Genomic DNA, 72,089 nt, shown 5'->3' on the forward strand with positions numbered 1-72,089 from the left:
GGAGCAGTGGGCAAAAGCAGAACACCCGCCGCCAAGAGACTCCGCCTGCTACTGACCGCCGCCATCTGGGACCGAGCACCCCAAAGGCAGCTTCAAGGAGTTCCCTGGCATGGCACTTCTTCAAACAATGTGCTGACGACAAGACCCGAGTGGTTTGCACGCTGTGCCATCAGAGCCTGAAGCGAGGCATTAACGTTCTGAACCTGAGCACAACCTGCATGACCAGGCACCTGCATGCAAAGCATGAACTGCAGTGGAGTAAACACCTTAAAACCAAGGAAGTCACTCAGGCTCCCCCTGCTACCTCTTCTGCTGCTGCCGCCTCGGCCTATTCTGCTGCTGCCGCCTCGGCCTCTTCCTCCGCCTCTGGAGGAACGTTGGCACCTGCCGCCCAGCAAACAGGGGATGTACCACCAACACCACCACCACCACCTCCGTCACCAAGCGTCTCAACCATGTCACACGCCAGCGTTCAGCTCTCCATCTCACAAACATTTGATAGAAAGCGTAAATTCCCACCTAGCCACCCTCGATCCCTGGCCCTGAATGCCAGCATTTCTAAACTACTGGCCTATGAAATGCTGTCATTTAGGCTGGTGGACACAGACAGCTTCAAACAGCTCATGTCGCTTGCTGTCCCACAGTATGTTGTTCCCAGCCGGCACTACTTCTCCAAGAGAGCCGTGCCTTCCCTGCACAACCAAGTATCCGATAAAATCAAGTGTGCACTGCGCAACGCCATCTGTAGCAAGGTCCACCTAACCACAGATACGTGGACCAGTAAGCACGGCCAGGGACGCTATATCTCCCTAACTGCACACTGGGTAAATGTAGTGGCAGCTGGGCCCCAGGCGGAGAGCTGTTTGGCGCACGTCCTGCCGCCGCCAAGGATCGCAGGGCAACATTCTTTGCCTCCTGTTGCCACCTCCTCCTTCTCGGCTTCCTCCTCCTCTTCTTCCACCTGCTCATCCAGTCAGCCACACACCTTCACCACCAACTTCAGCACAGCCCGGGGTAAACGTCAGCAGGCCATTCTGAAACTCATATGTTTGGGGGACAGGCCCCACACCGCACAGGAGTTGTGGCGGGGTATTGAACAACAGACCGACGAGTGGTTGCTGCCGGTGAGCCTCAAGCCCGGCCTGGTGGTGTGTGATAATGGGCGAAATCTCGTTGCAGCTCTGGGACTAGCCAATTTGACGCACATCCCTTGCTTGGCGCATGTGCTGAATTTGGTGGTGCAGAAGTTCATTCACAACTACCCCGACATGTCAGAGCTGCTGCATAAAGTGCGGGCCGTCTGTTCGCGCTTCCGGCGTTCACATCCTGCCGCTGCTCGCCTGTCTGCGCTACAGCGTAACTTCGGCCTTCCCGCTCACCGCCTCATATGCGACGTGCCCACCAGGTGGAACTCCACCTTGCACATGCTGGACAGACTGTGCGAGCAGCAGCAGGCCATAGTGGAGTTTCAGCTGCAGCACGCACGGGTCAGTCGCACTACAGAACAGCACCACTTCACCACCAATGACTGGGCCTCCATGCGAGACCTGTGTGCCCTGTTGCGCTGTTTCGAGTACTCCACCAACATGGCCAGTGGCGATGACACCGTTATCAGCGTTACAATACCACTTCTATGTCTCCTTGAGAAAACACTTAGGGCGATGATGGAACAGGAGGTGGCCCAGGAGGAGGAGGAGGAGGATGAGGAAGAGGGGTCATTTTTAGCACTTTCAGGCCAGTCTCTTCGAAGTGACTCAGAGGGAGGTTTTTTGCAACAGCAGAGGCCAGGTACAAATGTGGCCAGCCAGGGCCCACTACTGGAGGACGAGGAGGACGAGGATGAGGAGGAGGTGGAGGAGGATGAGGATGAAGCATGGTCACAGCGGGGTGGCACCCAACGCAGCTCGGGTCCATCACTGGTGCGTGGCTGGGGGGAAAGGCAGGACGATGACGATACGCCTCCCACAGAGGACAGCTTGTCCTTACCCCTGGGCAGCCTGGCACACATGAGCGACTACATGCTGCAGTGCCTGCGCAACGACAGCAGAGTTGCCCACATTTTAACCTGTGCAGACTACTGGGTTGCCACCCTGCTGGATCCACGCTACAAAGACAATGTGCCCACCTTACTTCCTGCACTGGAGCGTGATAGGAAGATGCGCGAGTACAAGCGCACGTTGGTAGACGCGCTACTGAGAGCATTCCCAAATGTCACAGGGGAACAAGTGGAAGCCCAAGGCCAAGGCAGAGGAGGAGCAAGAGGTCGCCAAGGCAGCTGTGTCACGGCCAGCTCCTCTGAGGGCAGGGTTAGCATGGCAGAGATGTGGAAAACTTTTGTCAACACGCCACAGCTAACTGCACCACCACCTGATACGCAACGTGTTAGCAGGAGGCAACATTTCACTAACATGGTGGAACAGTACGTGTGCACACCCCTCCACGTACTGACTGATGGTTCGGCCCCATTCAACTTCTGGGTCTCTAAATTGTCCACGTGGCCAGAGCTAGCCTTTTATGCCTTGGAGGTGCTGGCCTGCCCGGCAGCCAGCGTTTTGTCTGAACGTGTATTCAGCACGGCAGGGGGCGTCATTACAGACAAACGCAGCCGCCTGTCTACAGCCAATGTGGACAAGCTGACGTTCATAAAAATGAACCAGGCATGGATCCCACAGGACCTGTCCGTCCCTTGTCCAGATTAGACATTAACTACCTCCCCATAACCATATATTATTGGACTCCAGGGCACTTCCTCATTCAATCCTATTTTTATTTTCATTTTACCATTATATTGCGATGCTACCCAAAGTTGAATGAACCTCTCCTCTGCCTGTGTGCTAGGCCTAAATATATGCCAATGGACTGTTGCAGTGGTGGCTGACATGAAGCCTGATTCTCTGCTATGACATGCAGACTAATTCTCTGCTGACATGAAGCCAGATTGTCTGTTACGGGACCTCTCTCCTCTGCCTGGGTGCTGGGCCTAAATTTATGACAATGGACTGTTGCAGTGGTGGCTGACGTGAAGCCTGATTCTCTGCTATGACATGCAGACTGATTCTCTGCTGACATGAAGCCAGATCGTCTGTTACGGGACCTCTCTGCTCTGCCTGTGTGCTAGGCCTAAATATATGCCAATGGACTGTTGCAGTGGTGGGTGACGTGAAGCCTCATTCTCTGCTATGACATGCAGACTGATTCTCTGCTGACATGAAGCCAGATTGTCTGTTACGGGACCTCTCTGCTCTGCCTGTGTGCTAGGCCTAAATATATGCCAATGGACTGTTGCAGTGGTGGGTGACGTGAAGCCTCATTCTCTGCTATGACATGCAGACTGATTCTCTGCTGTCATGAAGCCAGATTGTCTGTTACGGGACCTCTCTGCTCTGCCTGTGTGCTAGGCCTAAATATATGCCAATGGACTGTTGCAGTGGTGGGTGACGTGAAGCCTCATTCTCTGCTATGACATGCAGACTGATTCTCTGCTGACATGAAGCCAGATTGTCTGTTACGGGACCTCTCTGCTCTGCCTGTGTGCTAGGCCTAAATATATGCCAATGGACTGTTGCAGTGGTGGGTGACGTGAAGCCTCATTCTCTGCTATGACATGCAGACTGATTCTCTGCTGTCATGAAGCCAGATTGTCTGTTACGGGACCTCTCTGCTCTGCCTGTGTGCTAGGCCTAAATATATGCCAATGGACTGTTGCAGTGGTGGGTGACGTGAAGCCTCATTCTCTGCTATGACATGCAGACTAATTCTCTGCTGACATGAAGACAGATTCTCTGTTACGGGACCTCTCTCCTCTGCCTGTGTGTGTGCTGGGCCTAAATATATGCCAATGGACTGTTGCAGTGGTGGCTGACGTGAAGCCTCATTCTCTGCTATGACATGCAGACTGATTCTCTGCTGACATGAAGCCAGATTCTCTGTTACGGGACCTCTCTCCTCTGCCTGTGTGTGTGCTGGGCCTAAATATATGCCAATGGACTGTTGCAGTGGTGGCTGACGTGAAGCCTCATTCTCTGCTATGACATGCAGACTGATTCTCTGCTGACATGAAGCCAGATTCTCTGTTACGGGACCTCTCTCCTCTGCCTGTGTGTGTGCTGGGCCTAAATATATGCCAATGGACTGTTGCAGTGGTGGCTGACGTGAAGCCTCATTCTCTGCTATGACATGCAGACTGATTCTCTGCTGACATGAAGCCAGATTCTCTGTTACGGGACCTCTCTCCTCTGCCTGTGTGTGTGCTGGGCCTAAATATATGCCAATGGACTGTTGCAGTGGTGGCTGACGTGAAGCCTCATTCTCTGCTATGACATGCAGACTGATTCTCTGCTGACATGAAGCCAGATTCTCTGTTACGGGACCTCTCTCCTCTGCCTGTGTGCTAGGCCTAAATATATGCCAATGGACTGTTGCAGTGGTGGCTGACGTGAAGCCTCATTCTCTGCTATGACATGCAGACTAATTCTCTGCTGACATGAAGACAGATTCTCTGTTACGGGACCTCTCTCCTCTGCCTGGGTGCCAGGGCCTAAATATCTGAGAATGGACTGTTCCAGTGGTGGGTGACGGGAAGCCAGATTCTCTGCTATGGAACCTCTCTCCAATTGATTTTGGTTAATTTTTATTTATTTAATTTTTATTTTAATTAATTTCCCTATCCACATTTGTTTGCAGGGGATTTACCTACATGTTGCTGCCTTTTGCAGCCCTCTAGCCCTTTCCTGGGCTGTTTTACAGCCGTTTTAGTGCCGAAAAGTTCGGGTCCCCATTGACTTCAATGGGGTTCGGGTTCGGGACGAAGTTCGGATCGGGTTCGGATCCCGAACCCGAACATTTCCGGGATGTTCGGCCGAACTTCTCGAACCCGAACATCCAGGTGTTCGCTCAACTCTACTTGCAGAGTATTGCTACTGCCTTTCTCTTGCCATCCCCTTCAGTGTGGCATGCTACTGGTGAACATACCTCTACTACAGATTTTCACTTCACTTCAGAGGGTCAACCTATACCTGAGGCTACCACGGCATTTAACTGACCTTTTAAAAGGGTTTTCTAACTTAAGTAAATTGCATCAATCATGTGAACAAAGTTAATGCACGGCACTTACTAATATATGGTGATCGTCAATATTGCCCCTTTTGCTGGCTTGGTTCACTTTTCCATCAAATTACACACTGCTCATATCCAGGAAGTTATAATCCAGCAGTGGTGGCCGTACTTGCACATTGTAGGGAAAAGTACCAGGCTCTCTGGTGGCCCAGACCATGCATACGCAGCACGCATACGAGCAGTGTATAATGTGATGGAAAAATAAATTGAGTCCAATGGATTGGGTATACCAATTTTGACCCAAAAATATGGAGAAATCCAGCATCCATAAAAATCTGTAGTATATTTATGCAAAAATGATAAAAAGTCATACACACAAACAACAACATCTGTGTGTTTCAGGTCATTACCTAGAGACCATTACTTATGATAATTGGTAAGTACCTTTGTCTACATGATTTGCTAAAGTGAGACAACCCCTTTAAGGCCTCTATACAAAAGGAGTTCCAGAAGGCTCTCAACCAATTTCAACTACAAAATTGAATTGTTGGGGGACAGAACCTCTGACATTGAAACAAAGATGGTTGACATAATCTCTGCACACAATGAACTTGTGGATGCTGCAAACTCTAAGGAATAAGAAGTGGAAGCTATTAAATTGAAAATGGGCGATACTGAGGACCAATCGAGAAGGAATAAGCTGTGATTCAGGGGTATCCTCAAATCGGTTAAGCCTGAAGCCCTCAAGGAATTTCTGACTGACTTCTTTGGCTACATTTTGGCAGACATCACCTAATTTGATCTTACTATAGATTGGGCCCACCGTCTCCCAAAACCCAAATCCCTGTGACCCTCTATTATTTTCATATTAAATATCAGGTGATTGTAGTCTCTTAGAAAGCTCTGGATTTTCCTAAATGAGGAATATACTCCTGTTTCTGGTTCTTTCAGCAGTCACCCTTGCCAGGAAGAGAGCATTCATCATGAGTACCAAGGCTATAAGGGATCATAATATCAATTATCAATATGGTTTTCCAGTCAAACTAATCATTTCTAAGGATGGATCCATGGTGAATAAGCCAGAAGAGGCCCATTGGTTGTGCAATGAATGGAATTTCTACCCCCAGGGACCAGTTCCCCTGGAAAATGAAAGTTCTCTACTTACCATGCAAGAAAAATGGACTACTGTGTCTTATGGATAAAAGAAACTCATTACTGATTACTTGACTGTCCACCATTCTGCACACTATTGTGGCGGGCCTTAACCTAGTTATCTACCCCTGGTATGTTGTTTCCTGGTAACCTGGATTCTACCAAGGACAGTTGAGTTATACTACTAGGTCCTACTTATCCAATATCCTTTTATCTTTTATATCATCTATCCCCTTCTCACTATACCTTACCTCATCTTTGCCTAATTCCTAACCCCCACTACTGTATTCTCCCCTCTTTTCTTCTTATTCCCTTCTTGCTCTTCGCACTCCATTTCTGCCTCTTTTTACACTGCTGTATTAAACCCACTTTGAGCTTAATTCAAAAAAGAAGAAAATACCCCTTTATGATCCAGGGTAAAGCAAGGGGACATGATGATAAAACAACAAACAACGCTCCCCTAGCATGTTTTGCTGTGGAACCGGTGTCATCAGGGGTAAGAAGCAGAATCTGCTGCTTACCCCTGATGACACTGGTTCCATGGTGAAACATGTTGGGGGGGGGGGGGGGGGGGGCTTGTTTTAAATGTCCTGTCCCCCTGCTTGTATCCCACAATCTAATAGTGGTCCATGCACTGCAAATACATTTAGGCATATGGCTACTAGTTTGTCACATTGCTCTGCAAACTATTCACAGTGAAGCCCTACATACTAATATAAATTACTAAGTAGCTGAATTTAAATAGCTACAATCACACGCCTCTTAATGTTTGAGTGGAGTGCTAGACCTTTTGTCCTTACCTTTTACCTACTTCAATCAAACTTATAGGAATCCTGATTGATTAATCCCATCTGGGAAATCTAAAGGTTAAGGACTCCAGGTCTTACTATAGGTAGTATGGAGTAACACATATAAATTATTGATTCACAGCACTACTCTGTGACTCTATTAGATCAATGCATGCCTTGTAGATGTGCGATCCGTAACTTTTTCTCCATTTTTGGGCACATTTTTGTTCTTTTTATGTCAGGTTTTTAATTTCTGGATCTGTACCACTCTCTTGAGGTTACGCTTTATTACTACAATTCAGGTTTTTCTGTAATGGTCTTCCCACCTACTTTCCCTTTACTGTAATAGCAACACATAGCAGCTTCTATTCGGTTTATAGTGGTAATTAATGGTGTTGAGCGAACTTGCGATTTGCAAGTTCGGTGTTCAGGTTATTTAAAAATTCTGTAATGGATTCCGTTACCATAGACCATAACGGAATTCTATAATGACATGCACCATGGAAGCCTATAAGAGGCATTCTGTATTGCATTCTGTTATATTAGAAGTCTATGGCCAACATATACTTCTATTATGACGGAATGCCTCTTATAGGCATAGCCCCATATAGATAGCCCCAACGCCGAACTTGCAATTCGCAAGTGCATTCAACACTATAAATTAACATAGCTTTTCTGAAAAGTGTTAAATTCCCACTTCAAAAGATAATTTCTTTGGTAGAAGCTTGTAATTTAATCATTTGTCTTCAAGAGATACATTTAGTTCAAAAGGATATACACTCACCTAAAGAATTATTAGGAACACCATACTAATACGGTGTTGGACCCCCTTTCGCCTTCAGAACTGCCTTAGTTCTACGTGGCATTGATTCAACAAGGTGCTGATAGCATTCTTTAGAAATGTTGGCCCATATTGATAGGATAGCATCTTGCAGTTGATGGAGATTTGAGGGATGCACATCCAGGGCACAAAGCTCCCGTTTCACCACATCCCAAAGATGCTCTATTGGGTTGAGATCTGGTGACTGTAGGGGCCATTTTAGTACAGGGAACTCATTGTCATGTTCAAGAAACCATTTTTCCAGTCTTCAACAGTCCAATTTTGGTGAGCTCGTGCAAATTGTAGCCTCTTTTTCCTATTTGTAGTGGAGATGAGTGGTACCCGGTGGGGTCTTCTGCTGTTGTAGCCCATCCGCCTCAAGGTTGTGCGTGTTGTGGCTTCACAAATGCTTTGCTGCATACCTCGGTTGTAACAAGTGGTTATTTCAGTCAACGTTGCTCTTCTATCAGCTTGAATCAGTCGGCCCATTCTCCTCTGACCTCTAGCATCATCAAGGCATTTTCGCCCACAGGACTGCCGCATACTGGATGTTTTTCCCTTTTCACACCATTCTTTGTAAACCCTAGAAATGGTTGTGAGTGAAAATCCCAGTAAATGAGCAGATTGTGAAATACTCAGACCGGCCCGTCTGGCACCAACAACCATGCCACGCTCAAAATTGCTTAAATCACCTTTCTTTCCCATTCTGACATTCAGTTTGGAGTTCAGGAGATTGTCTTGACCAGGACCACAACCTTACATGCATTGAAGCAACTGCCATGTGATTGGTTGACTAGATAATCGCATTAATGAGAAATAGAACAGGTGTTCCTAATAATTCTTTAGGTGAGTGTATATAGTTTCTAATAAACGCTTAAATATCTTTTCTAAGCCAGCTGTTAGTAAGAAAGGTGGAGTGCCCATTCTGATAAGGGGCTCAGTTGAATTTATCTTATCACACCAGATAACAGATGTAGAGGGCTGCTATGTCATTTTACGCTCGTCTATGAATAGTGTGCAGAATACTTTAATTTCAGTTTATGCTACTAACTCCAGACAGCACTCTTTTCTGAAGAAATTGCTTACTATTGTGGATAGAATTAAATTGGGCTTGCTATTACTAGTAGGGGACTTTAATAATAAAATCATATGGCCCTCTATAGATTCTACAAACCCACAGCTTTCGCAAGCCTCCTACACATTCATGGGCTATACAACATTTGGTGTTTGCAACAACAGACCAAACATGACCCTTTTCTTTCATTCTCGTAAAGTATACATCCAAATTGACTATTTTTTATAGAGTGGTCCTTAATTCTTAATTTTCTTTATGAACTATATCTTTCTCCGCCAAAAAATTGTGACACCAAAACAACTTTATTCTTCACCACCCTAAATATGCTTCTGAGACCCACAACTAGGTTATGGGATGAGCGAATCAACTTCGGATGAAACATTGGAAGTCGATTTGCATAGAACTTCGTTTGAATACTGTACGTAGCTAGCGCTAAGCGAGTTCGCAACTGATACTTTGGGCACAATTTGGCCATTTTCACTTAAGCCTCTTTCATACGCACCATTTTGCAAGCAAGTTCAGTCAGTTTTGTCTGCGATTGCGTTCAGTTGTTTCCACGTGGGTGCAAAACTGATATGTGAAAAAAAACGCTCATGTACACAGACCCATTGAAATGAATGGGTCAGGATTCAGTGTGGGTGCTATGCGTTCACATCACGCATTGCACCCACGCGGAAAACTCGCTCGTGTGAAAGGAGCCTTAGGCTGAGTTCACACGGGCGTGACGGATTAGGTCCGGATGCGTTCAGGGTGCGTTCAGTTAAACTCACACTATTTTGCAAGCAAGTTCAGTCAGATTTGTCTGCAATTGCGTTCAGTTTTTTCTGTGCGGGTGCAATGCGTTTTGATGCGTTTTTCACGCGCGTGATAAAAAACTGAAGGTTTACAAACAACATCTCTTAGCAACCATCGGTGAAAAACGCATTGCATCCGCACTTGCTTGCGGATGCAATGCATTTTTCACGCAGCCCCATTCGCTTCTATGGGGCCAGGGCTGCGCGAAAAACGCAGAATATACAGACGTGGACAAAATTGTTGGTACCCTTTGGTCAATGAAAGAAAAAGTCACAATGGTCACAGAAATAACTTTAATCTGACAAAAGTAATAATAAATTAAAATTCTATAAATGTTAACCAATGAAAGTCAGACATTGTTTTTCAACCATGCTTCAACAGAATTATGTAAAAAAATAAACTCATGAAACAGGCATGGACAAAAATGATGGTACCCCTAGAAAACACAGAACATAATGTGACCAAAGGGACATGTTAATTCAAGGTGTGTCCACTAATTAGCATCACAGGTGTCTACAACCTTGTAATCAGCCATTGGGCCTATATATATGGCTCCAGGTAATCACTGTGTTGTTTGGTGATATGGTGTGTACCACACTCGACATGGACCAGAGGAAGCAAAGGAAAGAGCTGTCTCAAGAGATCAGAAAGAAAATTATAGACAAGCATGTTAAAGGTAAAGGCTATAAGACCATCTCCAAGCAACTAGATGTTCCTGTGAGTACAGTTGCACATATTATTCATAAGTTTAAGATCCATGGGACTGTAGCCAACCTCCCTGGACGTGGCCGCAGGAGGAAAATTGATGACAAATCTAAGAGACGGATAATCCGAATGGTAACAAAAGAGCCTAGAAAGACTTCTAAAGAGATTCAAGGTGAACTTCATGCTCAAGGAACATCAGTGTCAGATCGCACCATCCGTCGTTGTTTGAGCCAAAGTGGACTACATGGGAGACGACCAAGGAGGACACCATTGTTGAAAACGAATCATAAAAAAGCAAGACTGGAATATGCCAAACTACATGTTGACAAGCCACAAAGCTTCTGGGAGAATGTCCTGTGGACAGATGAGACAAAAATCGAAGTTTTTGCCAAGGCACATCAGCTGTATGTTCACAGACGAAAAAATGAAGCATATCAAGAAAAGAACACTGTCCCTACTGTGAAACATGGAGGAGGCTCTGTTATGTTCTGGGGCTGCTTTGCTGCGTCTGGCACAGGGTGTCTTGAATCTGTGCAGGGTACAATGAAATCTCAAGACTATCAAGGAATTCTAGAGAGAAATGTACTAGCCAGTGTCAGAAAGCTTGGTCTCAGTCGCAGGTCATGGGTCTTGCAACAGGACAATGACCCAAAACACACCGCTAAAAACACCCAAGAATGGCTAAGAGGAAAAAATTGGACTATTCTAAAGTGGCCTTCTATGAGCCCTGACCTCAATCCTATTGAGCATCTTTGGAAGGAGCTGAAACATGCAGTCTGGAAAAGGCACCCTTCAAACCGGACACAACTGGAGCAGTTTGCTCATGAGGAGTGGGCCAAAATACCTGCTGAGAGGTGCAGATGTCTCATTGACAGTTACAGGAAGCGTTTGATTGCAGTGATTGCCTCAAAAGGTTGCGCAACAAAATATTAAGTTAGGGGTACCATCATTTTTGTCCATGCCTGTTTCATGAGTTTATTTTTTTACATAATTCTGTTGAAGCATGGTTGAAAAACAATGTCTGACTTTCATTGGTTAACATTTATAGAATTTTAATTTATTATTACTTTTGTCAGATTAAAGTTATTTCTGTGACCATTGTGACTTTTTCTTTCATTGACCAAAGGGTACCAACAATTTTGTCCACGTCTGTAGAACATGCTGCGATTTTCACGCAACGCAGAACTGATGCGTGAAAAACAATGCTCATGTGCACAGCCCCATTGAAATGAATGGGTCAGGATTCAGTGCGGGTGCTATGCGTTCACCTCCTGCATTGCACCCGCGCGGAAATCTCGCCCGTGTGAACTCAGCCTTAGGGTTGTACTCACCTTTGTTGCCAGAGGTTTAAACATTAATGGCTGTGTTGAGTTATTTTGAGGGCAAACCAAATTTACAATGTTATACAAGCTGTACACTGACTACTTTACATTGTATCAAAGTGTAATATGTTCAGTGCTGTCCAATGAAAATATATAATAAAATATTTACAAAAATGTGATGGGGGTACTCAATTTTGTGTTACTGTACATATAGAAATGTTCTTCATTGATACAATGAAGTGTTTCAGGGCCAAAGCCGCCCCTTCCTCAGATTACAGTAAGGGCTCATGAACATATTTTCTTTCAGTGTCTGTGCCGTTTTTTTTGTGGACCATGTGTGGAACCATTCATAAAAAAAATATGGAAGTTACTCAGTGTGCATTCTGTTTCTGTATGTCTGTATTTCCGTTCTGCAAAAAAAATAGAACGTGTCCTATTATTGTCCGCCTTACGGACAAGGATAGTACTGTTCTATGAAGGGCCAGCTGTTCCTTTCCCCAAAATACGAAATGCCATTTGTCAGTATTCATGTCTACAGTTTTTTTTTTATTAAAATAAAATAATAAAAGGATATCTACTGTTCTTGAAACAGCCACTAGATGGCGGCAGAACCTAAAGGTAGAAGAGGAAATACACTTAGCGTTACAGAGGAGTCTCCATCACTTCGTTATGGCCCTCTGAATTTATGGTGTGCAGTTTGTAGATCCAGAAGACCTCCCTTCTTTTGAGGACCTCAGACCTATTGTAGGTATTTTTTTGGAACATGATCAATGAGCGTAATCCTGATTTTTGTTGGATCGTGGTCACCTCCGTGCTTCAAGGTCCAATGTCTGCTCAGACTGTGCAGTAGGAACTTCTACTTAATGTTGTGTCTATGTTGACTCAAACAATTGTGTACAGTCGTGGCCAAAAGTTTAGAGAATTACATAAATATTGGAAATTGGAAAAGTTGCTGCTTAAGTTTTTATAATAGCAATTTGCATATACTCCAGAATGTTATGCAGAGTAATCAGATGAATTGCATAGTCCTTCTTTGCCATGAAAATTAACTTAATCTCAAAAAATCCACTGCATTTCATTGCTGTCATTAAAGGAACTGCTGAGATCATTTCAGTAATCGTCTTAACTCAGGTGAGAATGTTGACGAGCACAAGGCTGGAGATCATTATGTCAGGCTGATTGGGTTAAAATAGCAGACTTGACCTGTTAAAAGGAGATGCTTGAAAAGGTGATGCTTGAAATCATTGTTCTTCCATTGTTAACCATGGTGACCTGCAAAGAAACGCGTGCAGCCATCATTGCGTTGCATAAAAATGGCTTCACAGGCAAGGATATTGTGGCTACTAAGATTGCACCTCAATCAACAATTTATAGGATCATCAAGAACTTCAAGGAAAGAGGTTCAATTCTTGTTAAGAAGGCTTCAGGGCGTCCAAGAAAGTCCAGCAAGCGCCAGGATCGTCTCCTAAAGAGGATTCAGCTGCGGGATCGGAGTGCCACCAATGCAGAGCTTGCTCAGGAATGGCAGCGAAGGGCAACAAAGAAGCCACTTCTGGCAGCAGGCAGGTGTGAGCACATCTGCACGCACAGTGAGGCGAATACTTTTGGAAGATAACCTGGTGTCAAGAAGGGCAACAAAGAAGCCACTTCTCTAAAAAAAAAAAACACATTAGGGACAGATTGATCTGCAGAAAATATGGTGAATGGACTGCTGAGGACTGGGGCAAAGTCATATTCACAGATGAAGCCTCTTTCCGATTGTTTTGGGCATCATGAAAAAGGCTTGTCTGGAGAAGAAAAGATGAGCGCTACCATCAGTCCTGTGTCATGCCAACAGTAAGGCCCCTTTCACACGGGGGAGTATTCTGCGCGGATGCGATGCGTGAGTTGAACGCACTGCACCCGCACTGAATCCCGACCCATTCATTTCTATGGGACTGTTCACATGAGCGGTGATTTTCACGCATCACTTATGCGTTGCGTGAAAATCGCAGATTGCTCTATTTTGTGCGTTTTTCACGTAACGCAGGCCCAATAGAAATGAATGGGGTTGCGTGAAAATCGCAAGCAAGTGCGGATGTGGTGCGATTTTCACGCACGGTTGCTAAGAGACTATCGGGATGGAGACCCGATCATTATTATTTTCCCTTATAACATGGTTATAAGGGAAAATAATAGCATTCTGAATACAGAATGCATAGTAAAATAGCGCTGGAGGGGTTAAAAAATAAATAAAAAAATTAACTCGCCTTAATCCACTTGATGGCGCAGCCGGCATCTCCTTCTGTCTTCATCTTAGCTGTGTGGAGGAATAGGACCTGTGGTGATGTCACTCCGGTCATCACATGATCCATCACCATGGTAAAAGATCATGTGATGGATCATGTGATGACCGGAGTGACGTCACCCCAGGTCCTGTTCCTCCACACAGCTAAGATGAAGACAGAAGGAGATGCCGGCTGCGTGATCAAGTGGATTAAGGTGAGTTAAATTTTTTTTAACTCCAGAATGAGGTGGGTGGACAAACAAAAACCCACTAATTCTGACAAACTCCAAGAAGCGATTATGAAAGAATCGTTAATTTCTAACGATAATTTGTTTTCCCTTAGTCCTAACAGCAGCACAGATGGGGTTAACTGCCCCTGTGGACTGGTAGGACCGGCAGAATTTTTAATGAGCCCAAGAACCAATAAGCGATCTTCAGCTCCCAGAAAGGGAGGAGATCGCCCCCCAGCCCACCGTGTCTTTAACAAGCATCATGTACCTAGGGTGGGATATTTGTGTGCTGCTGTTAGGACTAAGGGAAAACAAATTATCGTTAGAAATTAACGATTCCCTTACGTCCTACCAGCAGCACAGATGGGGAGATAGCAAGAAGAATCCCCTAGGGAGGGTCCTCATGCCTGGCAGAACTAAGAACTGTCTGCCCAAAGGCCGAAAACTCTGCCACCCTAGCATCTATCCTATAATGGCAGATGAAGGTTGACTCAGAGCTTCAGGAAGCCGCCTTACAGATCAACTCTAAGGGGAGAAGTCTTCTCTCCGCAACGGAGGTGGAGACAGCCCTAGTAGAATGGGCCCTCACAAACTCTGGAGGATCTAGAGATTGGGAGACAAAAGACTCCCTGATGGCTTCCTTGATCCAGCGACTAATGGTAGCTTTAGACGCTTTACGGCCTTTAGACTTACCAGCAAACAGGATGAGGAGGTTCTCAACTATCCTGAACTCTCTAGATCTATCCACATCGAAATATCCAGCAGATGTCTGGCTGGAGTATCAGAGGAGGAGGCTGAAAACAAAACTGGTAAAGAGATTACCTGGTTAATATTTTGGAAGGTTGGAACCTTAGGTCTGAACTAGGGTAAAAACTTCAGGAGTACCCTGTCCTGCAATAAAATGATGTAAGGGTGAATTGCAGAAAAAGCTTGTAGTTCAGAAATCCTCTTGGCTGAAAGAAGAAAAAACTGTTTTAAGGTCAAAAATCTTAATTCCACCTCCTCCAATGGCTCAAAGGGGGGAGATGCTAACCCCCTGAGCACTACTGAAAGATCCCACTTTGGAATAGGTTTCAGTATAGTAGGCTTTAGTCTTTCAGCTCCCTTCAGGAAGCGTTTGATGAGTGGGTCCCGAGAATGCGGCCTGTTAAGGCAGGCCGAGATGGCACATATCTGAACTCTCAAGGTAGCTGGAGAGAGACCTTTATCAAGTCCATCTTGAAGGAATTGTAATATCGCAGGAAGGGGCGGATCTGCAGACGCCACCTGTTTGGAATCACACCATGACATGAAGAGTCTTATGATTCTGGAGTAAGCCTTCTTCGTAGACTCTGCTCTGGAATGCGACAAAGTTCTCAGGACCGACTCGGAAAACCCTTCTATGTTGGGAAGGGACTGATCAACCTCCAGGCTGTCAGGTTGAACCTGTGCAGATCTGGGCAGAGATGAGTGTCCCACGACACCAGGGTCTGCTCCGGGGGGAGTCTCCAGTATTGTCCCCCACTCATCTGAATGAGCTGGGTAAACCAGGATCTCCTGGGCCAGAACGGTATGATGGCTATTACCGAGGCCTGATCCTGACGGATTTTAGTCAATACCCTCGGTATCATGGAAAACGGAGGGAAGATGTAAGCCAGCCTGAACCTCCACGGTATCGTCAGAGCATCTATCGCCAGGGGATTGTCTTCCCTGTAAAGGGAACAGAACCTCAGCACCTTGGCGTTGAACCTGGTCGCCATGAGATCCACCTCTGGCATACCCCATCTGTGAACTAACTGCCTGAAGATCTCTGGATGCAGAGACCACTCCATGGTCGGTAATCCTCGACTTAAGCGGTCCGCTATCATATTGGGGGAGCCTCGAATATAAGTGGCAGATAGATGGGAAAGGTTTGTCTCTGCCCACCGAAGAATTACCCCGATCTCTGACAGAAGGGGCAATGATCTTGTGCCTCCCTGCTTGTTTATGTAGAGAACCACAGTCATATTGTCTGACTGGACTTTCACTGCTTTGCCCCGGATCTGAGGGGCGAAGTGAAGGAGGGCTAGCCGGATAGCTCGCATCTCGCGAAGATTGGAAGAGAGACGCCGCTCCAGAGGAGACCAAGATCCCTGTACTGGGGATCCGTCCAGGTGAGCGCCCCAGCCTACAAGGGACGAGTCTGTAGTCAATATGAGCCAAACTGGTTGGGTCATAGACTTCCCTGCTGGCAGCTGGAACCACCATCTGAGGGAATTCCGGGTTTGACCGGACAGGGAGCACAGGGAATCTAGCCCCGCAGGGCTGCCGTTCCATAAGTGTAAGACCTCCGACTGAAGGGGACGGCGGTGCCATAGCGCCCAAGGGACTGCGTCCGCAGCCGCTGACATGAGCTCCAGCATCTTCATGAGAGTCCGGATGGAGACTCGACGAGGGACATAAAGGACCCTTGCCAGATCCTGAATCCGCGCTCTCCTTTCTAGAGTCAACTGGACATCTCCACAGAGTCGACCACGAATCCTAAATAATGGATTGAAGTCGATGGGCTCACATTCGACTTCTGCCAGTTCATAATCCAGCCCAGGCGGAGGAGAAAGGAGATTGCGATCTGAAGATGGTGGGTAAGGATCGGAACTGAAGAGGCTATGAAAAGCCAATCGTCCAGATAAGGAATAATAGTCAGTCCTTGAAGTCTCAAAGCTGCCACCACCGACACCACCACCTTGGTGAAGATGAGAGGGGCAGAAGAGATTCCGAAGGGAAGAGCGGCGAACTGAAAATGCCTGCAAACCCCTGAGATCTGGACCGCGATCCTGAGGAACTTCCGGGAGGCGGAATGGATCGGGATGTGGAGGTAAGCATTCCTGAGGTCCAGAGTAGCCATGACGTCCCCAGGTTTGAGGATGTGGCTGACTGACCTTATGGTTTCCATCCGAAACCTGGTTTTCCTTACAAATCGATTGAGGAATCTCAAGTCGATGATCATCCGGAGATCTCCCGTCTTCTTGGGCACCAGGAAAACTGGAGAATAAATCCCTAGGCCTCTCTCCCCTGCCGGCACCTCCTCCAGAGCTCCCTTGGAGATGTAGTCCTGAATGTAGGACTCTAGGATCTTTTGTTTGGCAAACCCGAAGTTTCGCATGGCGATGAATCTCTCTGGGGGGGTCTACCCGGTAACCGGCAGGGGTCTGCAATCTGCTGGGCCCAAATGTGTCTGTAGTGGGAGAGACGGCCCCCCCACAGGAATCTGGGGGAGGGGTACGGGAAAATCTAGAGGAGATACGGCAGGGGCAGCAGGGCTTAACCAAGAGCCTCGGAGAGGCCCATAGTCAGGAGGGTTTCACCTCCTTGGTGGGTTTGCGGGGGCGTCTCGAGGATCTACGAGACGCCCCCCCCCAATCTCTGCGCCTAGCCTGCTGCCCTGAACGGCCTCCGGCTCTTTGATCCTGTCTGGGGCGTCCCTGAAAGGGCTGCTGGGGGAGACTCTTCCCCTTCTTGTCGGAGAGTCCCTCCATAATTTTATCCAATTCGGACCCGAACAGCCTATCCGGCTCGAAGGGGAGCCCACATAAATTAAATTTGGACGCGTTGTCCGCATTCCACGGCTTCAGCCCTTTCTTTTGGTCCCGGACTTCCGCTGTTGATCCGAATCCCTAGGGGAAGCCATCACTGTAACAGAAAAAGAGACAGGTCATAACACCTAACAACACATAGGTGGAAAAAAATATCTGGGACGCCCACCAGCACGTGAAGAAAATAGAGCTCGAAGAAAATATCCAATAGCAATAATATAAGCCAAGCACAGGGAACTCTGGAGCTAGCTTGTGCAAAGCAACGCAACCAGAGACTGAATGACAGGCTCTGGGCGTTTAAAAAAGGGGGGTCTCCGCCCCCGGGCGGGGTCTCCAAGAGGTACGCCCAGATCTCTAATGGAGTCTTTATTATAGACTCAGCTATATATAACATCTCTCCCTTATCTGCTCTCTTGACAGAGCAGGATCCCTGGTTAAAGAAAGACCGAGCGGTGAGAAGAAAAAAAAACACTGCTCGGAGATATGAGAAAACCGGAAGTGACGTTGCGCACCTGCGCGTCACTTCCGGAAGATGGCGGCGCCCAAGGCGCCGACCCAGGCACGGCGTCTGGCAACCGGAGTACCGCTGAGCCTCCGAAAACCGGGTCACCCCCCCTGAGGTACACCTGTAAATATAGAGCAGCAATAAGCTTCTTAAAAAGCAACAAAGGCAAGCCAGTAAAGGCAGAAAGCAGAAAAGGGCAATCTCCTAGTAACAAGAGAGCCCCCTTCAAAAATACTTCAGCTCCCAGAAAGGGGAGCCTCACGCCAGTCCACCTGTCCAAAGGACAGAAAAAAACACGGTGGGCTGGGGGGCGATCTCCTCCCTTTCTGGGAGCTGAAGATCGCTTATTGGTTCTTGGGCTCATTAAAAATTCCGCCGGTCCTACCAGTCCACATGGTCAGTTGACCCCATCTGTGCTGCTGGTAGGACGTAAGGGAATGGGTTGCTATCAGTCAGGAATTGGCCCAGAAGTTGATTGAGAGCATGCCCAGTCGAATTGCAGAGGTCCTGAAAAAGAAGGGCCAACACTGCAAATACTGACTCTTTGCATGTAATTGTCGATAAAAGCCTTTGAAACGTATGAAGTGCGTGTAATTATATTTCACTACATCACAGAAACAACTGAAACAAAGATCTAAAAGCAGTTTAGCAGCAAACTTTTGGCCACAACTGTAGTTCTTGAGTTGTGTGGCCAACGTACTGCATTTTGCACACACTATCAAATAAATAACAATCTGATTTACAGGCAAGTTGGTGCTTAATCCAAAATCTTTTTCCTGTAGTGCTGGACTGGAATATGTCTGTTCCATGCGTGATGGTACCGTGGTGTCCCACAGCGGGAAATGCAGTTTTTTTTTCCCCAGGAAGATTCTGACAGCATTAGGGTGAGTTATGCCAGTTTTTTATAGTCGGTTCTCACCTGCAGTTGATGATGGGTCTGGGCGGAAGTATTCTGCTCAAGAAGTGATCCCGGAGCAAAATGGGCGAATGGTTTAAGAGGATGTCCTTAACTTAATTGTGCGTGCAGGAATACATGGTGATGAAACCTCTTTTGCGGTCCTTGTCTTCTGTGATGGTGTGTTTATGGGTCTTGGGTAGAGTTGAGCGGACACCTGGATGTTCGGATTCGGCTGAACTTCACAAAAAAGTTAGAGTTCGGGACCCGAACTTGACCCCGAACCTCATTGAAGTCAATGGGGAGCCAAACTTTTGAGCACTAAAATGGCTCTAAAAATGTCATGGAAAGGGCTAGAGGACTGCAAATGGCAGCAAAATGTGGTTAAGAGCATAGATAAGGGAACTGACCTAAAATAACATAAAATGCGTAAAAATAAAAAATAATAATCTTGATCTAGGAGGACAAGGTCCATATGGAGTAGGAGGTTGAGGAGGCAGTGGATGTGGCGGTGTAGGTAGAAACGGCGGTGGAAGAGGAGGAGGTAGCCTTTTTTTATTTATTTATTTATTTATTAGGGTACACCCCAAAACATTGGGAAATATAACCTGTGATAACCCACTCCAGCCGTGCTAAACAAACGTTCAGACAATACACTGGCTACAGGGCAGGCCAGCACCACCAAGGCGTAAAGGGCAAGCTCAGGCCAAGTGCCCAATTTGGAGACCCAGAAGTTTAAGGGGGCAGACCCGTCGTTCAGTAGGTGTAGGCGTGTGCACACATACTGCTCCACCATGTCGCACATCCCCATGATATCCATGATCAAATTAGATATCTGCTCTATCAACTTTCAATGTTCTTTTCTGCACCTACCATGTTGACAATCACCTGACCTGACAATGTAACAGATGATTTTTTTTATTTATTTATGTCCCTATCACCTATGCAGAGCAGGGGTTTAATCACGGCAAAAATGGTCAAATGTCACCCAAGAATGCAACAGACAAATTAGTGAAATGTTTTTACCTGTCTACTAGGTAGAGCAAGGGTATATCGCACCCAAAAATTGGTGAATTTCACCCAAATATGTAACAGACAAATTAGTGAAATGACATAAAATACGTACAAAAAAAAAAAAAAACTTGATTTATGAGGTGGAGGTCCATATAGAGTAGGAGTTTGAGGAGGCAGTGGATGTAGTGGTGTAGGTGGAAGCGGCACTGGAGGAGGACGAGGTAGCCAACACTGTTTTTTGGTTTACATATTTTTTTTTCATTGGGGTACTCCCCAAAAGAGTGGGAAATATCCAAAATACAACAATGAGCAATTGCGCTGTAGTATAGCAATGGCTGATTAAGGCCGGTATACATGTCTATTCTCCACAAGGTACGGACAAGTCCTGTGGGATCCATGCCTGGTTCATTTTAATGAACGTGAGCTTGTCCACATTGGCTATGGACAGGCGGCTGGCTTGTCTGTGATAACGCCCCCTGCTGTGCTAAACACACGTTCAGACAATACACTGGCTGCCGGGCAGGTCAGCACCTCCAAGGCATAAAAGGCAAGCTCAGGACATGTGCCTTATTTGAAGAACCAGAAGTTGAAGCGGGCAGACCAGTCATTCAGTACGTGTAGGTGTGTGCACACATACTGCTCCACCATGTTGCTGAAATGCTGCCTCCTGCTAAGACATTCCATATCAGCTGGTGGTGCTGGTTGTTGTGGCATGCTGACAAAGCTTTTCGATATTTCGGCCTTGCTAACCCTGCCTTCTGAGGTGCTGGTGGTGCCCCAGCTTCGTTGGCGACCTCTTCCTCCTCCTCTGCCTTCGCTTTGTGCTTCCACTGTGCTCCCGCTCTCAGGTGCGCTTGTACTCGCGCATCTTACGATCACGCTCCAGTGACGGAATTAAGGACGGTACGTTGTTCTTGTAATGGGGATCCAGCAGCGTGGCGACCCAGTAATCAGCACAAGTTAGAATGTGGGCAACTCGGCGGTCGTTGAGGAGACACTGCAGCACGTAATCGCTCATGTGTGCCAGGCTGCCCAGAGGCAACGAAAAGCTGTCCTCTGTATCCCCCCAGCTACGCACCAGTGATGGCCATGAGCTGGTTTGGGTGCCACCCTGCTGTGAACACGGTTCCTCCTCCTCCGTCTCCTCGGCCTCATCCTCAAGAACTGTGCTTTGCCTGGACAATTGTGTATCTGGCGTTTATGGGTGCAGTAACCCAACCTCGGAGCCACTTGTAAATGACTGGTCGGAAACCCTATGAAATGATCCCTCTTCCTGCTCATGTGCCACATCCTTTTCCATTATCGCCAGCAGCGTTTTTCCAAGGAGGCATAGAAGTGGGATAGTAACGCTGAGAACAGCATTATCGGCACTGTACTGGAATACTCGAAACAACACAACAAGGAACACAGGTCTCGCATTGAGGCTCAGTGATTGGTGGTGAAGTGGTGCTGTTCCGCAGAGCGACTCACCCATGCGTGCTGCAGCTGAAACTCCACTATCGCCTGCTGCTGCTGCTCACACAGTCTGGCCAGCATGTGCAAGGTGGAGTTCCACTTTGTGGGCATGTCGCATATGAGGCGGTGAGCGGGAAGGCCGAAGTTACACTGCAGCGCTGAAAGGCGAGCGACAGCAAGATGAGAACGCCAAAAGCGCGCACAAACGGCTCGTACTTTATGCAGCAGCTCTGACATAGCAGGGTAATTTTTAAGGAACCTCTGCACCACAAAATTCAGCACATGCGCCAGGCAAGGGATGTGCGTGAAACCAAAGTCCCAGAGCTGCTACGAGATTTTGCCCATTATTGCACACTCACTGGCACCAAGCACTCATCAGTCTGTTGTTCAAGGTCCATCCACAGCTCCTGCGTGGTGTGGGGTTTGTTCCCCAAACAGATAAGTTTTAAAACTGCCTGCTGTCGTTTACCCCTGGCTGTGCTGAAGTTGGTGGTGAAGGTGTTACGCTGACTGGCTGAGGAGGCAGTAGAGGATGAGGAAGCGGAGTAGGAGGAGGAAGCAACAGGAGGCAAAGAGAAGCACCCTGCAATCCTCTGTGGTGGAAGGACATGCGCCAAACTACAAACCGCCTCAGGCCCAGCCGCCACTGCATTTATCCAGTGTGCTGTTAGGGAGATATAACGTCCCTGACCGTGATTACTGGTCCACGTATTCGTATTTAGGAGAACTTTGCCACAGATGGCGTTGCGCAGTTCACACCAGATTTTGTCCCCCACTTGGTTGTGCAAGGAAAGGGATGGATCGCCTGGAAACGTAGTGGTGGCTGGGCACGACATACTGTGGGACAGCCACCGCCATAAGGCTTTTAAAGCTCTCCGTCTCCACCAGACAGAAGGACAGCATTTCAAAAGCCATTAATTTTGAAATGCTGGCATTCAGGGCCAGTGATCGCAGGTGGGTATGGGGGTACTTCCACTTCAGTGTTTGGGAGATGGAGAGCTGAACGGTTCCTTGGAACATTGTGGAGATGCTTGGTGACCCAGGTGGTGGTGTTGCTGGCAGATCCTCTGTTTGCGGGGTGGCAGGTGCCACTGTCACTCCAGAGGTGGATGAAGAGGCCGAGACTGCAGCAGAAGAGGAAGCAGGAGAAGCTTTCTTGTTTTTTGAGGTGTCTGATCCACTGCAGCTCGTGCTTTGCAGGTTCTGACCAGGTTGTGCTGAGGTTGAGAACGTTTATGCCTCGCTTTAGGCTCTGATTGCACAGCGTGCAAACCACTCGTGTCTTGTCGTTAGCACATTGCCTAAAGAACTGCCACGCCAGGGAACTCCTTGGAGGTGGCTTTGGTGTGTTCGGTCCCCTGCTGTGGTGGACGGTAACAGGCGTACTGTCTAGGGGACAGACGCTTTGCTTTTGCACCCTGCTCCCTCTTCTGCTGTGCGACCACCGCCTCTTACTCCGAATTACACAGGTCACTCTCATGACCTTGATTCCATGTGGGGTCGAGGACCTCATCATCTTCCACCCAGTCTTCACCCCTGCCCTCCTTGTCGGTCTGAACACTTTAGAAAGCCACAGCAGTTGGCACCTGTGTTTTGTCATCATTCGAGACGTGCTGCGGTGGTCCTCCCATGTACTCATCTTGAAACATAAGTGGTTGGGCATTGGTGCACTCAATCTCTTCCACTTCTGGGGCAGGGCTAGGTGGATGGCCTTGGGAAAGCCTGCTAGCAGAGTCATCAAAAGCAGAAGAGACTGCTGCATGACTTGGGGCTCAGACTGCTTGGCTGATTTGCAAGGGGGTGAGGTATAAGACTGATGTACATTGGCTGCAGGTGCCAACACTGATCTTTCAGCAGCAGACTGGGTGGGAGACAATGTAAAGGAACTGGAGACACGGGAGGCAACCCAATCTACTATCGCTTGTACTTGATCTGGTCTCACCATTCATAGCGAAATACCGCTGAAGGTTCTGTCGCCTACCTGCACCTGAGGAAGGTATTTCACTTGTGCGTGTAGCTGCTGCTTTCAGACTGCATTGCATTTTTGGGTGACAGGTCCTATTTAATGCATGAGCTGCTACTTACAGTATGCATCAGACTAATTAAGTCTTGCGTTACCCACCGCCAATCTTACAAGAGCCTCATCTGAGGCAATATGTTATGGGGATGTACCAAGCTAGGGATCGGGAAGGAATATGAGTTATGTAGATAAATTAACTCTGTTCGCTCATCACTATACTGCATGAGTTAGAAAAGGGAATACAGCAAGAGAGGAGGATCCAAGCGTCCTGAGTTTAGCGGTGTGGTAGAACGTAGGAGAAAAGGTGTGGGTGCGTTGCAGGAACATATGCGATTTTCTTGTCCGTGAGTTTTGCGGACAAGAACAGGCAGTTATGTTAATGACTGTCAGTGCCATTCTGCAAATTGAGGAAAGCACACGGACACCATCCGCGTTTTGCGGATCCGCCATTTGCGGACCACAAAACACACAACGGTCGTGTGCATGTAGCCTTACAGGGATAGAGATGTAGCAGAAAGGTGCAATAATGTATTTTCTTCTTTAGCAGTTACACTCACTCAAAGCAACCCAGCAGCATGTGAAAATGGTGGTCACGGATCCGTTTTCTCTGACACATTGACTTTCAATGGTGTTCATGACGGATCAGTCATGGCTATAGAACACATAATACAACAGGATCCATTCATAATGGATGCATGCGGTTATATTATGGTAACCAAAGCGTTTTTGCAGATCCTTTATGGGTTCAGAATTGCTCACCCTCCATTTTCCTTTGCATATTTTTCAGAAATGGACATTTCTCATAACTTTTATTACCTGTGTATATGTTTTTATATCTGTGTTGTGACTCTATATGCTTTAATGCCATTCTGCGATTGTACGTGCTGTTCAGTCTGGGCCTGCAGTTGGAATACGCATTGCCCTTGTGAAATTAGTTTATCACCTTAATGTTAAAAAACTGGCCCTCAGCAACTGGTAATAAAGATGGTTCCTGGAAATGCAGGCACTCAGACCGAATGGAACCTCACCAGCAGGTGTCTAGAAGTTTTTCAAATCCAGTACCAGAAGATGAAAAAAATATATAATAAGCAATAGCTCATCTCTGGTACAACTCACGTATTAATAAGTGTAATGATTGCATTCCGTGTGATGTGGGCATCGTAGGGAGTCCAAACGTCTCTCCCCTGGCAGCCAGCATTCCCACATAACCAGTATTTCACCTTCTGGGACAACCACACCAGTCATGTGTGGTATCAGAACGATTGGCCTGATAATATATACATTATTAAAACATGTATGGGCCCAAATATCCATTAGCGAGGACAGCAAGCCATGTTTTTTTAATATTTCATGTCTGCCAGCTGAGTAAGAGAAATGGAGCATGCACAGGTAATGAGGGCCATCCCAGAAGGTTGGGACAGAATAGGAGGGAGACCCTCTGCCAAAAGGGGATAAAAATGAACTATTGGGAACATTTCTTTGACACAATTTGGGGATCTGATCAACATTGGGATGTGTTCCATATTCCTCCTATCTGGAAACCAGAACAGACTCTGAGTACGCATTATTTTTAGTAAGAACCTGTTTGTTTTTATCCTTTTATGTTTATAGTTGTTTTGTGTATGTTTATCTGTCATAGGATCTCAATAGCGGAAGAAAATGCTTCAATTTTGTCCCCATTCATTGTCAATAGGGACAAAACTGAACTGAACGAAACGGAAGGCATCAAAATGCATTCCGTTCCGTTTAGTTGTGCTCCCACTGCAGACAGAATAACGCTGAAAGTATTTTTCTGTCCGCGATGTGGTGCAGAGCAAAACCGATCTGTCCTGGAACACAATGTAAGCCAACGGGGACAGATCCGTTTTCTCTGACACATTGACTTTCAATGGTGTTCATGACGGATCAGTCATGGCTATAGAACACATAATACAACAGGATCCATTCATAATGGATGCAGGCGGTTATATTATGGTAACCAAAGCGTTTTTGCAGATCCATGACAGAGCCACAAAAAATGCTAATGTGAAAGTAACCTTAGTAATGTACCTTCTAAGTACATTAAAGCATATCTTTAATGGTTTTTCCTTGTGCCCTGAATGAGCCCAGTAACCTCCATTTTTTAAGTGTATGAGGGCGGTCTGGGTTACCGTGTATTTGCAGCCTGTTCTACTGTGAGCCTGCTTGCGAATGGAGCGCTGTGGGGTTTTCTAAGAGTCCTTAATTGGTGTATTAATTTAAATGTCATACATGGTGGCAGCATGTTTGGGTGCATAAAAGGCTGTGATCTAGGCTCAATCTGAGGCCTGTGTGTAGGGGCGCAAGAGATTGCATGAAATAGACCAACACTTGGAAGTTGCATCCGGGTCACGTGACAGGGTGGTTCCCTTACCTGACAATATTGTCAACAGTACATCCCCTGTTTACATAGGGAGCTTTGCTGCTGACAATAGTGTTTTTAGACCAGCATAAAAGAGGCAGCCAGCCTAAAAATGCTGCCACATTAACACACTTTTTTTTTTTCACACAATTTTCTGTTGTCTAAAACCTGGGTGTGTTCTTTGTCTGAAAAATACAGTATGTTTGGAATATGCAGCATGAGATGATTGATCAGTGGGTTGCTATTCTTTGTAAGAATTGATGAATTTATAAAATTTGGTTATCTGTTGCAAGTATAAAAATATGCAAACTATAGTAAAGACCAATTCAATGGAGCATTTATTTATATAAAAAACACAAATAAACCCAGAATAAATAGATCCAGTTAGTCTTTTGGCTAAAGATCTTGTATTGTTAATAGCCCTGAAGTCCATTATAAACCTTTTGCACTGATCCATGTTTCAAGAGCTGTTTCACACCTAAAACACACACAAAAAAAAAAAAGATCATATGTGGATGCCCAGATCCAAGACCTCATGAGTTTGGAGGATTATACGGTATACAAAGAAAAAAACACACAACACATTCTGCGACACAAAATAGAAGTGGAACGTATTAAAAGAGACAAATGGCATAGAGACTTAGACGATTACCAGTCCGGAAAAATATATAATTGACAATCATCTCAGCCCCTAAGGTTCAATAGACGGAAACGGGGTAAACGTTTCGACCAGGGCAAATTTGGTTTCACCACAGGGGAATCGGACTCAACGGATGAGTCTGGTACATCCAATTTTTTAGGCCCAAGCAGAAGAAGGGGAGAAGGGGATATCGAAGGCGCGGCAGGAAACATCACCGATCCAACAAAAACCCTCCCCCTACATCAATGGAGATACCTGCGTACAAGCAGGGGAGAACCACGAGACGCGGCCCGTGGAAATAGTAAATCTTGTAGTGAACATTTCTTCTTCACAGTTGAATGATGAACAAATTAATGTATTAAGCCGGGGCTTGACCTTTTGCCCAACAATGTCACGGGACTGGTTCGAATTGGAGTTAGACCTCCAGAGGTTTTTCAGGCGTCTAAGATTAAAGGCCTTTTTCTCTGCTAAAGATAATGATGTAACTGCTATACAATCTAATGTGTCCACCAATGTTTTATCATGTAAAAATTTGGAATTGAGGAACAAAAGCCATTTTGTTCCGCCACAAAATAATCATGTGGTTGAAACATATATTGAATTTGTTAGGAAACATGTTGATCAATTGAGGGCCAAGGAAGCTCATGTGTACAGAAATAATTTGCCTAAAGTAGAGAGACAGGCTATTTTTGAGCTGGAACACAATAAAAAATTGACAATCAAACCAGCTGACAAGGGGGGTGCCGTGGTCGTGATGGATACCTGCAAATATGTCGACGAGATCACCAGACAGGTAGGAGACAGTGAAGTGTATGAGATGTTAACAAAGGATCCCAAATGGGATATAGCGGATGTCATAGGGGTGATATTGGATGAAGCCCTGGGACAAGGAATCATCGATGATGATCTGAATAGCTATTTGTGTGTGGGCCACCCTGTCACCCCTGTGATATACGTATTACCAAAGATCCACAAGAGTTTAGTGGATCCCCCTGGCCGACCCATTGTGTCGGGCAGGGGTTCCATCTTCAACACTGTCTCTATCTTTCTGGATAAAATTTTGCGGATCAATGCGACCACGGCCCCCTCCTATATCAGGGATACTGGTCATTTTCTAACTAAGTTGGGGTCACTCAATATACCGGCGGATTTTGTGTTGGTGAGTTTCGATGTTGTATCACTTTATACATCTATTGACCACACCTATGGTCTCAATGTCGTCGATGTGGCCCTGGCCAGCACAGATCTCTCCCCTGGGGCACGCCGGCAGATCCTTGCCCTCTTGAAGGTGGTCCTGAGGAGGAATTATTTCCTCTTCAGGGACACCTTCTACCAGCAAAAGCACGGTGTGGCCATGGGGTCCAATGTGGCCCCCACCTACGCAAACATCTTTATGGCAGAGGTCGAGGATCGGCTGGTGTATCGCTCCAGAGTTCTGTGCTAGTGGCATTACATCGACTACATCTTTTTAATCTGGACGGGTACCATGTCGGACCTTGATGAATTCCATGCACACCTGAGTCCAGGACCTGCAGTTCACGGTGACACATTCTGTCAGTGAGCTGCAGTTCCTTGACGTCCGAATTCTTGTACAGGAAGGAAAGATCAAAACTGATCTGTTCCAAAAACCGACAGATAAAAATACCCTATTGATGTACAACAGCAGCCATCCTCATAGTATGGTGAACTCCCTACCATGGAGTCAATTGCTCAGGGTACGGCGTATTGTATCAGATGAAACCCAGTTTGGGTATAGGGTAGATGAAATGTGCAGCAAGTTCAGCAATAGAGGATACCCTAAAAAATGTATTAAACGCACTAAACAGAAAATTGTGACCACTGAACGTAGCTCCACCTTTACAAGGAGGCCCCATAAGCAAGACACCCCTCGGATTCCCTTTGTGTCCATATATGGGGGAGACAGCGGAAATATTGCTGCTATCCTTAGACAAGAATGGCAGATCTTGCATAAGGGACTGCCTAATGTCATTGAATTCCCAGCTCCCCCAATGAAGTCCGAATTTACGTGACAGAGTTGTAAAAGCAGATATAGGGGGTAAGGACATGGAGAGACAGAAGAGATTGGCACCATTGAAGAGTGGCAATTTCCCTTGCATTTCATGCTGCAACTGCAGTGGCATCATGAAAGGCGACGGTTTTGCGCACCCTTATAGCGGCAAGCTATTTAAAAATCAGGGGACACTATACATGTAGATCCACTAATGTGGTATACATAATACAGTGCCCATGCAGTTTGATATACGTGGGGGAGACCACATGGAATTGTGGAATTGAGAGAGAGAGAATCAATAAACACAAAAGTACAATAAGAAAGGGTGCATTAGATAAACCGATAAACCGCCTACTTGCACCTGAGGAAGGTGTTTCACTTGTGTGTGTAGCTGCTGCTTTCAGACTGCATTGCATTTTTGGGTGACAGGTCCTATTTAATGCATGAGCTGCTACTTACAGTATGCATCAGACTAATTAAGTCTTGCGTTACCCATCGCCAATCTTACAAGAGCCTCATCTGAGGCAATATGTTATAGGCATGTACCAAGCTAGGGATCGGGAAGGAATATGAGTTATGTAGATAAATTAACCCTGTTCGCTCATCACTATACTGCATAAGTTAGAAAAGGGAATACAGCAAGATAGGAGGATCCAAGCGTCCTGAGTTTAGCGGTGTGGTAGAACGTAGGAGAAAAGGTGTGGGTGCGTTGCAGGAACATATGCGATTTTCTTGTCCGTGAGTTTTGCGGACAAGAACAGGCAGTTATGTTAATGGCTGTCAGTGCCATTCTGCAAATTGAGGAAAGCACACGGACACCATCCGCGTTTTGCGGATCCGCCATTTGTGGACCACAAAACACACAACGGTCGTGTGCATGTAGCCTTACAGGGATAGAGATGTAGCAGAAAGCACACTCTCCAAACTGCCAGGTTGGAGAGGTTTCAAATTGTGCATTTATGCCTTAATTTACTTAGCTTATTACTGTTGGTAGTAAATCACACCAGATAAATGTAGTAATAGCAGATCGTTAATGTGCTGTGATTTACTACCCACAGTACCCAGAACAGCAGACAAGGCAAAGGACAGAATGAATCATAGGATGGAAGAAACTATGGTCATGATTCACTACAGTAAGTCTGGCATCCATACACCATTCTTAATAATCAGGGTTGCTTGTTTGGGATGCGCACACCTCTTCATAATTTTGGTGCGTCTCCAATCCTACACTGCACCTGAATTTGAAAACTACAGCTTGTAGCTGGCATAGATTTTACCTATAATTTATGCCAGTTTTATGGTAAATTATAGTAAATATGTTAGGCCTGCTCAATGCCCGGTTTAAGAAAAACTGACATATGAAAACATGACATTTGCCCCTTTTTAAGTGAAGAATGGGACAACAGCCCATGATACATAAGGAACTATGTATCCCGAAAGGGGGAGAAGGACTTTTAAAGCATCAAGTCAGCAGTCATACTATTCAAAACTCTTTATTTATTTTTGCCATTAAAGTGGTTGTCCAAGGGGGGAGGGGCGTGGCCTACGAGCGCATGGAGTAAGACGCACCGCTCCTGCTAGAATCCTGTCTAAACAAGTGGTAGCACCCCTCGGTTCTTTGCAATAACCTTGCCTGGTGAAAGGGAAGTGACCGGAGGGTACTGTGGTGAATTTGTGAGCCTAAACATGCCGAGGAAATCGAGTAAAGTGGCGAAGCCTGACAGGCTGGAGGTGGGCCAACATGGCACCGATGGCGGAGAGGTGATGGCGCTGCAGCAGATGGTGAGCCAGAGTGCGGCTGCTAAACTGAGCAAGTATGCTCATACAGACTGCGGAGTGGGCGACTGGGCTGAGGAAAAGGAGTCTGATATACATACCTCATCTGACCAGGAGGACGAATCCCTTGATGGTGACGGCCTGGATGCGTTGAATCTGCCACTACTAACTCCTGCGTGTTCAGCTAAAGGTACAGCAGGCCCTAGGGCCGCGGCTAATGAGGAGCCCACTCTGAAAGATATTATGGCCGCTGTGGCCAGCTGTAACAGCACCCTGAAAGTGCTCACAGTGCAAGTGAGATCTGATGTGTCGATAATAAGGCATGATTTACATAAGATTTCTGAGCACACCTCTGAATTGGAGAAGAGGGTGTCCATTATAGAAGATGTAGTTCAGCCTTTGCAAATGGCGGCGAAAACAACTGTGAAGGACATTGCGGCTTTATATGCCAAAACGGATGATCTGGAAAACAGGTCCAGAAGGAATAACCTGCAAATTGTGGGAGTGCCAGAGAAGACGGAGGGGGCCAATGCCACGGAATCTGTGGAGAAATGGCTGCATCAGTTGTTTCATGAGAAGTGCTTGTCTTCCCTGTATGCGGTGGAGCGGGCGCACATGCGGCCGCTCCTGCCAGGCAGGCCTCCTCACCCTATACTGGCGAAGATTCTGCATTTTAAGGACCGGGACACTATTCTGCGGCAGTCCAGGGATAACTAGGAGATGGTCCTGAATGGGGTCAAAGTGTGCATATTTCCAGACTATTCTAATGAGGTGCAGCGGAGGAGAAGCAGATTTATTGATATCAAGAAAAGGCTCAGAGGTTTACAAGTCCAATATGCTATGCTGTTCCCTGCTAAACTGCGTGTGGTGGCGTTGGGATCCACCAGATTTTTTGAAGATCCAGAGGAAGCGGCACAGTGGCTGGACGTCCACGAGCGGCAATTGAGAAGTGGGGCTCTGGACACTTGAAGGAGGCAGATATATGGTTTATTGTGTTTAATCTATATATGTATTTGCACTTTAAGGTCGCGTTAATGTTGCACCAGTTAAGAAGTGTATTATGCAATGCTACCATGCCATGGTAGATCCTGAGGTGGGAGTGGGTGGTTGAGAGATTGTAATGTATTTCTCAGTTGTGGGGAGGTTTCTCTACCTGAGGGAATGTGTTATAATCTGTTTTGATTATTGTAGGTTCGGGGGCAGGTTGCTCTCGGATTGCCCTGTTTTAGTGATTGAGGTTGATGAAGAGGGGACTGCTGTCCTCTGTTACAGTAATCTGATTAGGGGAGGGTGGGGTGGGAGGGTGGTAGGGAGACAGTTGGGGGGAAGGGATGGGGTCGTGAACTCTGAGCGGATGGTGTCTGAGTGGGTTGTGAGATGCAGATATGGCTTAATGTTTTACCATGTCACAGGTGATTAGAGTTTTAAGCTGGAATGTGAGAGGTATGGCGGACGCATGGAAACGACAGTGTATTTTCCAATACTTGGGGCGGTTTCAGCCGGCCATATGTTGCCTCCAGGAAACACATTTGACTGGCGATAATCTCCACTGGTTGAACAAGAATTGGGTGATTCATGCGGTACATTCAACTCATTCATCTCACTCTAGGGGTGCAAGTGTGATTGTACATAGAAGTATTAGATATGAACATATGCAGGATTGTATAGATGTCGAAGGCAGGTGTGTCTGTGTTGTGTGTAAGATAGATGGGATTCAGGTGGTGCTTGTGTCGATGTGCCTCCGCCGTTTGCCTCTCCATTGATATGAGAGATTATGGATTTTGTGGCGGACTTCCCTGGGTTACCATGGCTGCTAGTAGGTGACTTCAATTGCACACTGAATGACTCCTTAGATAGATGTCTCTCAGGTGGTTCACCGGGGAGTGTGGCTCTAAAGAATATTATGAGTGAAATTGGTGTATATGACGTGTGGAGATTGCGTAACCCTGATAAGCGCGGATTCTCATGCAGATCAGCTACGCATCATTCATTATCGCATATAGACTTGGCCCTTGTAAATGATGTTATGCTGCCACTGGTTAAGGACGTTGTCTATCACCCTCGGTGGTTGTCTGACCATTCTCTGGTGCAGATTGACTTGTGCCTGGGGGTGCTCAGGCAGGGACAGAGGCTGTGGAAATGTAACTCACATTGGCTGAATGTGCTGGGCGACTTATCCGGGATTTCTCTGGAGGTCAGGGAATTTTTTGCTATCAATGCGGGGACGGCTTCAGTACCCGGAGTCTGGGATGCCATGAAAGCATTCTTGAGAGGTGTCTTGATGAAAGAAATTAGCAAGCATAAATCTAAGTCCAGGGAGGCAGATGTTAAAGCACATGTCCTAGTGGCCGAGGCTGAGAGGGAATTTGGTTGATCCCCTACTCTGATTAATAGCGAGGCTCTGGCGGTAGCTCAGGAGCAGCTGAGGTGTCAGTTAGTACAGGCCGCAGAAAGGAAGAGTAGTTTCTATCGCCAGAGATCTTTTGGGGAGGGTGAGAAGGTGGGTCATCTGCTGTCGGTTGTTTCCAGGGCCCAGAGAGGTTCCTCGAGGGATGGATTTGGGAATAGTAGTCAAGACACAAAAGGAATATTGGATATTTTAAAAAGTTTTTATGTGTCTCTATATGCTTCCACTGTCTCTAGCTCGGAGGAGGCTTTGAACGCCTTCCTGATGGAGGCTCAGTTATCGGTGCTGTCAGATGAGGATAGAGAAAGGTTAGAGGAGACGATCTCATTAGAGGAATTGGAAGCTGCGCTTGGGGATATGGCGAATGGTAAGGCTCCGGGGACAGACGGCCTACCTGTGGAGATATATAAAAAGTTGCAGGAGATACTCCTTCCTGAACTGCTTAAGGTACTTGAACATTCACTGGAGGCGGGTTCGCTACCACATTCGATGCAGGAGGCTATAATTGTAATTTTTCCAAAACCAGGGAAAGACCCCAAATTACCAGATTCTTATAGACCAATTTCACTTTTAACGGCGGATGTAAAGCTCCTAGCAAAAGTGTTAGCGAACAGATTGTCCAGAGTAATTTTGACCATTGTGCACCCGGATCAGACGGGTTTTATGCCTGGGAAATCAACCGCTATAAATCTCCATAGACTATATGCTAGCTTGAATATCCCGTCAGATAATTGTGGAGATAGGGCATTGCTTGCTCTTGATGCCGCTAAGGCGTTCGATAGTGTGGAGTGGAACTACCTGTGGGGGGTCCTGAGAACCATGGGTATGGTTTTATAAATATCTCCAACTGAGGCATGCCTTTGAGGTCATGATGAGGAAAGGGTGCACAATAGCCCAAATGGAGGTGGTTCATAAACTTGTTCTTCTGACAGGGGGAAAAAGAGGACTGATATCGCAGGTGTATACTACTGGTCAAATTTTTAGAAGGATTTCCGCTTTCAAGGATGAAGAAGTGGGAGGCTGACCTGGGGGTCATCTCTAATGATCAGTGGGATGACATACTGGAAGGAGTTCCCAGAGTGTCGTCCCTGAGTGAACAGGGCAAGCTGTCTCAACTATTCATAATTCACAGAGTGTACAAAACGCCGGGATTCTTAAAAAAGGTGGGGGTGAGAATTGATGACAAGTGTCCAAAGTGTATGGAAGATGGCGCGGATCTGATACATATGCTTTGGTCTTGTCCAGTAATAGGTAACTTCTGGGAAGGAGTACTGAACATGATTAATAGTAATATGATGTTGAGACTTCAAAAGGATCCCAAGGTATGTGTGTTGGGGTATGTGTCGGACATTAGAGGGACTGAGGCGGTTAAGGTAGCAGTGGGGAGGCTGTTGTATGTGGCCAGGAAGTTGGTGGCTCTGAGGTGGATCCAGGGGAGTCCGCCCACATTGGATGAGTTTGTGCGGAAGGTGAATGATATGTTGATGATGGAAAAAGGTGTGTTTGTGAAGAGAGGTTGTCCTCAGAAGTATGAGAGATTATGGAGTGAATGGTTATCTCACACGCATGTTGTTATCTAGGCTGTCTTGTGGGGTTCACGATGTGTTTATAGGGGGGAGGAGGGGGGTGGGAGCTAGGATAAATGCATCTATTGTCAAACTTTGGTCTTACGTTTCTATACATTATGTACCGCTGTATGATGATCCTTATATGATGATATCATATGTTATTGTTATCTACTGATTCTGCATTTTGGAATGAAAAAAGACAATGTATTGTTTTAAAATAAGGTGCTTTTATTTGATCATATTATGGTAACCAAAGCGTTTTTGCAGATCCTTTATGGGTTCAGAATTGCTCACCCTCCATTTTCCTTTGCATATTTTTCAGAAATGGACATTTCTCATAACTTTTATTACCTGTGTATATGTTTTTATATCTGTGTTGTGACTCTATATGCTTTAATGCCATTCTGCGATTGTACGTGCTGTTCAGTCTGGGCCTGCAGTTGGAATACGCATTGCCCTTGTGAAATTAGTTTATCACCTTAATGTTAAAAAACTGGCCCTTAGCAACTGGTAATAAAGATGGTTCCTGGAAATGCAGGCACTCAGACCAAATGGAACCTCACCAGCAGGTGTCTAGAAGTTTTTCAAATCCAGTACCAGAAGATGAAAAAAATATATAATAAGCAATAGCTCATCTCTGGTACAACTCACGTATTAATAAGTGTAATGATTGCATTCCGTGTGATGTGGGCATCGTAGGGAGTCCAAACGTCTCTCCCCTGACAGCCAGCATTCCCACATAACCAGTATTTCACCTTCTGGGACAACCACACCAGTCATGTGTGGTATCAGAACGATTGGCCTGATAATATATACATTATTAAAACATGTATGGGCCCAAATATCCATTAGCGAGGACAGCAAGCCATGTTTTTTTAATATTTCATGTCTGCCAGCTGAGTAAGAGAAATGGAGCATGCACAGGTATTGAGGGCCATCCCAGAAGTTTGGGACAGAATAGGAGGGAGACCCTCTGCCAAAAGGGGATAAAAATGAACTATTGGGAACATTTCTTTGACACAATTTGGGGATCTGATCAACATTGGGATGTGTTCCATATTCCTCCTATCTGGAAACCAGAACAGACTCTGAGTACGCATTATTTTTAGTAAGAACCTGTTTGTTTTTATCCTTTTATGTTTATAGTTGTTTTGTGTATGTTTATCTGTCATAGGATCTCAATAGTGGAAGAAAATGCTTCAATTTTGTCCCCATTCATTGTCAATAGGGACAAAACTGAACTGAACGAAATGGAAGGCATCAAAATGCATTCCGTTCCGTTCGGTTGCGCTCCCATTGCAGACAGAATAACGCTGAAAGCAGCGTTTTTCTGTCCGCGATGTGGTGCAGAGCAAAACCGATCTGTCCTGGAACACAATGTAAGTCAACGGGGACGGATCCGTTTTCTCTGACACATTGACTTTCAATAGTGTTCATGACGGATCAGTCATGGCTATAGAACACATAATACAACAGGATCCATTCATAATGGATGCAGGCGGTTATATTATGGTAACCAAAGCGTTTTTGCAGATCCATGACAGAGCCACAAAAAATGCTAATGTGAAAGTAGCCTTAGTACTGTACCTTCTAAGTACATTAAAGCATATCTTTAATGGTTTTTCCTTGTGCCCTGAATGAGCCCAGTCAGTAACCTCCATTTTTTAAGTGTATGAGGGCGGTCTGGGTTACCGTGTATTTGCAGCCTGTTCTACTGTGAGCCTGCTTGCGAATGGAGCGCTGTGGGGTTTTCTAAGAGTCCTTAATTGGTGTATTAATTTAAATGTCATACATGGTGGCAGCGTGTTTGGGTGCATAAAAGGCTGTGATCTAGGCTCAATCTGAGGCCTGTGTGTAGGGGCGCAAGAGATTGCATGAAATAGACCAACACTTGGAAGTTGCATCCGGGTCACGTGACAGGGTGGTTCCCTTACCTGACAATATTGTCAACAGTACATCCCCTGTTTACATAGGGAGCTTTGCTGCTGACAATAGTGTTTTTAGACCAGCATAAAAGAGGCAGCCAGCCTAAAAATGCTGCCACATTAACACACTTTTTTTTTTCACACTATTTTGTTGTCTAAAACCTGGGTGTGTTCTTTGTCTGAAAAATACAGTATGTTTGGAATATGCAGCATGAGATGATTGATCAGTGGGTTGCTATTCTTTGTAAGAATTGATGAATTTATAAAATTTGGTTATCTGTTGCAAGTATAAAAATATGCAAACTATATTAAAGACCAATTCAATGGAACATTTATTTATATAAAAAACACAAATAAACCCAGAATAAATAGATCCAGTTAGTCTTTTGGCTAAAGATCTTGTATTGTTAATAGCCCTGAAGTCCATTATAAACCTTTTGCACTGATCCATGTTTCAAGAGCTGTTTCACACCTAAAAAAAAAAAAAAATTATCATGTGGGTTATGTTACTCATGTTTCATGAAAAAAAAGAACATAATATCTATTAACTATTGAAAAGGATGTATACAGCCCACGTGATCCTACCAGCACTACATCATCCTCACCAATGCCAACATCCGTCAAATGGATATCACTGCAGATAATCTTAGTTCTAGTTTTGCTCCTACAAGGGTTAAATCCCCCTCCCCATTTTACTTACATGTATTTCATTTTTTTATATAATAACTTTTAGTAGTTCTCAGTTAACCCATTTCTGGCCATTATGAACCAGCATTTTTATGCATTTATTTTAATCCTCGCCATATTTTTTTGTTTTTTCATTAACATAGGTGTATGAGGGCTGATTTTTTGAGGGACATATTGGCACTCTTTTGGGCGAAATTTGATGATAAACTTTTATAAATTTTCAGTGAATAGAAAATAACACCAATGGCACCTTTTTGTTATTGTTGTGGGGGGTGGGGGTATTATTATGGCATTCACAATATAAATAAAATGTTAACCTTTCCTGTGGGTCAGTATGATTACAGCAATAGCAAATTTATATACATCCGTTTTTGTGTTGTCGAATTCTGAGAAACGCAAGTTGTTTTTGTTTTGCTTTTTTAACAGATGTATGAGGACTTATTTCACACTGGACGAAAAACAAGAATGGCACCAGCAGCATCTCACATCATCCAATATTTTATTGCGACCTCAAGACAAAATATAGCAGCAACGTTTCGGCTGAAACTCAGACTCTCTCAAGCCTAATGACATCAACATCAATACACACATATATATACCCCACATAAAAACACACCCCTTCCAATGACCAATGGTAATCACTGTTCATTTCAACCGCTTATGCATTTATTACCTTGCACCTGGTTAAGGACTCATTATGGCGATGTTGATCATGTCGGCGGTGTCCCATGTGAAGTGCGCAGCTGCGCACAGCTGCACTTACTTGATCGGGTGTATCGGTCGCAACCACGGCAACTGACAGCGCTCATTCAGGCGGCCAATCGGCCATCTCCAAACCATCATGACGCACGTGATCACGTGTCGTGTCCACGGACGTCATCAAAACACGCCCTTGCGCGTCAATTACGTACGGCGTCAATCCAGCGCAACCTCATCAGTGCCATGGTAACGGGGACACATCCGCAGGAACCATTCCTGTAACTCAAATAAGACAGATCACCTTAGATCCATTTATCCAATAATCACATGGGACAATTCCGACAGGCCTCTGTAAAACAATCGCATATTCAGCATGGCCATATAGCCTGCAAGGCATACCGCAAGATCTGAAAAGATTGAACACGATGGAATTGCACTTAATCACTTTAAGAGAATATTACAAACATCAAAGGATACCAAGGGGCCTTAGGTCAAACTTTCGTCCAAATCTGTTTCCGAACAATGGAGACTTTTGTAAGGCCTTTGAAGTTATAAACAACAAATATTCCTTTGAATTAATGCTATTGAATATAGACTTTTTGCAGAAAGAGGTTGATAATCTAAAGAAGGCATCAGCCAAATTAGATGCCCAGATCCAAGACCTCGTGAGTTTGGAGGATTATACGGTATACAAAAGAAAAAAAAAAAAAAAAAACACACAACACATTCTGCGACACAAAATAGAAGTGGAACGTATTAAAAGAGACAAATGGCATAGAGACTTAGATGATTACCAGTCCGGAAAAATATATAATTGGCAATCATCTCAGCCCCTAAGGTTCAATAGACGGAGACGGGGTAAACGTTTCGACCAGGGCAAATTTGGTTTCACCACAGGGGAATCTGATTCAACGGATGAGTCTGGTACATCCAATTTTTTAGGCCCAATTAGAAGAAGGTGAGAAGGGGATATCGAAGGGGCGGCAGGAAACATCACTGATCCAACAAAAACCCTCCCCCCGACATCAATGGAGATACCTGCGTACAAGCAGGGGAGACCCACGAGACGCGGCCAGCGGAAATAGTAAATCTTGTAGTGAACATTTCTTCTTCACAGTTGAATGATGCACAAATTAAAGTATTAAGCCGGGGCTTGACCTTTTGCCCAACAATGTCACGGGACTGGTTCGAATTGGAGTTAGACCTCCAGAGGTTTTTCAGGCGTCTAAGATTAAAGGCCTTTTTCTCAGCTAATGATAATGATGTAACTGCTATACAATCTAATGTGTCCACCAATGTTTTATCATGTAAAAATTTGGAATTGAGGAACAAAAGCCATTTTGTTCCGCCACAAAATAAATCATGTGGTTGAAACATATATTGAATTTGTTAGGAAACGTGTTGATCAATTGAGGGCCAAGGAAGCTCATGTGTACAGACATAATTTGCCTAAAGTAGAGAGACAGGCTATTTTTGAGCTGGAACACAATAAAAAATTGACAATCAAACCAGCGGACAAGGGGGTTGCCGTGGTCGTGATGGATACCTGCAAATATGTTGACGAGATCACCAGACAGGTAGGAGACAGTGAAGTGTATGAGATGTTAACAAAGGATCCCAAATGGGATATAGCGGATGTCATAGGGGTGATATTGGATGAATCCCTGGGACAAGGAATCATCGATGATGATCTGAATAGCTATTTGTGTGTGGGCCACCCTGTTACCCCTGTGATATACGTATTACCAAAGATCCACAAGAGTTTAGTGGATCCCCCTGGCCGACCCATTGTGTCGGGCAGGGGTTCCATCTTCAACACTGTCTCTATCTTTCTGGATAAAATTTTGAGGATCCATGCGGATTTTAGGTTGGCGAGTTTCGATGTTGCATCACTTTATACATCTATTGACCACACCTATGGTCTCAATGTAGTCGATGTGGCCCAGGCCAGCACAGATCTCTCCCCTGGGGCGTGCAGGCTGATCCTCGCCCTCCTGGAGGTGGTCCTGAGGAGGAATTATTTCCTCTTCAGGGACACCTTCTACCAGCAAAAGCAGGGTGTGGCCATGGGGTCCAATGTGGCCCCCACCTACGCAAACATCTTTATGGCAGAGGTTGAGGATCGGCTGGTGTATCGCTCCAGATTTTTTTTTTGAGAGTTCTGTGCTGGTGGCGCTACATCGACGACATCTTTTTAATCACCATGTCGGACCTTGATGAATTCCATGCACACCTGAATTCTGGAGTCCAGGACCTGCAGTTTTTGGTGACACATTCTGTCAGTGAGCTGCAGTTCCTTGACATCCGAATTCTTGTACAGGAAGGAAAGATCAAAACTGATAAAAAATACCCTATTGATGTACGACAGCAGCCATCCTCATAGTATGGTGAACTCCCTTACCATGGAGTCAATTGCTCAGGGTACGGCGTATTGTATCAGATGAAACCCAGTTTGGATATAGGGTAGATGAAATGTGCAGCAAGTTCAGCAATAGAGGATACCCTAAAAAATGTATTAAACACACTAAACAGAAAATTGTGACCACTGAACGTAGCTCCACCTTTACAAGGAGGCCCCATAAGCAAGACACCCCTCGGATTCCCTTTGTGTCCATATATGGGGGAGACCGCGGAAATATTGCTGCTATCCTTAGACAAGAATGGCAGATCTTGCATAAGGGACTGCCTAATGTCATTGAATTCACAGCTCCCCCAATGAAGTCTGAATTTACGTGACAGAGTTGTAAAAGCAGATATAGGGGGTAAGGACATGGAGAGACAGAAGAGATTGGCACCATTGAAGAGTGGCAATTTACCATGCCTTTCATGCTGCAACTGCAGTGGCATCATGAAAGGCGACTGTTTTGCACACCCTTATAGTGGCAAGCTATTTAAAAATCAGGGGACACTATACATGTAGATCCACTAATGTGGTATACATAATACAGTGCCCATGCAGTTTGATATACGTGGGGGAGACCACATGGAATTGTGGAATTGAGAGAGAGAGAATCAATAAACACAAAAGTACAATAAGAAAGGGTGCATTAGATAAACCGGTCGCAAAACATTTTATTGAACATAATCATTCCATAAATCAATTAAGATTTCGTGCCATGGACAGTGTAGGATATTTGAGACGGGGTGGGTACAGAAAGAGAATCCTGAGGAGAAAGGAGCTAAAATGGATTCATACTCCTAGGTCCCTTCAACCATTTGGCCTGAATATAGAATTTAACGTCACTTCCATTGACTAGGGTGGGAAACTAGTATGTCCTCTAGGTATTGGGACATCTTGTTTTGTTTTTATAATGGTATATGAAAATAATCCTTGAAGATTCATCCCCTACCTTGTGGGGTAGCCAGAAGTTCATAAATTTATTGATATGTCATAATCTTATGAACGTGTTTTTTTACATAATGTATCCACAATATATGATAGAGGTATAGATCATTTATGTTTAATCGTGTACCTGTTCCCCATTATAATTGGGGTTGCTTTATGCGATGTATTGCGGTATGCCTTGCAGGCTATATGGCCATGCTGAATATGCGATTGTTTTACAGAGGCCTGTCGGAATTGTCCCATATGATTATTGGATAAATGGATCTAAGGTGATCTGTCTTATTTGAGTTACAGGAAAGGTTCCTGCGGAAGTGTCCCCGTTACCATGGCACTGATGAGGTTGCGCTGGATTGACGCCTTACGTAAGTGCCCACGTGATACGATCATCTGACGCGCAAGGTCGCGTTTTGATGACGTCCGTGGACACCACATGTGATCGCGTGCGTCATGATGGTTTGGAAATGGCCGATTGGCCGCCTGAATGAGCGCTGTCAGTTGCCGTGGTTGCGACCGATACACCCGATCAAGTAAGTGCAGCTGTGCGCGGCTGCGCACTTCACATGGGACACCGCCGACATGATCAACATCGCCATACTGAGTCCTTAACCATATATAACCTACACAGAGAATGCCAGACCGCTTATACTGATTGAATCCTTTATTACAAAACTCACAATATGTTTGCATGATTAAATACAGACATGATTAAAAACAAAGTGCAGGAGATAAAAAGCGACATCACTGGAGGAGATCTACAGCGGATGCAAGTCCATTATTATTCAACATGGTTCTCATTCATTAAAGTGCACGTGCAAAGAAATGATAAATGTAATGCATATAGTAAACATTGGACAATTACCCATGCCGTTTCTCCTCCAGGATGGAGCCAACCCCAACGCGCGTTTCGGCGTACCTTTGTCTGGGGGTAGCAGCATCACTGGAGAACCCAGATTAAATACAACTGCTGACCAATCAGTACATACCATCTATTACTAGTTAGGTACATCATTGCGATCTCACCGGAAGTGATCTCCAATGTTAGGCGCCGGCGTCCAGAAAACCATGTGATCCCGACCGGTCACATGACCTTGCCGCGGTCACATGGTAAGGACGTCCAGTGATGACGCTACCCCCAGACGAAGGTACGCCGAAAACGTGCGTTGGGTTTGGCGCCATCCTGGAGGAGAAACAGCATGGGTAATTGTCCAATGTTTACTATATGCATTACATTTATCATTTCTTTGCACATGCACTTTAATGAATGAGAACCATGTTGAATAATAATGGACTTGCATCCGCTGTAGATCTCCTCCAGTGATGTCGCTTTTTATCTCCTGCACTTTGTTTTTAATCATGTCTGTATTTAATCATGCAAACATATTGTGAGTTTTGTAATAAAGGATTCAATCAGTATAAGCGGTCTGGCATTCTTTGTGTAGGAGATTATATAATATATATATATATATATATATATATATATATATATATAAGTAATTATCCCTTGGTTGGGGCGAATATCGGATGTTGAGTCCTTAACCAGGTGCAAGGTAATAAATGCATAAGCGGTTGAAATGAACAGTGATTACCATTGGTCATTGGAAGGGGTGTGTTTTTATGTGGGGTATATATATGTGTATTGATGTAGATGTCATTAGGCTTGAGAAAGGCTATAACGTTGCTGCTATATTTTGCCTTGAGGTCGCAATAAAATATTGGATGATGTGAGATGCTGCCGGTGCCATTCTTGTTTTTCGTTCATCATATGGCCTGTTGGATCAAGGGTCAACGGTAAGGCTGTTGCATCGTATTTTCCACATCGACCAAAGACAGTCTGTGCTGCTTCTACCTACATTGTATTACTATTGTTTCACACTGGGTGACTTTTTGTGGGTGCAAGATGAACAGGAAAATAATTCAGGCATTTTGTCACAATTCAGGTTAAATAGATTAAAGGGGAGATAAAAGGTAATTTTTTTTTTTTTAATACAGGTGCATCTCGATAAGTTAGAATATAATCCAAAAGTTTATTTATTTCAGTAATTCAAATTCAAAAAAGGGAAACTCATATCATATTAGAATCATTCTAATTCAATCTATTTCAAGCATTTATTGTTTTTAATGTTGGTGTCTATGGCTTAGATCTAATGAAAACTCAAAAGTCAGTATCTCAGAAAACTAGAATATTGATAAAGTTCAACATTTTAGACTCATGGTGTCACACTCTAATCAGCTGATCAACACAAAACGCCTACAGAGGTGACCTAAGCCTTTAAATAAGGGATGTCAGACTTATAGCCCTCCAGCTGTTGTAAAACTACAACTCCCATCATGCCTGGACATCCTACAGCTATCAAGGCATGCTGGGAGTTGTCATTTTGCAACAGCTGGGAGGGCCGTGAGTTTGACATCTGTGCTTTAAATGGTCCCCCAGTCTGGTTCAGTAGGCTACACAATTTTGGGGAAGAGTGGTGACTTGAGAGGTAGACAGTCATTGACACCCTCCACAAGGAAGGAAAGCCACAAAAGTGCAAAAGCAACCTTCAAAAGGATGGTCAAAAAAGGCCACTCAAGAAGTTGTGAGAGATTCACAAGGAGTCGACTGCGGCTGGAGTCAGGGCTTTAAGAGCCACCACATGCAGACGTATCCAGGACATTGGATACAACTGTCGGTTGTATTCAAGCCACTCATGACCCAGAGACAACGTCAGAAGCATCTCACCTGGACAGGACTGGACTGTTGCACAATGAGCCAAAGTCCTGTTTTCAGATGAAAGTACATTTTGAATTTCATTTTTAAATCAAGGTCCCAGAGTCTGGAGAAATAGTGAAGAAGCATGATCCAACTTGCTTGAGGTCCACTGTGAAGTTTGCACACTCAGTGAAGGTTTGAGGAACCATGTAATCTACTTGTGTTGGTCCAATGTGTTATATCAAGTCTAAAGTCAGTGTAGCCATCTATCAGAAAATTTTAGCACACTTCAAGCTTCCATCTGCTAACAAGCATTATGGAAATGCTGATTAATTTTTCCAGAAGGACTTGGCACCTGCCCATGCATCCAAAAGTACCAATACCTGGTTAAATAACTTTGGTTGATTGGCCAGAAAACTCTCCATACCTATATCCCATACAGAATCTACGGAGCATTGTCAAGGTCAGGGCTGCTCAACCTGCGGGCCTCCAGCTGTTGCAACAGCCAGTATGCCTGGACAGCCTACAGCTATTAGGGAATGCTGGGAATTGTAGTTTTGCAACAGCTGGAGGGCCACAGGTTAAATCAGGTCAAGATGAACATAAGAGACACCAGACCCAACAAAGCAGACGAGCTGAAGGGCACCATCAAAACAACCTGGGCCTCCATAACACCTTAGGCCCAGGTTGTCACAGGCTGATTGCCGCATTGATGCAAGTAATTCATGCAAAAGGAGCCCGACCAAGTGTTGAGTGTATATATTTTTCAGTAGGCCAACATTTCGGTATAAAAAAAAATATTTTTTTAATTGGTCTTATATAATATTCTGAGATATTAACATTTAGTTTTTCATTAGCTGTAAACCATATTAAAAGAAATAAATGCTTGAAATCATGGTATGCAATGACTCTATATAACATACATAGTATATAACATAGTATATAAGGCCGAAAAAAGACATTTGTCCATCTAGTGCAGCCTGTTATCCTGCAAGTTGATCCAGAGGAAGGCAAAAAAATAAATAAAAAATAAATGTGCGGTACAAGCCAATTTTCCCCACGTAAGGGGGAGAAAATTCCTTCCTGATTCCAATAAGGCAATCATAACTCCTTGGATCAACAACCCCTCTCTAGTAGCTATAGCCTGTATTTTTATTACACTCCAGTTTATTACACTTTACTGAAATAAATTAACTTTCGATAATATTCTAATTAATTAAGATGCACCTGTTAGGTTTTTAACCTTTTTATATACTTTTTTTGGTCCCAATTGAGGACTTGAACATTGATCCTCTAATTGCTCATTTAAATACACTGGAATAGTTCTGACTTGTATCCTATTAGGCCCTGACTTGGTACTCCAAGGGATAAAGGTTATATATTTTTTTTATTGAGCCCAAAATTGACTAATATTCAGCTACGTGTTTTAAATTATTATTGGTTAAAGAAAAATGGGGCTCATTCACATCAGCACTGGAGTCATCATATCTTGCCACCATAAAGCACTGTATTATTCCCTAAAATCAATTCATCTAGGGTGAAAATATTGGTTACCTATAATCCCAGCCACTGCAGCAGTGTGTCAACCTAATATACAGCTGAAAATAATAATTGCTCTTACCGGTAATTGTTTTTCTTGAAACCCATGACGGCACCCATCCGGGACAGGAAACCTGAAGAGAAAATGGTTCACCACCCCACCACACCTCAGTGATTATAATTAACCAAACTCCGGAGGCGTCGTTTTCCCCTCGCCCATGACGGCACCCATCCGGGACAGGAAACCTGAAGAGAAAATGGTTCACCACCCCACCACACCTCAGTGATTATAATTAACCAAACTCCGGAGGCGTTGTTTTCCCCTCGCCCATGACGGCACCCATGCGAGATTAAACTATAAACCAGACAAAAATTTGCGGGGGCTTACAGCTTGTAGTACTTTCCTCCCAAAGGTCACATCTGAGTCAAGATGCAGCCTGTAGTGTCGGAAAAAAAGTATGGGGAGAGCACCAAGTAGCGGCTCTACATATCTGGGCCAGAGAAGCATCTGCCCTCTCTGACCAAGAGGTCGCAACGGCTCTGGAAGAATGAGCCCCAAACCCCCTTGGGAGGAGGCAGACTAAGGGAAGAATAGGCAAGAGAAATCGCATTCTTTACCCATCTAGCAATAACGCTAGTGGAAACCTTACGGCCCCTACACGTCCCTGAAACTGGATTAGGAGATTTCTTATCTATCCTCCAAGGAGAAGTGGAATCTAGGTAAAAAAGCAGACACCTCCTAACATCTAGGAAATTAAATTGTTCTTCTGACGGATTAGCTGGATTTGGGTAAAAAGAAGGGAAGAACCACATCCTGACGTCTGAAAATCTGAGACCACCTTCGGCTGGAAAGATGGAATTGGTCTGATGATAACTTTAATCCTCCAAAAATGTGGTATAGGGAGGGAAAGCAGAAAATGCTTGAATCTCAGAAACCCATCTAGCAGGTTATTGCTAAAAGGAAGGCCATTTTAAAAGGAGAGCATTTTAATAGAAATCTTATTTAATTGTTCAAACGGCTTCTGAGATGAGGCCAAAAGAACAGTGTTCAAATCCTAGGGAGGAGACAAGAAAAGATTCTGCTGACAAGAATTTTTTAGTCCATGGATGATTACCTAACCTATAAACCAAAAAATTACGTAGGGCAGCTACCTGAACCTTTATGATTCCTATCTAGCCCTGCTTGCAAAAAAAAAAAAAAAAAAAAATCTAGGATACTTGATATTTGTGGAGATTTAAAGGAATCAGGGCTCTGACCTAGGAAGGTAGAAAAACTATTCCAAATATATATAATATATATTAAAATCCATGCAGAAAGATGAAGAACTTCTGGACTAGTATGAACTAGCAGACTCTGGAAAAGAAGGTCCTCTCTCAATGGTAGGGTCCACGGAGGCTGTAGTGCCAACCTCAGAAGAGTCGAATACCAGGACCTCTTGGGCCACTTTGGAGCAATCAGGATAACCGAGGCATTCTCTCTCTCTATTTTCTTCAATAATTGTGTGATGAGGCAAATTGAAGGAAAGGCGTACCCTAATTCTTGGCTCCAGTCCTGAGCCAACCCATCCACTACTGATGGGCTAGCCAAAGGATTGAGGGAGAAAAATTTCCACTGTAGGAAGATCATACCTCTGGACTATCTGTAAAAAAAACTTTTGTTTAGACACCATTCACCCCGTTTTATGAAAATTAGACTGAGGAAGTCCGCTACAACAAACATTCTACTTCCCGTTCAGATATACCACTGGAGGGAAAAGCATTCTTCTCTCTGCTATACAAAAGATCTCCTGGCATAGATGTAGGAGGGAAGAAACTGTTGTTTATGTAGGCCACCACTATTGAACTGTCTGAATAGAACACAATCTTTCTGTTTATTATTTCCGGAAGCGCCACAGTCAGTGCCCTCTCTACTGCTTTTAACTCCTTAAAATTGGAGGATGCTTTCCTCGTATTCAGATACCACCTCCCTTGCCAGTATCTGTTTTAGGAGTGGGCTCCCCAAGCACAAGGGCTGGCATCTGTGGTAATTATGGTCTGGTCTGGAAATGTCCATGGCACTCCTACTAATAGATCTTCTGGTATCATCCACCACAACAGGGAGCGTCTTGCCTTTGAGGAAAGGTGGAGTTTTTGATCCAAAGAATACGTGGAGCAATCCCAGGAACTTAGGATGTCCTCTTGAAGATCTCTGGAGTGGTTCTGTGTATAAGGTACTGCTGGGATTGCTGAAATCATATGCCCTAGCACCGCCATCACTTTCCTACTTTTCAAGTACAGTGGAAGGACAGGAATAGTGACCTTATTTGCTCCATAATCGCCTCTCTACTTTGAAGTGGAAGGAAACTTTTTTGTAAACAAGAGTCCAACTGAATAAAAAAAAAAAAAAAAAAAAAAAAAAAAAGCAAACTTGAGAAGGAATTAGATTTGATTTTTTTCGAGTTGATTATCCATCCTAGGTTTTCTAAAGTGGAGCAGAGGAATTTCATATCTTTTTCTAGACCTTCTTTTGACCGAGAGATTATAAAAAATAAATAAAAAATCATCCAGATAGGGCACCAGAGTAATTCCTGACGGCCTTAGAAAGGGCACTAATTCTGCTACCACTTTGGTGTAGACTCTTGGAGCCTGTGCTACACCAAAAGGAATCGCTCTGTACTGGAGATGTGCAACTTCCCCTGAACCCAAACTGCTGTTATTAAAAACTTTTGGAGGAATGGATCGGGACGTGGTAATACGCGTCCTCCAGATCCAGGCTTGCCATCCAGCAATCCTGGAAGAGGAAGCTCACAGTTGTTTTTATCGTCTCCATTCAAAATTTCTTGTAGACCAGAAATTTGTTCAGTTTCTTCAGATTTAAAATAACCCTGAACGTACCATTTTGTTTCTTCACCAAAAATAAAGGGTAATAGAACCCTTTACCCCTCTCTGTCTTGGGAACTGAACAAACTACTTCCTTGTCTAAGAGGGAAAACAAATTTGGGTGGGAAAGGAACTCCAGCCGGAATCCGTTTTCCATTACACTTAGGATCCACTTGTTCTAAGTAATGGACCCCAGGCTGGGAAGAACTGAGACAGTCTTCCTCCCATCTGACTTTTCGCATCATTGGTATTTGTCTTTTGATCTGTTTTCCTGGGTTTTAAACAAAAACCCGGCAGACTTTTTAGGAAATTTTTCTCTCTCACTTCTATTATTTTGCCCACCCCTTTTGTCTTTTAAAACTGGCCTGGGGTTTATGAATAAAAGAAGTTCTCTGGGGGACCAGAAACCCCTTCTTTTGTCAGAGGCTCTATCTAAGATGTCATCCAGAGAGGAACCAAACAATCTAGAACCTTCACAAGGGAGAGAGCAAAGTCTAGACCCCGAATCCCCTTTCCATGATCTAAGCCAAATAGAACGCCTTGCTGCATTTGACATAGCGGCTGCTCTGGCAGAAAAACAGACCATGTCAGTAGAAGCGTCTGCAAGGAAGTCTGCTGCCTTGAGGAAAATTGGGAGGGAGTATAGCAAGTCCTTTCTATGGGTTTTGTCTCTGATATGGGATTCTAGTTGACCTAACCATAACCTTAATGACCTGGAGACCCGAGGCACATTCCCAAGTAGACTTAAGATAAACATCTTTTATCTAAAAAGTTCTCCTAAACAGCCTAAATCAAACAGAAGAGTCGATTTTTTTGGCTACAGGAGCATCTACAGCAGGAGCTCTGTCCCATACGCCCGCCATTGACTCTTCAAATGGATATTTTCTTTTAACAGAATTCGGTATAAAAAAAATGTTCTGTCAGGGTTTTCCATTCTTTTGTAATAAATGCTTCTATGTTCTTATGAACAGAAAAAACTCTATTGCGCTTATGGCCAAGGACCTCAAAAACCTGGTCGGCAATAGTCTTAGGCTGTTTTACGTCCTCCGACTGCATTGTGGTTTTTACAGCTTTTAATAGGGGCTCAGTATCTTCAGGTGGAAATAACGCTTTCCCCGCTGAATCCTCATCTGAAGACATAAAATCAGACAATAACTCCTGACCTGATGTCTTAGTCTTCACTAGAAATATCAGAATCAGAGTCCATATTATAGGTACGCCTTTCCGGTGATTTTAGAGGGCCCTGTCGTGCCTTTTCATAGGTAAATACATTGATATCCAATTCATTTTTAGTCAAGATGGATGTTCATTACCTTTAAGAGCCATGCTCCACTATAGTTACAATTTTGTATGTCTTGAGAAGGCCTAGATAAGACAATGTATTCGAGTCCTGATGATTTTAGTGAATAGAAAGACTCTAATCTTTCTTTGTGGTTTTGATATTAATCAATATAGGAGTAGATTGATTTTATATTATCAATTTTAATAGGTGTGCTGAATATATAGAATATATAGTATATATATATATATATATATATATATATATAAATATATATATAAGAGTATAGTCCTCATAGATATATTCAGTTTTAAGATTAGAAATGAGGTATAAACTCCTCTGTCATGTTTAAAATCTGTCTCAGTGTAACACACAAATTAATTATTTATTTCCTGGAATGGAGAAATGTGGACACAGGTAAGCATGAACAAACCCTGTCTCCTCCAAGAACAATGAATTGAGATAGCCCTATTTATCTTGATTTAATCAAGTCTGGTCAAAAGACTTAAGGATACACAAGTTAGTTGACCAAGTATAAAACTCATTGTCTCTTCAAGATCTTCTCAAGGTTTTGTCTGAAACCTTAGATAACATTTATTGAGATTATATAAATAAGAGAAATAAATGTGTGCTTCGATTTTTGTATGGAATACTAGTGCCATCTAGTGTTAGGGTAACAAAGATCTAGGGTCTATTTTTCCCTAGAGGGAGGTTCTATTAATTATAAAGTGAGGTCACTAGTTAATGATAAAACTTGGCCAAGCCCTTTCTAAGATAGGATAAAAAGATGGCATGAGCTAACAGAAAAAAAAAAGACATGAGAGAGAAGAGAGACACACACAAGAAAGAGAGGAAAGAGAAGTAAAGCGGTCTAGAGGGGTCTATCAAGATGGAAGCCATGGTGAGATGTGCTATGATGGACCACCCAGCTTTCCTAGGAGCAGAAGTGAGATTCCTACTAGAACTTGGTAAGAGACACAGAAAATGATATTTCATTTTATTAAGACTAATTTGATAGTGTGGGTGAAATTATACCATCTAGATTGGCGAATAAATACATAATTAAATTAATTGATCATCTCCATATTGAGATGTAGTTTTAGGATATTGTGAGACTTCATTCTACCTGCAGAAGAATCAAGACTCATAATCTAGCAGAGCATTAAATAATTGCATATATATATATATATATATATATATATATATATATATAGAGATAGAACATTCTTCGCCAAGCTAAGTGATGGTTTCCCACAGGAAAGACTTATTTCAAGTCCTTTCCAATTAAGATATGGTCTAGCAAAGATCATATATCCCTGTCATTTGTCTTAATAGTCTTACCAAAGTTATATATGTGAAAATAGTCCAGGATGGGGCGGAAGGATACAGTTATCTCTTCTAAGCTATATCCTTGAATGGATTTGCCCATGCCTGAAGTCATGTGATGTGTAGTTGGTTAGAGGGGGGGAAGAATGTATTTAGCATTCCATATTGATGTCTAGGATTAGACATGCCCATCCTGATATCATGAGGTTTTCTCTGAACAAAAGTAATATATATATACGTATAACTTATGTTCCTACTTTGATATCCTAACCTAATAATAGCTTGGTTATAATGTGACAAGTTATTTCCACTCACATGTATTGTTAAGCTTGTAATGCTTTATATTAACGCTATATATATATATATATATATATATTCATTTGCATGTATCATTATGTTATTTACTTATATATGTTTATAACCTTGTAACCAATAAATCTGCATATTTTTATAAACCTGTGTATTATTGTATAATGCAGAACTACATGTTTTATCATTAACGTCATCTCACGTCAAAAAGAACTTATTTATCTGAGGAAATAGTCGGACTCAGATGTGAATTGTATCGATTTGGTTGTCTACAATTCACCAGGTCATGATTTTAAGAATTTATGACAAATTTTACAAAATTAATTTTTTTATGATTAATTATTTTTATGACCATAATTAATAATTCTTAATTGAATTATTACAACCCGACAGCCCCGACTGAAGGACTTAATGGAGGAATTCACTTCAGATCAGACTTTAATGGTTTTAGATAAGTTAGTCATGGAAGAATCCGATAGCTTATCTATACAAGCTTGACATAGTGGTTTAGCATATGCAGCTGACAATGCTACTCTACATCCTCCACATTCCTTATGTTTAGTTTTGCCTGAAGATTTCTTAGGTGTTTTTGCTACATAAAAAAAAAAGCAAAAGCAAAATACACCCAACGTTATTAATAGAGGATCAATTTCACCCAAAGCAATAAGTCAAGCTTCCCCACTCCTCAGGTCCAATACAGAGCTTGTGGGCCTCGAGGGTTCCAAGGGATCGGCGCGTTTTGCATCACCCGGTGATTCCAGATCCTGCAGAGTACTGTGCGCGTACCATGGCTGGCTGTCCCCTCTTGCTGCCGACTTGTTACGCACCTCGGCTCCTTTTAACAGTATGCCCAACAGAAAAGCCTAATCCATGAGGCCGGCAAGCCCCTCCCCTTCTTGTTAGGGCCGCCTGCAGTTTTAATGCCCCGGAAGAAGCCGCCCTGACGTACATGCAGAGTGCATCGGAGCACTATCCACCTTAGAAGTGGGACGCTGGCTGCCACGCCATAATGAACCAGGAACCGCCTGAACATGGCCACAGTGGCTCCCCAATGAGCCTTTGGGAGGAGGCAGAGGCAGGAGCAGGACAAGCTTAGGCGACGGCTCCCACCAGAGACTTACACCGCCATGGGTAGGTCCCGTTACTGTGTTGTAGACCCAGACCTCCCCCAGCCCTCCGAGGTGAGAACCTAAAAAGAAAAAAGGGAACTCCTCAGGTACCTCCTATCCGGAGGACAGGAAACCTGAACTGAGGTGTGGTGTGGGTGTGAACCATTTTATGTCTTCAGGTTTCCTGTCCCGGATGGGAGGTCCTAGTCTGCACCATAATACATAGCAGGTTGTGGGAAGTTCATCCCAATATTATAATACATATACAAAGCATTGATGTCAGGAGGTGCAATAATGTGATTTTTGCAAAAACTTACCAGTAAAATCTCTCTCGCACTTTATTGGGGGGGCCAGGAACCGTGGGTACAGCTATGTCCTCTAGGAGGTGTTGACACTAGGTAAAAGCTGTTAGCTCCTCTCCTGGCAGCTATACACCCTCCAGCCTCCAGAGAGAGCTTCAGTTTGTGCACAAACAGCAGGAGAAGCAAGCCAACCAAGGACCCAACGGGGTTCTAACCAGCAAATGCCACAACTGTGGCTGAACAACAATACTGGGTGGGTGCTGTGTCCCCCAATGAAGAGCGAGAAAGAGATTTTACTGGTAAATTTTACAAAAATCTCATTTTCTCGCCCATATTCATTTGGGGACACAGGAACCGTGGGACGTTCAAAAGCAGTCCAAAGGGAGAAGAAAAAAAAAAAAAAAACACAGACCCATGGAAGCAAGCGTCCCTGCAGGCTTCTAAGAAACTGCTGCTGCAAGACCACGCGGCCCAAGGTAGCGTCCGCCAATGCATAAGTATGCACTGGGTAAAATTTTGTGAATGTGTGTAAGGAGGACCAAGTAGCCTCCTTACACAACTGTGCAGCCGCAGCGCGATTCCTCCGAGCCCAAGATGCGCCCATCGCTCTGGTGGAGTGAGCAGTGACATCAAAGGGCAGAACCCTGCCCCGGGCGTGGTATGCCTCCGCAATTGCAGCCCAAATCCAACGTGAGATTGCCACCTTGGAGGCCGCCAATCCCTTGCGAGGACTGACAAAAAGGGAATCCGTACGGAGGAAGGGACCGGAGTCTGCTAAATAAATCTTCAGAGCTCTGACAACATCCAAATGGTGTAACTCCCTTTCCTTAGGGTGTGAAGGAGAGGGACACAGTGAGGGAAGGACAATTTCCTTGTTGATATGGAAGTCAGTGACAACCTTCGGAAGAAAGGAAGGAACAGGCCGGAGAACTGCTTTATCCTTATAAAGAACCAGGAAGGGTTCTCTGCAAGAGAGCGCCACCAACTCAGACACCTGTCCAATGGATGTGATAGCTACATGAAAAACTACCTTTCTGGACTGGAGTCGGAGTGAAATCTCCCGCAAGGGCTCAAAGGAGGAAGCCCGGAGCGCTGAAAGGACTAAATTCAGATCCTAAGGTGGACGGTATGGAGGAACCGTATGTGCCACTCCCTGAAGGAAGGTTTCTACAGGCCCCAGGGGGGCCAGAGGGCACTGGAAAAGGATAGAAAGTGCCAACACCTGACCCTTCAAAGAACTAAGCGTCAGACCAAGGTCCAACCTCGATTGAAGAAAGGACAGGACCGTGGAGAGAGAAAAACGAAGTGGTGGAATGTTCCGGCTTACACAGAAACCCAGGAAGGACCTCCAGGTCCTGTAATTAGAGATGAGCGAACTTCTGTTTTAAGTTTTAAGTTCGGCGTCTAAAGTTCGGGTTTGGATTAGCGGAGAATCCCGATCTGGAACCGGATATGGATTCCGACTTCCGTTGTGGTCCGTGGTAGTGGAATCAATAATCGGCCATTATTGATTCCGCTACCACGGACCACAACGGAAGTCGGAATCCAGATTGGGATTCTCCGCTAATCCAAACCCGAACTTTAGACGCTAAACTTAAAACAGAAGTTCGCTCATCTCTAATTACAGGACCTGGAGGTCCTTCCTGGGTTTCTGTGTAAGCCGGAACATTCCACCACTTCGTTTTTCTCTCTCCACGGTCCTGTCCTTTCTTCAATCGAGGTTGGACCTTGGTCTGACGCTTAGTTCTTTGAAGGGTCAGGTGTTGGCACTTTCTATCCTTTTCCAGTGCCCTCTGGCCCCCCTGGGGCCTGTAGAAACCTTCCTTCAGGGAGTGGCACATACGGTTCCTCCATACCGTCCACCTTAGGATCTGAATTTAGTCCTTTCAGCGCTCCGGGCTTCCTCCTTTGAGCCCTTGCGGGAGATTTCACTCCGACTCCAGTCCAGAAAGGTAGTTTTTCATGTAGCTATCACATCCATTGGACAGGTGTCTGAGTTGGTGGCGCTCTCTTGCAGAGAACCCTTCCTGGTTCTTTATAAGGATAAAGCAGTTCTCCGGCCTGTTCCTTCCTTTCTTCCGAAGGTAGTCACTGACTTCCATATCAACAAGGAAATTGTCCTTCCCTCACTGTGTCCCTCTCCTTCACACCCTAAGGAAAGGGAGTTACACCATTTGGATGTTGTCAGAGCTCTGAAGATTTATTTAGCAGACTCCGGTCCCTTCCTCCGTACGGATTCCCTTTTTGTCAGTCCTCGCAAGGGATTGGCGGCCTCCAAGGTGGCAATCTCACGTTGGATTTGGGCTGCAATTGCGGAGGCATACCACGCCCGGGGCAGGGTTCTGCCCTTTGATGTCACTGCTCACTCCACCAGAGCGATGGGCGCATCTTGGGCTCGGAGGAATCGCGCTGCGGCTGCACAGTTGTGTAAAGAAGGCTACTTAGTCCTCCTTACACACATTCACAAAATTTTACCCAGTGCATACTTATGCATTGGCGGACGCTACCTTGGGCCGCGTGGTCTTGCAGCAGCAGTTTCTTAGAAGCCTGCAGGGACGCTTGCTTCCATGGGTCTGTGTTTTTTTTTTTTTTTCTTCTCCCTTTGGACTGCTTTTGAACGTCCCACGGTTCCTGTGTCCCCAAATGAATATGGGCGAGAAAATGAGATTTTTGTAAAATTTACCAGTAAAATCTCTTTCTCGCTCTTCATTGGGGGACACAGCACCCACCCAGTATTGTTGTTCAGCCACAGTTGTGGCATTTGCTGGTTAGAACCCCGTTGGGTCCTTGGTTGGCTTGCTTCTCCTGCACAAACTGAAGCTCTCTCTGGAGGCTGGAGGGTGTATAGCTGCCAGGAGAGGAGCTAACAGCTTTTACCTAGTGTCAACACCTCCTAGAGGACATAGCTGTACCCACGGTTCCTACCCCCCCCCCCCCAATAAAGTGCGAGAGAGATTTTACTGGCAAGTTTTTGCAAAAATCACACCTCCTGACATCAATGCTTTGTATATGTATTATAATATTGGGATGAACTTCCCACAACCTGCTATGTATTATGGTGCAGACTAGGACCTCCCATCCGGGACAGGAAACCTGAAGACATAAAATGGTTCACGTTCACCACCACACCTCAGTTCAGGTTTCCTGTCCTCCGGATAGGAGGTACCTGAGGAGTTCCCTTTTTTCTTTTTAGGTTCTCACCTCGGAGGGCTGGGGGAGGTCTGGGTCTACAACACAGTAACGGGACCTACCCATGGCGGTGTAAGTCTCTGGTGGGAGCCGTCGCCTAAGCTTGTCCTGCCTCTGCCTCCTCCCAAAGGCTCATTGGGGAGCCACTGTGGCCATGTTCAGGCGGTTCCTGGTTCATTATGGCGTGGCAGCCAGCGTCCCACTTCTAAGGTGGATAGTGCTCCGATGCACTCTGCATGTACGTCAGGGCGGCTTCTTCCGGGGCATTAAAACTGCAGGCGTCCCTAACAAGAAGAGGAGGGGCTTGCCGGCCTCATGGATTAGGCTTTTCTGTTGGGCATACTGTTAAAAGGAGCCGAGGTGCGTAACAAGTCGGCAGCAAGAGGGGGCAGCCAGCCATGGTACGCGCACAGTACTCTGCAGGATCTGGAATCACCGGGTGATGCAAAACGCGCCGATCCCTTGGAACCCTCGAGGCCCACAAGCTCTGTATTGGACCTGAGGAGTGGGGAAGCTTGACTTATTGCTTTGGGTGAAATTGATCCTCTATTAATAACTTTGGGTGTATTTTGCTTTTGCTTTTTTTTTTTTTATGTAGCAAAAACACCTAAGAAATCTTCAGGCAAAACTAAACATAAGGAATGTGGAGGATGTAGAGTAGCATTGTCAGCTGCATATGCTAAACCACTATGTCAAGCTTGTATAGATAAGCTATCGGATTCTTCCATGACTAACTTATCTAAAACCATTAAAGTCTGATCTGAAGTGAATTCCTCCATTAAGTCCTTCAGTCGGGGCTGTCGGGTTGTAATAATTCAATTAAGAATTATTAATTATGGTCATAAAAATAATCATAAAAAAATTAATTTTGTAAAATTTGTCATAAATTCTTAAAATCATGACCTGGTGAATTGTAGACAACCAAATCGATACAATTCACATCTGAGTCCGACTATTTCCTCAGATAAATAAGTTCTTTTTGACGTGAGATGACGTTAATGATAAAACATTTAGTTCTGCATTATACAATAATACACAGGTTTATAAAAATATGCAGATTTATTGGTTACAAGGTTATAAACATATATAAGTAAATAACATAATGATACATGCAAATGAATATATATATAGCGTTAATATAAAGCATTACAAGCTTAACAATACATGTGAGTGGAAATAACTTGTCACATTATAACCAAGCTATTATTAGGTTAGGATATCAAAGTAGGAACATAAGTTATACGTATATATATTACTTTTGTTCAGAGAAAACCTCATGATATCAGGATGGGCATGTCTAATCCTAGACATCAATATGGAATGCTAAATACATTCTTCCCCCCCTCTAACTAACTACACATCACATGACTTCAGGCATGGGCAAATCCATTCAAGGATATAGCTTAGAAGAGATAACTGTATCCTTCCGCCCCATCCTGGACTATTTTCACATATATAACTTTGGTAAGACTATTAAGACAAATGACAGGGATATATGATCTTTGCTAGACCATATCTTAATTGGAAAGGACTTGAAATAAGTCTTTCCTGTGGGAAACCATCACTTAGCTTGGCGAAGAATGTTCTATCAATATATATATATATATATATATATATCTATATCTAAGCAATTATTTAATGCTCTGCTAGATTATGAGTCTTGATTCTTCTGCAGGTAGAATGAAGTCTCACAATATCCTAAAACTACATCTCAATATGGAGATGATCAATTAATTTAATTATGTATTTATTCGCCAATCTAGATGGTATAATTTCACCCACACTATCAAATTAGTCTTAATAAAATGAAATATCATTTTCTGTGTCTCTTACCAAGTTCTAGTAGGAATCTCACTTCTGCTCCTAGGAAAGCTGGGTGGTCAATCATAGCACATCTCACCATGGCTTCCATCTTGATAGACCCCTCTAGACCGCTTTACTTCTCTTTCCTCTCTTTCTTGTGTGTGTCTCTCTTCTCTCTCATGTCTTTTTTTTTCTGTTAGCTCATACCATCTTTTTATCCTATCTTAGAAAGGGCTTGGCCAAGTTTTATCATGAACTAGTGACCTCACTTTATAATTAATAGAACCTCCCTCTAGGGAAAAATAGACCCTAGATCTTTGTTACCCTAACACTAGATGGCACTAGTATTCCATACAAAAATCGAAGCACACATTTATTTCTCTTATTTATATAATCGCAATAAATGTTATCGAAGGTTTCAGACAAAACCTTGAGAAGATCTTGAAGAGACAATGAGTTTTATACTTGGTCAACTAACTTGTGTATCCTTAAGTCTTTTGACCAGACTTGATTAAATCAAGATAAATAGGGCTATCTCAATTCATTGTTCTTGGAGGAGACAGGGTTTGTTCATGCTTACCTGTGTCCACATTTCTCCATTCCAGGAAATAAATAATTAATTTGTGTGTTACACTGAGACAGATTTTAAACATGACAGAGGAGTTTATACCTCGTTTCTAATCTTAAAACTGAATATATCTATGAGGACTATACTCATATATATATATATATATATATATATATATATATATATATATATATATATATATATATATATATATATACTATATATTCAGCACACCTATTAAAATTGATAATATAAAATCAATCTACTCCTATATTGATTAATATAAAAACCACAAAGAAAGATTAGAGTCTTTCTATTCACTAAAATCATCAGGACTCGAATACATTGTCTTATCTAGGCCTTCTCAAGACATACAAAATTGTAACTATAGTGGAGCATGGCTCTTAAAGGTAATGAACATCCATCTTGACTAAAAATGAATTGGATATCAATGTATTTACCTATGAAAAGGCACGACAGGGCCCTCTAAAATCACCGGAAAGGCGTACCTATAATATGGACTCTGATTCTGGTATTTCTAGTGAAGACTAAGACATCAGGTCAGGAGTTATTGTCTGATTTTATGTCTTCAGATGAGGATTCAGCGGGGAAAGCGTTATTTCCACCTGAAGATACTGAGCCCCTATTAAAAGCTGTAAAAACCACAATGCAGTTGGAGGACGTAAAACAGCCTAAGACTATTGCCGACCAGGTTTTTGAGGTCCTTGGCCATAAGCGCAATAGTTTTTTCTGTTCATAAGAACATAGAAGCATTTATTACAAAAGAATGGAAAACCCTGACAGAACATTTTTTTATACCGAATTCTGTTAAAAGAAAATATCCATTTGAAGAGTCAATGGCGGGCGTATGGGACAGAGCTCCTGCTGTAGATGCTCCTGTAGCCAAAAAAATCGACTCTTCTGTTTGATTTAGGCTGTTTAGGAGAACTTTTTAGATAAAAGATGTTTATCTTAAGTCTACTTGGGAATGTGCCTCGGGTCTCCAGGTCATTAAGGTTATGGTTAGGTCAACTAGAATCCCATATCAGAGACAAAACCCATAGAAAGGACTTGCTATACTCCCTCCCAATTTTCCTCAAGGCAGCAGACTTCCTTGCAGACGCTTCTACTGACATGGTCTGTTTCTCTGCCAGAGCAGCCGCTATGTCAAATGCAGCAAGGCGTTCTATTTGGCTTAGATCATGGAAAGGGGATTCGGGGTCTAGACTTTGCTCTCTCCCTTGTGAAGGTTCTAGATTGTTTGGTTCCTCTCTGGATGACATCTTAGATAGAGCCTCTGACAAAAGAAGGGGTTTCTGGTTCCCCAGAGAACTTCTTTTATTCATAAACCCCAGGCCAGTTTTAAAAGACAAAAGGGGTGGGCAAAATAATAGAAGTGAGAGAGAAAAATGTCCTAAAAATTCTGCCGGGTTTTTGTTTAAAACCCAGGAAAACAGATCAAAAGACAAATACCAATGATGCGAAAAGTCAGATGGGAGGAAGACTGTCTCAGTTCTTCCCAGCCTGGGGTCCATTACTTAGAACAAGTGGATCCTAAGTGTAATGGAAAACGGATTCCGGCTGGAGTTCCTTTCCCACCCAAATTTGTTTTCCCTCTTAGACAAGGAAGTAGTTTGTTCAGTTCCCAAGACAGAGAGGGGTAAAGGGTTCTATTACCCTTTATTTTTGGTGAAGAAACAAAATGGTACGTTCAGGGTTATTTTAAATCTGAAGAAACTGAACAAATTTCTGGTCTACAAGAAATTTTGAATGGAGACGATAAAAACAACTGTGAGCTTCCTCTTCCAGGATTGCTGGATGGCAAGCCTGGATCTGGAGGACGCGTATTACCACGTCCCAATCCATTCCTCCAAAAGTTTTTAATAACAGCAGTTTGGGTTCAGGGGAAGTTGCACATCTCCAGTACAGAGCGATTCCTTTTGGTGTAGCACAGGCTCCAAGAGTCTACACCAAAGTGGTAGCAGAATTAGTGCCCTTTCTAAGGCCGTCAGGAATTACTCTGGTGCCCTATCTGGATGATTTTTTTTTTTTTTTTTTTATAATCTCTCGGTCAAAAGAAGGTCTAGAAAAAGATATGAAATTCCTCTGCTCCACTTTAGAAAACCTAGGATGGATAATCAACTCGAAAAAAATCAAATCTAATTCCTTCTCAAGTTTGCGGTTTTTTTTTGTTTTTTATTCAGTTGGACTCTTGTTTACAAAAAAGTTTCCTTCCACTTCAAAGTAGAGAGGCGATTATGGAGCAAATAAGGTCACTCTTCCTGTCCTTCCACTGTACTTGAAAAGTAGGAAAGTGATGGCGGTGCTAGGGCATATGATTTCAGCAATCCCAGCAGTACCTTATACACAGAACCACTCCAGAGATCTTCAAGAGGACATCCTAAGTTCCTGGGATTGCTCCACGTATTCTTTGGATCAAAAACTCCACCTTTCCTCAAAGGCAAGACGCTCCCTGTTGTGGTGGATGATACCAGAAGATCTATTAGTAGGAGTGCCATGGACATTTCCAGACCAGACCATAATTACCACAGATGCCAGCCCTTGTGCTTGGGGAGCCCACTCCTAAAACAGATACTGGCAAGGGAGGTGGTATCTCAATTCGAGGAAAGCATCCTCCAATTTTAAGGAGTTAAAAGCAGTAGAGAGGGCACTGACTGTGGCGCTTCCGGAAATAATAAACAGAAAGATTGTGTTCTATTCAGACAGTTCAATAGTGGTGGCCTACATAAACAAGAGTTTCTTCCCTCCTACATCTATGCCAGGAGATCTTTTGTATAGCAGAGAGAAGAATGCTTTTCCCTCCAGTGGTATATCTGAACGGGAAGTAGAATGTTTGTTGTAGCGGACTTCCTCAGTCTAATTTTCATAAAACGGGGTGAATGGTGTCTAAACAAAAGTTTTTTTTACAGATAGTCCAGAGGTATGATCTTCCTACAGTGGAAATTTTTCTCCCTCAATCCTTTGGCTAGCCCATCAGTAGTGGATGGGTTGGCTCAGGACTGGAGCCAAGAATTAGGGTACGCCTTTCCTTCAATTTGCCTCATCACACAATTATTGAAGAAAATAGAGAGAGAGAATGCCTCGGTTATCCTGATTGCTCCAAAGTGGCCCAAGAGGTCCTGGTATTCGACTCTTCTGAGGTTGGCACTACAGCCTCCGTGGACCCTACCATTGAGAGAGGACCTTCTTTTCCAGAGTCTGCTAGTTCATACTAGTCCAGAAGTTCTTCATCTTTCTGCATGGATTTTAACATATATTATATATATTTGGAATAGTTTTTCTACCTTCCTAGGTCAGAGCCCTAGGAAGGTAGAAAAATCTCCACAAATATCAAGTATCCTAGATTTTTTATTTTTTTTTTGCAAGCAGGGCTAGATAGGAATCATAAAGGTTCAGGTAGCTGCCCTACGTAATTTTTTGGTTTATAGGTTAGGTAATCATCCATGGACTAAAAAATTCTTGTCAGCAGAATCTTTTCTTGTCTCCTCCCTAGGATTTGAACACTGTTCTTTTGGCCTCATCTCAGAAGCCGTTTGAACAATTAAATAAGATTTCTATTAAAATGCTCTCCTTTTAAAATGGCCTTCCTTTTAGCAATAACCTGCTAGATGGGTTTCTGAGATTCAAGCATTTTCTGCTTTCCCTCCCTATACCACATTTTTGGAGGATTAAAGTTATCATCAGACCAATTCCATCTTTCCAGCCGAAGGTGGTCTCAGATTTTCACAGACGTCAGGATGTGGTTCTTCCCTTCTTTTTACCCAAATCCAGCTAATCCGTCAGAAGAACAATTTAATTTCCTAGATGTTAGGAGGTGTCTGCTTTTTTACCTAGATTCCACTTCTCCTTGGAGGATAGATAAAAAATCTCCTAATCCAGTTTCAGGGACGTGTAGGGGCCGTAAGGTTTCCACTAGCGTTATTGCTAGATGGGTAAAGAATGCGATTTCTCTTGCCTATTCTTCCCTTAGTCTGCCTCCTCCCAAGGGGGTTTGGGGCTCATTCTTCCAGAGCCGTTGCGACCTCTTGGTCAGAGAGGGCAGATGCTTCTCTGGCCCAGATATGTAGAGCCGCTACTTGGTGCTCTCCCCATACTTTTTTCCGACACTACAGGCTGCATCTTGACTCAGATGTGACCTTTGGGAGGAAAGTACTACAAGCTGTAAGCCCCCGCTAATTTTTGTCTGGTTTATAGTTTAATCTCGCATGGGTGCCGTCATGGGCGAGGGGAAAACAACGCCTCCGGAGTTTGGTTAATTATAATCACTGAGGTGTGGTGGGGTGGTGAACCATTTTCTCTTCAGGTTTCCTGTCCCGGATGGGTGCCGTCATGGGTTTCAAGAAAAACAATTACCGGTAAGAGCAATTATTATTTTCAGCTGTATATTAGGTTGACACACTGCTGCAGTGGCTGGGATTATAGGTAACCAATATTTTCACCCTAGATGAATTGCTTTTAGGGAATAATACAGTGCTTTATGGTGGCAAGATATGATGACTCCAGTGCTGATGTGAATGAGCCCCATTTTTCTTTAACCAATAATAATTTAAAACACGTAGCTGAATATTAGTCAATTTTGGGCTCAATAAAAAAAATATATAACCTTTATCCCTTGGAGTACCAAGTCAGGGCCTAATAGGATGCAAGTCAGAACTATTCCAGTGTATTTAAATGAGCAATTAGAGGATCAATGTTCAAGTCCTCAATTGGGACCAAAAAAAGTATATAAAAAGGTTAAAAACCTAACAGGTGCATCTTAATTAATTAGAATATTATCGAAAGTTAATTTATTTCAGTAAAGTGTAATAAACTGGAGTGTAATAAAAATACAGGCTATAGCTACTAGAGAGGGGTTGTTGATCCAAGGAGTTATGATTGCCTTATTGGAATCAGGAAGGAATTTTCTCCCCCTTACGTGGGGAAAATTGGCTTGTACCGCACATTTATTTTTTATTTTTTATTTATTTATTTTTTTGCCTTCCTCTGGATCAACTTGCAGGATAACAGGCTGCACTAGATGGACAAATGTCTTTTTTCGGCCTTATATACTATGTTATATACTATGTATGTTATATAGAGTCATTGCATACCATGATTAGCATTTATTTCTTTTAATATGGTTTACAGCTAATGAAAAACTAAATGTTAATATCTCAGAATATTATATAAGACCAATTAAAAAAATATTTTTTTTTATACCGAAATGTTGGCCTACTGAAAAATATATACACTCAACACTTGGTCGGGCTCCTTTTGCATGAATTACTTGCATCAATGCGGCAATCAGCCTGTGACAACCTGGGCCTGAGGTGTTATGGAGGCCCAGGTTGTTTTGATGGTGCCCTTCAGCTCGTCTGCTTTGTTGGGTCTGGTGTCTCTTATGTTCATCTTGACCTGATTTAACCTGTGGCCCTCCAGCTGTTGCAAAACTACAATTCCCAGCATTCCCTAATAGCTGTAGGCTGTCCAGGCATACTGGCTGTTGCAACAGCTGGAGGCCCGCAGGTTGAGCAGCCCTGACCTTGACAATGCTCCGTAGATTCTGTATGGGATATAGGTATGGAGAGTTTTCTGGCCAATCAACCAAAGTTATTTAACCAGGTATTGGTACTTTTGGATGCATGGGCAGGTGCCAAGTCCTTCTGGAAAAATAAATCAGCATTTCCATAATGCTTGTTAGCAGATGGAAGCTTGAAGTGTGCTAAAATTTTCTGATAGATGGCTACACTGACTTTAGACTTGATATAACACATTGGACCAACACAAGTAGATTACATGGTTCCTCAAACCTTCACTGAGTGTGCAAACTTCACAGTGGACCTCAAGCAAGTTGGATCGTGCTTCTTCACTATTTCTCCAGACTCTGGGACCTTGATTTAAAAATGAAATTCAAAATGTACTTTCATCTGAAAACAGGACTTTGGCTCATTGTGCAACAGTCCAGTCCTGTCCAGGTGAGATGCTTCTGACGTTGTCTCTGGGTCATGAGTGGCTTGAATACAACCGACAGTTGTATCCAATGTCCTGGATACGTCTGCATGTGGTGGCTCTTTAAAGCCCTGACTCCAGCCGCAGTCGACTCCTTGTGAATCTCACAACTTCTTGAGTGGCCTTTTTTGACCATCCTTTTGAAGGTTGCTTTTGCACTTTTGTGGCTTTCCTTCCTTGTGGAGGGTGTCAATGACTGTCTACCTCTCAAGTCACCACTCTTCCCCAAAATTGTGTAGCCTACTGAACCAGACTGGGGGACCATTTAAAGCACAGATGTCAAACTCACGGCCCTCCCAGCTGTTGCAAAATGACAACTCCCAGCATGCCTTGATAGCTGTAGGATGTCCAGGCATGATGGGAGTTGTAGTTTTACAACAGCTGGAGGGCTATAAGTCTGACATCCCTTATTTAAAGGCTTAGGTCACCTCTGTAGGCGTTTTGTGTTGATCAGCTGATTAGAGTGTGACACCATGAGTCTAAAATGTTGAACTTTATCAATATTCTAGTTTTCTGAGATACTGACTTTTGAGTTTTCATTAGATCTAAGCCATAGACACCAACATTAAAAACAATAAATGCTTGAAATAGATTGAATTAGAATGATTCTAATATGATATGAGTTTCCCTTTTTTGAATTTGAATTACTGAAATAAATAAACTTTTGGATTATATTCTAACTTATCGAGATGCACCTGTATTAAAAAAAAAAAAAAATTACCTTTTATCTCCCCTTTAATCTATTTAACCTGAATTGTGACAAAATGCCTGAATTATTTTCCTGTTCATCTTGCACCCACAAAAAGTCACCCAGTGTGAAACAATAGTAATACAATGTAGGTAGAAGCAGCACAGACTGTCTTTGGTCGATGTGGAAAATACGATGCAACAGCCTCACCGTTGACCCTTGATCCAACAGGCCATATGATGAACGAAAAACAAGAATGGCACCGGCAGCATCTCACATCATCCAATATTTTATTGCGACCTCAAGGCAAAATATAGCAGCAACGTTATAGCCTTTCTCAAGCCTAATGACATCTACATCAATACACATATATATACCCCACATAAAAACACACCCCTTCCAATGACCAATGGTAATCACTGTTCATTTCAACCGCTTATGCATTTATTACCTTGCACCTGGTTAAGGACTCAACATCCGATATTCGCCCCAACCAAGGGATAATTACATATATATATATATATATATATATATATATATATATATATATATATATAATATAATCTCCTACACAGAGAATGCCAGACCGCTTATACTGATTGAATCCTTTATTACAAAACTCACAATATGTTTGCATGATTAAATACAGACATGATTAAAAACAAAGTGCAGGAGATAAAAAGCGACATCACTGGAGGAGATCTACAGCGGATGCAAGTCCATTATTATTCAACATGGTTCTCATTCATTAAAGTGCATGTGCAAAGAAATGATAAATGTAATGCATATAGTAAACATTGGACAATTACCCATGCTGTTTCTCCTCCAGGATGGCGCCAAACCCAACGCACGTTTTCGGCGTACCTTCGTCTGGGGGTAGCGTCATCACTGGACGTCCTTACCATGTGACCGCGGCAAGGTCATGTGACCGGTCGGGATCACATGGTTTTCTGGACGCCGGCGCCTAACATTGGAGATCACTTCCGGTGAGATCGCAATGATGTACCTAACTAGTAATAGATGGTATGTACTGATTGGTCAGCAGTTGTATTTAATCTAGGTTCTCCAGTGATGCTGCTACCCCCAGACAAAGGTACGCCGAAACGCGCGTTGGGGTTGGCTCCATCCTGGAGGAGAAACGGCATGGGTAATTGTCCAATGTTTACTATATGCATTACATTTATCATTTCTTTGCACGTGCACTTTAATGAATGAGAACCATGTTGAATAATAATGGACTTGCATCCGCTGTAGATCTCCTCCAGTGATGTCGCTTTTTATCTCCTGCACTTTGTTTTTAATCATGTCTGTATTTAATCATGCAAACATATTGTGAGTTTTGTAATAAAGGATTCAATCAGTATAAGCGGTCTGGCATTCTCTGTGTAGGTTATATATGGTGAAGGACTCAGTATGGCGATGTTGATCATGTCGGCGGTGTCCCATGTGAAGTGCGCAGCCGCGCACAGCTGCACTTACTTGATCGGATGTATCGGTCGCAACCACGGCAACTGACAGCGCTCATTCAGGCGGCCAATCGGCCATTTCCAAACCATCATGACGCACGCGATCACATGTGGTGTCCACGGACGTCATCAAAACGCGACCTTGCGCGTCAGATGATCGTATCACGTGGGCACTCACGTAAGGCGTCAATCCAGCGCAACCTCATCAGTGCCATGGTAACGGGGACACTTCCGCAGGAACCTTTCCTGTAACTCAAATAAGACAGATCACCTTAGATCCATTTATCCAATAATCACATGGGACAATTCCGACAGGCCTCTGTAAAACAATCGCATATTCAGCATGGCCATATAGCCTGCAAGGCATACCGCAATACATCGCATAAAGCAACCCCAATTATAATGGGGAACAGGTACACGATTAAACATAAATGATCTATACCTCTATCATATATTGTGGATACATTATGTAAAAAAACACGTTCATAAGATTATGACATATCAATAAATTTATGAACTTCTGGCTACCCCACAAGGTAGGGGATGAATCTTCAAGGATTATTTTCATATACCATTATAAAAACAAAACAAGATGTCCCAATACCTAGAGGACATACTAGTTTCCCACCCTAGTCAATGGAAGTGACGTTAAATTCTATATTCAGGCCAAATGGTTTAAGGGACCTAAGAGTGTGAATCCATTTTAGCTCCTTTCTCCTCAGGATTCTCTTTCTGTCCCCACCCCGTCTCAAATATCCTACACTGTCCATGGCACGAAATCTTAATTGATTTATGGAATGATTATGTTCAATAAAATGTTTTGCGACCGGTTTATCTAATGCACCCTTTCTTATTGTACTTTTGTGTTTATTGATTCTCTCTCTCTCAATTCCACAATTCCATGTGGTCTCCCCCACGTATATCAAACTGCATGGGCACTGTATTATGTATACCACATTAGTGGATCTACATGTATAGTGTCCCCTGATTTTTAAATAGCTTGCCGCTATAAGGGTGTGCAAAACAGTCGCCTTTCATGATGCCACTGCAGTTGCAGCATGAAAGGCATGGTAAATTGCCACTCTTCAATGGTGCCAATCTCTTCTGTCTCTCCATGTCCTTACCCCCTATATCTGCTTTTACAACTCTGTCACGTAAATTCAGACTTCATTGGGGGAGCTGTGAATTCAATGACATTAGGCAGTCCCTTATGCAAGATCTGCCATTCTTGTCTAAGGATAGCAGCAATATTTCCGCGGTCTCCCCCATATATGGACACAAAGGGAATCCGAGGGGTGTCTTGCTTATGGGGCCTCCTTGTAAAGGTGGAGCTATGTTCAGTGGTCACAGTTTTCTGTTTAGTGTGTTTAATACATTTTTTAGGGTATCCTCTATTGCTGAACTTGCTGCACATTTCATCTACCCTATATCCAAACTGGGTTTCATCTGATACAATACGCCGTACCCTGAGCAATTGACTCCATGGTAAGGGAGTTCACCATACTATGAGGATGGCTGCTGTCGTACATCAATAGGGTATTTTTATCAGTTTTGATCTTTCCTTCCTGTACAAGAATTCGGATGTCAAGGAACTGCAGCTCACTGACAGAATGTGTCACCAAAAACTGCAGGTCCTGGACTCCAGAATTCAGGTGTGCATGAAATTCATCAAGGTCCGACATGGTGATTAAAAAGATGTCGTCGATGTAGCGCCACCAGCACAGAACTCAAAAAAAAAAAATCTGGAGCGATACACCAGCCGATCCTCGACCTCTGCCATAAAGATGTTTGCGTAGGTGGGGGCCACATTGGACCCCATGGCCACACCCTGCTTTTGCTGGTAGAAGGTGTCCCTGAAGAGGAAATAATTCCTCCTCAGGACCACCTCCAGGAGGGCGAGGATCAGCCTGCACGCCCCAGGGGAGAGATCTGTGCTGGCCAGGGCCACATCGACTACATTGAGACCATAGGTGTGGTCAATAGATGTATAAAGTGATGCAACATCGAAACTCGCCAACCTAAAATCCGCATGGATCCTCAAAATTTTATCCAGAAAGATAGAGACAGTGTTGAAGATGGAACCCCTGCCCGACACAATGGGTCGGCCAGGGGGATCCACTAAACTCTTGTGGATCTTTGGTAATACGTATATCACAGGGGTAACAGGGTGGCCCACACACAAATAGCTATTCAGATCATCATCGATGATTCCTTGTCCCAGGGATTCATCCAATATCACCCCTATGACATCCGCTATATCCCATTTGGGATCCTTTGTTAACATCTCATACACTTCACTGTCTCCTACCTGTCTGGTGATCTCGTCAACATATTTGCAGGTATCCATCACGACCACGGCAACCCCCTTGTCCGCTGGTTTGATTGTCAATTTTTTATTGTGTTCCAGCTCAAAAATAGCCTGTCTCTCTACTTTAGGCAAATTATGTCTGTACACATGAGCTTCCTTGGCCCTCAATTGATCAACACGTTTCCTAACAAATTCAATATATGTTTCAACCACATGATTTATTTTGTGGCGGAACAAAATGGCTTTTGTTCCTCAATTCCAAATTTTTACATGATAAAACATTGGTGGACACATTAGATTGTATAGCAGTTACATCATTATCATTAGCTGAGAAAAAGGCCTTTAATCTTAGACGCCTGAAAAACCTCTGGAGGTCTAACTCCAATTCAAACCAGTCCCGTGACATTGTTGGGCAAAAGGTCAAGCCCCGGCTTAATACTTTAATTTGTGCATCATTCAACTGTGAAGAAGAAATGTTCACTACAAGATTTACTATTTCCGCTGGCCGCGTCTCGTGGGTCTCCCCTGCTTGTACGCAGGTATCTCCATTGATGTCGGGGGGAGGGTTTTTGTTGGATCAGTGATGTTTCCTGCCGCCCCTTCGATATCCCCTTCTCACCTTCTTCTAATTGGGCCTAAAAAATTGGATGTACCAGACTCATCCGTTGAATCAGATTCCCCTGTGGTGAAACCAAATTTGCCCTGGTCGAAACGTTTACTCCGTCTCCGTCTATTGAACCTTAGGGGCTGAGATGATTGCCAATTATATATTTTTCCGGACTGGTAATCCTCTAAGTCTCTATGCCATTTGTCTCTTTTAATACGTTCCACTTCTATTTTGTGTCGCAGAATGTGTTGTGTGTGTTTTTTTTTTTTTCTTTTGTATACCGTATAATCCTCCAAACTCACGAGGTCTTGGAACCGGGCATCTAATTTGGCTGATGCCTTCTTTAGATTATCAACCTCTTTCTGCAAAAAGTCTATATTCAATAGCATTAATTCAAAGGAATATTTGTTGTTTATAACTTCAAAGGCCTTACAAAAGTCTCCATTGTTCGGAAACAGATTTGGACGAAAGTTTGACCTAAGGCCCCTTGGTATCCTTTGATGTTTGTAATATTCTCTTAAAGTGATTAAGTGCAATTCCATCGTGTTCAATCTTTTCAGATCTTGCGGTATGCCTTGCAGGCTATATGGCCATGCTGAATATGCGATTGTTTTACAGAGGCCTGTCGGAATTGTCCCATGTGATTATTGGATAAATGGATCTAAGGTGATCTGTCTTATTTGAGTTACAGGAATGGTTCCTGCGGATGTGTCCCCGTTACCATGGCACTGATGAGGTTGCGCTGGATTGACGCCGTACGTAAGTGCCCACGTGATGCGATCATCTGACGCGCAAGGGCGTGTTTTGATGACGTCCGTGGACACGACACGTGATCACGTGCGTCATGATGGTTTGGAGATGGCCGATTGGCCGCCTGAATGAGCGCTGTCAGTTGCCGTGGTTGCGACCGATACACCCGATCAAGTAAGTGCAGCTGTGCGCGGCTGCGCACTTCACATGGGACACCGCCGACATGATCAACATCGCCATAATGAGTCCTTAACCAGGTGCAAGGTAATAAATGCATAAGCGGTTGAAATGAACAGTGATTACCATTGGTCATTGGAAGGGGTGTGTTTTTATGTGGGGTATATATATGTGTGTATTGATGTTGATGTCATTAGGCTTGAGAGAGTCTGAGTTTCAGCCGAAACGTTGCTGCTATATTTTGTCTTGAGGTCGCAATAAAATATTGGATGATGTGAGATGCTGCTGGTGCCATTCTTGTTTTTCGTCCAGTGTGAAATAAGTCCTCACACATCTGTTAAAAAAGCAAAACAAAAACAACTTGCGTTTCTCAGAATTCGACAACACAAAAACGGATGTATATAAATTTGCTATTGCTGTAATCATACTGACCCACAGGAAAGGTTAACATTTTATTTATATTGTGAATGCCATAATAATACCCCCACCCCCCACAACAATAACAAAAAGGTGCCATTGGTGTTATTTTCTATTCACTGAAAATTTATAAAAGTTTATCATCAAATTTCGCCCAAAAGAGTGCCAATATGTCCCTCAAAAAATCAGCCCTCATACACCTATGTTAATGAAAAAACAAAAAATATGGCGAGGATTAAAATAAATGCATAAAAATGCTGGTTCATAATGGCCAGAAATGGGTTAACTGAGAACTACTAAAAGTTATTATATAAAAAAATGAAATACATGTAAATAAAATGGGGAGGGGGATTTAACCCTTGTAGGAGCAAAACTAGAACTAAGATTATCTGCAGTGATATCCATTTGACGGATGTTGGCATTGGTGAGGATGATGTAGTGCTGGTAGGATCACGTGGGCTGTATACATCCTTTTCAATAGTTAATAGATATTATGTTCTTTTTTTCATGAAACATGAGTAACATAACCCACATGATAATTTTTTTTTTTTTTTTTGTGTGTTTTAGGTGTGAAACAGCTCTTGAAACATGGATCAGTGCAAAAGGTTTATAATGGACTTCAGGGCTATTAACAATACAAGATCTTTAGCCAAAAGACTAACTGGATCTATTTATTCTGGGTTTATTTGTGTTTTTTATATAAATAAATGTTCCATTGAATTGGTCTTTAATATAGTTTGCATATTTTTATACTTGCAACAGATAACCAAATTTTATAAATTCATCAATTCTTACAAAGAATAGCAACCCACTGATCAATCATCTCATGCTGCATATTCCAAACATACTGTATTTTTCAGACAAAGAACACACCCAGGTTTTAGACAACAAAATAGTGTGAAAAAAAAAAGTGTGTTAATGTGGCAGCATTTTTAGGCTGGCTGCCTCTTTTATGCTGGTCTAAAAACACTATTGTCAGCAGCAAAGCTCCCTATGTAAACAGGGGATGTACTGTTGACAATATTGTCAGGTAAGGGAACCACCCTGTCACGTGACCCGGATGCAACTTCCAAGTGTTGGTCTATTTCATGCAATCTCTTGCGCCCCTACACACAGGCCTCAGATTGAGCCTAGATCACAGCCTTTTATGCACCCAAACACGCTGCCACCATGTATGACATTTAAATTAATACACCAATTAAGGACTCTTAGAAAACCCCACAGCGCTCCATTCGCAAGCAGGCTCACAGTAGAACAGGCTGCAAATACACGGTAACCCAGACCGCCCTCATACACTTAAAAAATGGAGGTTACTGGGCTCATTCAGGGCACAAGGAAAAACCATTAAAGATATGCTTTAATGTACTTAGAAGGTACAGTACTAAGGCTACTTTCACATTAGCATTTTTTTGTGGCTCTGTCATGGATCTGCAAAAACGCTTTGGTTACCATAATATAACCGCCTGCATCCATTATGAATGGATCCTGTTGTATTCTATAGCCATGACTGATCCGTCATGAACACCATTGAAAGTCAATGTGTCAGAGAAAACGGATCCGTCCCCGTTGACTTACATTGTGTTCCAGGACAGATCGGTTTTGCTCTGC

The sequence above is a fragment of the Bufo gargarizans genome, chromosome 8 (assembly GCF_014858855.1).
Source record: "Bufo gargarizans isolate SCDJY-AF-19 chromosome 8, ASM1485885v1, whole genome shotgun sequence".
In the NCBI taxonomy this organism is placed as follows: Eukaryota; Metazoa; Chordata; class Amphibia; order Anura; family Bufonidae; genus Bufo; species Bufo gargarizans.